At 38.5% G+C, this 72,089-nt stretch overlaps 3 protein-coding genes and 1 non-coding gene across 6 annotated transcripts; 1 reads left to right on the top strand and 3 right to left on the bottom strand.

Moving 5' to 3' along the window:
• The first annotated feature begins 38,613 nt into the window (after nt 1–38,613).
• Nucleotides 38,614–39,339, top strand: TCEAL2 (transcription elongation factor A like 2). 2 transcript variants are annotated; one of them, XM_069463871.1, is made up of 2 exons: nt 38,614–38,939; nt 38,997–39,339. In XM_069463871.1, exons 1-2 carry the CDS (start codon nt 38,629–38,631, stop codon nt 39,337–39,339), a joined length of 654 nt encoding a protein of 217 aa, XP_069319972.1. In that variant the 5' UTR covers nt 38,614–38,628. The 2 variants fall into 2 exon arrangements, with proteins under 2 accessions (XP_069319972.1, XP_069319971.1); XM_069463870.1 differs by having other exon boundaries at nt 38,629–39,339.
• Nucleotides 39,340–52,108: 12,769 nt separating this feature from the next.
• Nucleotides 52,109–54,040, bottom strand: TCEAL6 (transcription elongation factor A like 6). Of its 2 annotated transcripts, none has more exons than XM_069463837.1 (3): nt 53,933–54,040; nt 53,312–53,384; nt 52,109–52,993 (listed from the first exon to the last, which is right to left on the bottom strand). In XM_069463837.1, exon 3 carries the CDS (start codon nt 52,964–52,966, stop codon nt 52,361–52,363), a length of 606 nt encoding a protein of 201 aa, XP_069319938.1. In that variant the 5' UTR covers nt 52,967–52,993; nt 53,312–53,384; nt 53,933–54,040; the 3' UTR covers nt 52,109–52,360. The 2 variants fall into 2 exon arrangements, with proteins under 2 accessions (XP_069319938.1, XP_069319937.1); XM_069463836.1 differs by having other exon boundaries at nt 53,945–54,040.
• A 7,156-nt stretch (nt 54,041–61,196) lies between these two features.
• On the bottom strand, nt 61,197–61,303 carry LOC138379241 (U6 spliceosomal RNA). Its single transcript, XR_011232024.1, has one exon. It is a non-coding gene; the product is annotated as a U6 spliceosomal RNA (small nuclear RNA).
• Nucleotides 61,304–65,826: 4,523 nt separating this feature from the next.
• Nucleotides 65,827–66,921, bottom strand: BEX5 (brain expressed X-linked 5). The gene is made up of 2 exons (XM_069464052.1): nt 66,851–66,921; nt 65,827–66,417 (listed from the first exon to the last, which is right to left on the bottom strand). The coding sequence occupies exon 2, from the start codon at nt 66,380–66,382 to the stop codon at nt 66,041–66,043; it is 342 nt and encodes a 113-aa protein (XP_069320153.1). The 5' UTR covers nt 66,383–66,417; nt 66,851–66,921; the 3' UTR covers nt 65,827–66,040.
• Nucleotides 66,922–72,089: the final 5,168 nt, after the last annotated feature.

Here is a 72,089-nt window from a genome sequence, read left to right as displayed (position 1 = left end):
TAGAGAAATCACTTTATGAATTACTGCTTCAGGATGCAAAACCAAGGATTATTCAAAAGACTAAGATTCCCCGCCCCCCACCCCGTCCTTCGAGTTGACATTTGGTATAACTTAAGGAAGTATGATTCGGTTGTTCTTTTGAACAATGTGCTTAATTAAGTACTTTTAAAATACTTACACTCATTATAAGTGCCATGTTCATAGCAAAAATTAAAAATAAAAAATGTGTGTGAAAAGTTGGAAAAATTATTTACCACCTATATTCAAGCATATAGTTTACATTTTAGATGTAAAAAATACTCTTAAGCAATAGAGAAAGATCAATGATAGCCAGGGACAGTGCACATAAAAAGCAATATAAATCTACAATAAATACTTGAAAACATATTAAATAGAATAAATGAAAATGAATCACAGTGAGTGAAATAGTGAAGTTTTAAAACATATGTAGAATATAATCTCATTTCTGCAAAAGAATACACATTAACTTGGGTGAATTGATACGTGTGTATCATCAAACATGTTAGTGTGTTACATACAGAGAAAAATCTGGTGAATAGGCATCAATAAATTAACAAAGATGATCTCTGTATTAAGATGGGCAGAAGGTGAGGGCAAGATAGAGAGAATAATTTCAGCTTCTAAACATACATTTCTATATTGTTTGAGACTTTTAAACAACAAAAGGTCTTAACTGGTAATCTGAAAATACTATTAAAATAAAGCTTTTCACCATCTAGGGGATGGACACACTTGAAGCTCCGACTCCGGTGGGGCAAAGGCAATATATGTAACCTAAACATTTTTTCCGTGTAATATGCTGAAATAAAAAAATTAAAATAAAAATTAAAAATAAAGCTTTTTTAAAACAGAAAAACCTGTAAACCAAGTTACAAAATGATAATGTAGAAATACATTTATTGACTTAGAAACATGTTCCTGTGCTGTTGAGTGAAAATAGAAAGTTAAGAAATTTTTTGCTAATAATTCAAAGTGTGCATGTTGGTGATAGAGGATACTTTCATTTTATAAATTTGCATTTTTATAGTGTTTTAAATAATTGTGAACTGATTAAAATATGATGTTCATATATTCATTGATTTGGGAACATGTTCATGGTATACTGTTTCATGGGTAAAGGAAACATAAAAACAATTTATTTGACACTACTTCACTATGTGCATGTGTGTTTCTATATCTCAAACTTCTTTATGTCAATTATTCATACACTAACTCACACAGCTTTCCATTAAACTCACATGGGGCTGAGCTTCTAGACCCAGCACTTGAAGATCCCAGGCTAGATATGAATATAGAAAGATCATCACCAGTGTATGGAAAATTCTAGAAAGCCATACGATGGAATCTATTCACCCTCCCGCATTACCTTACCCTTTCCCAAGCTCTCTAGTTGACATTTCCACACCTGCAATTCTAACTTTGACCATTAGGTAGAATCTTGTTCCATTTTCTATAGGTTATTTTTTCCCATTGAAAACACACTATTTTTATAAACAGAAGCAAAACTTTCTCAAAGCAGATCATGAAACAATAAGTATAGTGTGACCCCAACTCTCTTTGAAAAATTCATACATTTATGAAAAGACTGAAGGAACATATAGTTTGGTTTCCTGCTCACTGCTATATCTACAATTGAATTAATTTATTTAATATGTAATGGTTGTCTACTGTATTCTAGTCACTGTCAGTCCAATGCTATATGTCCATCCCGCATCTTCCCTCTCTATCTCTAGACCTGTATAACTGGAAGTGTCCACAGGGAGCAGTATGGATACTGGAGCCCACTCCGTGGTGTATGACCTCAAAAGGACTCCATTCCAAGCAAGTTTCATCCAACTTTCACCTTGAGACCTGGAAACTCAGCATCTAAACAGGAAATAATATGGTTGAGTGGGGAGAGGCTGATACCTTGGGAAACTGAGGCACCTTGTAACCCACATCTCTGTCCTCTTGCATAGCACTAATGGGCTACTACCTTCTGACCAGATCTCACTCCCAGATACAGAGTGAATAATATGGTAACCCCTGTGTAGTTTCAGTCTTGGTTTTTCTTATGGGTGTAAACTAGAGGTTTTCCTTGCTTTTTAGTTCTTGGATAGGTTAGAGTGGTAGATTTCTGAACTGGTTTTGTATTTGCCTTATCCCTAGAGGGGTAATCCCTCCCATTTAGTTGCCTGAGGGGTCCATCTGAGAAAATATGAAGTTTCTACTTCATGCAAGACCTCATCTCCCAGTTATAGGGATCTGAACTCAGATACAAGGAGACAGAAAATAGTGGAGACTGAGTTCTCAAAGGCAAGCATAAGGCTAGGACCCTCATTTGAGCATCTAATGCTTTTGATTTAGTGGAATGGTTTTTATATATGTCTTGCATGATGGTCACCTCCTCTAAGGGTTCCCTTTATGTCTAACACCCCAATATAATCCAAATCTCTCTCCTGTACACCCAAGTACACCCACAGAAAAATTCCTCTATAACCTCGTAGTGGAGAAAACTTGTCTAACTATGATTTAAAATCCAGAAGCAATACAGGAAAAGAGTAATATTTTATTAAAACATTTTAAATAATATTTTATTTAAAGAGAGTGATTTTATTTTAAAAAATGTGGCAGAAGACAAACCCATAAGCAAATTAAAATTAAAATTGGAAAAAAATATTTACAACTTAGATAAAAACCAAAGGATTATATCCTTAATATGTAGAAATCTTATGAAAAAGTGAATTCAAAACCCAACAACCTGAGATAAAACGGGGCAATAAATACAAGCAAATATTTTACCAAAAAATCATCCTTAAACACAAGAAAAATGCTCAACCTAACTCATGATAAGTGCTGCCAGGAAAAATAACTACAATGAAATATCTCTTCTCACCAATTACATAGTCTGTGAGAAAATAGGCATTCTCATATATTGCTGGTGGTCATGCAAAATGATACTACCCTATAGAGAGGATTTGATACTATACTATCTAGCAAAATTAGATAGGTGTTTACTCTTGAAATCAGCGATCTCTCTTTTAAGAATTTATCCCAAAGAAACGATGCAAAAATACAAAAAAGCATAAACACAGGCTAGTCCTGGCAGAACAATCTGTAACAACACAAAACTAGAAAAAAGACAAATGCTGGTTGAGTAATCTAAGGTACTTCTACATCCTAGAGTACTATGCAGCTATAAAAGCAATGAGGACTCCGTCTCTTTACTGCTATGAGTGATCTCTAGCATACGTTGTTAAGTGAAAAATGAGATGCAGAGAAAAAGTGTTAGCTGTGGCTGTCCAATATAGTAGGTACACTAGACATAAGTGGCTATTTAAATTAAATTTAATTTAATCTAAATCAAATTTAAAATTTAGTTATTCAGTCACACTAGCCGTATTTTAGGTGCTCAACAGCCATTTGTGGCTAGTGGCTACCATGTTGGATAGTACAGAAACAGAACATTTTTATTTTTGCAGAAATTTTTATTGGACAGCATTTGTGTAGAATGTGCCACTTTTTATAATACCTGTGAATGGAGAGAAAAGTAATATACATATTACATTTGCATATACAAAATCTGGAAGTTTAAAACAAAAATTGACAAAAATAATTACCTGTAAGGGGATGGAGGAGCAGCCCAGGATGGAAGCCAATGCTGTACATTCTCTTAAAAATATAATACGTATTTACTGGTTCCATGTACTGAAAATGGCAAGAAACAGTGACCAACCCAGTAGCAATGAGCAACTCTAGGTCCCAGACTGGATCCTCTACAAACATTTACCACTAAGAAAAACAGGCTCCCTTGGAGAAATGGCTGATTCCAGGTCTGAGATTAGGATTATACCAGGTAAATCTGGACCAAACTACCATACAAGAGAGCATGTCAAAAAGACTCAGAGCCAACCTGAAGGGGATCCCAGAAGCCAAAGATGAAACAATTTGAAAATCAAAAATACCAGTGACTGAAATGGATTAAAATACACTAAATACATAAGCATCAGTGAGCTCATGGTGACATCATAAAAAGCAAACAAAATCAACTCACTGCTCACCTTTGGAGGCTCTAGGGAAACAATTAATTGTTCTGAAAAGTTGAAATAAGGCAAAAGAATTAAACATTCATCCTACCCTTCCTATGTGTACCACACTGCAGAATAACCTAATAGTTGATGAAAGGAAGTTTCTTTTGTAAAAGAATTTCAGCTAATAACTGTAGAAGAAATTATAGAATCAGAACACCACCTTCTACAACCTTTAATGAAATACAAATCCAGGCAGTGATCTTTAGAGGCTGCAATAAAACACAAGATGAAAAGCAGATGGCAAATTTTATAACGCATGGATCAGGTTGACAGTACTTGATTGAACCCGGTAATCAATCTCAACATCACAGGAAAGACAAGCAGATCCCATGAGCCTCCTGGTATAACACTATAGAAACAAACACCACCACATCTGAGATACATATGCCAAAAAACCAAAATCTAATTAAGCCTCTAAAGCTACTTATGAATTTAAAAGAAATAATAGGGGCAGAGGAACACAATAAGGATACAGTCAGCGAAATCCAGAATGCAAACTACACAGGACAAAACATTCAGATTCTTAAACAAGTAAATTGAAAGGTTAGAAAAAGAAATTAAAAGAAACTTAACATTTCAGAAAAATTAAAATTAAAACCAAATAACATATCACCACACAGCCACTATAACATCAACATGGAAAAGAAGAAAAATTCCCAGTGTTGGCAAGGATGTGGAGCAAGTGGAACTCTCACACACTGCTGGTGGGAATATGGATTGGCACAACCACTTTGGAAAACTTCACGGCAATATCAACTGAGCTGAAATATACCCTGAGTCAGAAATGACACTCTTGGGTACATGTCCAAGAAATGAAAATAAATGTTCATTTAAAAGGTATGTACAAGATTGTTCATACCATCAGTATTCATAATAAATGAAAAACTTGAAAATACCCATATCTCCATAGAAGATAAAGACATTGTGAAGTACCCACACAATGCCTTTTGTTTTTATAATTACTACCTTTTTCTTTTTCTTAAATAAATATTTTCTGATATGTGGTAGAATGCCTACTGAAGCATAGTTTTCACACAGTGAGATATGGTCTCACCTAATATCAACACACCATGGGCTCACATGGTTCAACAAAAGTCTTTTTCTTTTTCCTAATTGTACTGGTTTTAAGTGGGGTTTCTGGAGACAGGCTAGGGAAAAGCCCTTAGTTCTTAAAAACTGTGTGATTTTGAATACTTTTACATCACCTTACAGTCACTCAAATGCCTCATTTGTAAAATCAGAATTATACAGTACTTACCACAGAAGAAAAATAAGTTTAAAAAATATCACTTTGTGTTAATATTCAGGATAAATGAATGGTCAGGAATCACATTATTTTAAAAATTCTACTGCAGAGACATTGGGATATCTGACTGTGATCTTGGGAGAGTGAAAGAGCCTCTCTTTGCCTTGTTTCCTCTTCTTTAAAATGAAGAAAACAATTGTTCCTATCTCATGAGTTGTTGTTTTGAAATTACTTGAATTCATGCACAAAAACCCTTAGAACAGTGCTAGGCACACAGTAACAGCCTATAAATGCCAGGTGTTTTTTTCAAATACTTACAAGTTGAAATTTTTACAGTTTTGATAGTTTTATAGTTTTCATCTATCTTTATGTAAAGTTTAATAATCTTACAATTGAATTCTTTTTTAGGTATTAAAAACTGTGGTTTTATTTCTTTTAAAAGTGGTAAATGCATCATTTTCTTAAATTTCCTTAAAAACTCTTTCTAGAACATTGTATTTCTACAAAAGAATGATTTTTCTTTTTTGTAATTCAGGATATTATGGGGGTACAAACATTTTGGTTACATGTAATGCATTTGCCTTACCCAGGCCAGGGCTACAAGTGTGCCCTTCCCCCATACAGTGTGCTCCACTTCCACTTACAATTGAATTCTGTTCATCAACTGATGCATTTTTAAAATCACTAACTTACTATAAACACTGTTGGATGACTTAACTATTCAGAGAATATCTCAAAAACACTTGGAACAATTGCTCTCAGAAAAATATTTCTCCACATGGCTGACAAAAAGCCGAGGAGTCACCCTTGACTCTTTTTTATCCTTGCACAGCCACTGCAGATCCCACCTGCCCTACCTCCAAACACGCCCTGTCCGGCTCCACCCTCTGCACATGGCTGTAGCCCCGACCCCATCCACCCTCCCCTGGATTTCTACAATATTCTCCTAATGGTTATCCTCACATGCTATGTTGTCCTTCTCCAGTCCATTCTCCACACAGCAGCCAGAGTCACCTCTGACAACAAGAATTAGATCATACCACTCCCATACTCAAACCTTCCACACTCAATATAAAATCCAAACTCCTTACATGGCCCAAACCATGTGGCTCCTGTTTGCCACTTGGACCTCATCTCTCACCTGTCTGCCCATTGTCTGCCAGGATCCAGTCACTACAGCTTTTCCTCTGCTGCTGGATCAACTGGTGCCCACTCACAGCACAGGGACACTGACAAAATGGCCTGTCCATGCCTGGCATCTTCTTGTAATCCAGAACTCAGCTCAAATATCACTTCCTGAGAAAGAGCTTCATGAAGCCATCTACGATAATCTCTCTTCCAGTCATTTTCTACTCTATTTACATTTTATTTTATTTAAAGCACAAATCCCCTTATGAAATTGTGTGGGTTATTGATTTGTTTACCTGCTTATTGACAGTTTTCCCAAGCTGGAGTGGTAGCTCCAGGGACCCTGCCTATCTTGTTTTCTGTGCCATTTTCCCAGTACCTAGTTCAGAGCCTCACATAAGAATAACTGAATAAATATTACTTAATTGAAGGAATTTTTAACTATTTGACAAACCAGAGAAGACACAGATATTAAAAGTTCCATAGCAGGAGCAACTGACAATTAAATTAAACATCAAAGGATTCAAAATTTTAATAAAACCTTCGTTACAAATCCTCAGCAGTGCTTCTCAAACTTGGCTGAGTACCAGAAACAACTGGAGAAATTATTCAAAATATAGACACCTCCTACCCCATCTACCTGGTTTTGATTTGGCAGACCTAGGGTGAGCCTAGGAATTTGCAATTTTAGCAAGCACTGGCTGACAATTTTGATGAAGTGGTCCGTAGATCATACTTGGAAAAAGCCTGACCTAAACTGCTTGCATTTGAGTACTATTATCAGGGTTCTGGGATATCTGAAATATCTCTGTTGATGTAATTACTCGAAAGTGCACTGGTCCTTCCCTCCCACCTAAAACCACAGATTGCTTTCACACATGGGATCACACTTAAAATCCAAAGCATTCTAGCGGTTGGGATGATTGGGTATTATTCTTTTGTATAGACAGGGCTGTCTATACAAACACTTGAGCATGTGCTTTGCTCTCTGGTTAGTGACTTACCTAAAGTGTCCCCATGATGGGGATCTCTTCACTCTTATTCCAGTAACCTGTCTAGGAGACTCCACATTATACATCATTCTTCTCTATCAGCTTCTGGTTCTAGGGAGCAGAGCCCACACTCTTCTCTGATGTTACACTAGAAGAGAGAGTAAGGGGATAAGAAAGCACATGGAATAGAGAGGTAAGTAAGAGGATGGGAAAGCACATGATACATAGGGGATGGGGTGATGATGTATTGCCTATCCTTTCTCATTTAACAGGAAGCTGTGCATTGACACTTTTCCTCTTCCCCAGCTCCATCCCACAAGCCCTCTCCAACACACAGCAGTAACACTGAAGCTCACACATAATAGAAACGTGGGCTTATTTCTCTTTGATGTTACATTTCCAAGTATTCTTCTTGGTAGCCATGCTGCTATTATGTTAATGTCAGGGACATTACATTGACAAAATGAAGGAGGTAAACTTTGAATGGGGAACTAATATTTGTTGAGGGCCTACTAAATGTCACATGCTGTAGGTTGTTATTTTTGAACATTTTCTCTTCAAATCCTCAAAGCATCACTTTGAGGTTGGTATCATTACTTCCTTTCTACAGAAGGAGAGTAATCAGGCTCAGAGAGCAAAGCACATGCTCAAGTATTTGACAGCACAGCAGGGTGACTATAGTCAACAACAATTTATTGTATATTTTACATAATTAAGAGTGGAATTGCAATGTTCCTAACACAAAGAAATAATAAATGCTTGAGGTGATGTATACCCCAATTACCCTGATTTGATCATTACACATTGTATGCCTGTATCAAAACATCACATATATCCCATAAATATACACACCTATTATGTACCCATAATAATTAAAAATTAAAAAAGAAATTCTAGGGAGGTGTCAAATGGACACTGAGGCCAACTTGAAGAGGCTTCCACCGGCCAATTCTGCGACAATTTGAGCATCAGAATACATAATGATAGTAACAGATAGTAACCCTTTGAGCAAATTCGGGATCTATGAGTCATATTGACCATAAATACATGATTGAATAAATAAACAAACAAACAAGAAAAGAAAGTGCTATCTTACAGTCAAGTGCCAACTAACAATTTTACAAAGAATAACAGAATTGCAAAAGCAACACTTGACAATTTTCATAGTAATAAGTGATTCAGGCAAGAATCATAAACAGATGCTCAGTCTGCACCAAGTCCTATAGCAGTCACTGAGTTACCATGGAAACCATGGTGGCCAAAGAAAGCTGGGAAAAAGAAACAATAACCCTGATTTGGTTCTTAGTATGTGCTAGGAACTAAATAGGACTGACACGCACACACACACACATAGACATATGCTCTCTCCCTCTCACCGTTCAACAACCCGTCTTATCCTCCCACTCCCCAGCCTTTAGACGGAATGTAGCTCCAGGACACCCGCGGAACAGGACATCACACTCACTGGGGCCAGGAGGGACCACGGGGACCCATCTTTCTCCCGAGACAGCCTGGGCACCGAGTCCCAAAGCAGGAACGAGGTGACTTAGATCTGCGATCCCTTTGTCTCCCCACACCCCAAGAAGGTTCAACCCCCACCAGGTCACCCATACCCTCAGCTGAGTCCAAACACCTGAAGACGTGATCTTGCTCTCTTCTTGCAAGGCCACGTCGGTCTCTATTAAAAAGTCGTCATGCTCGCCACAATGACGTCATGTTTCTATGGCAACCGCGATGCGCTGGCTTTTCCTTGACACCGGAAATGTCTCTGTATGACTATTCCTCCCCTCCCCTTTTGCTGAAAGCAAAACACCTTTACTATTCGGAGACAGACTGAGAAAGCTTACTAATTAGAGGAACTAGTCTGGGACTCAGGCAGTTGGCGGGACTCTCCCCAGTTTGGTGCAACAAAACATGTCTTTGTGGTCAGGAATTTTGTTTTCCTTAAAAAAAAGACAGTAGCAGACAAAAAAAAAGAGGCAAAAGGGGAGTATTATATGTACAGAAAGACATAGAGAGGTATCCTAAGGCTCTTGGAGATGAACTAGCCCTCTGAGAGTGAACATGTAAAAATCACATGCCATACAAGGTAGTTAGCCATCTGTGGCAGTAAACTAAGACTGTTTATAATCATGTGACTGAATAATCTAGGAACACAAAAAATGGATTTATGCTCTTCCCTTACCACAAGTCTCTCAGCAAACTCATCTTACAACACAGAAATAACTCCAAAGCTTCATCCATTATGGTAATGTGTGTACATTATACTCTTGATGCTACATTTTCTGATGGTTTCTATGGCAGACATGCTGCTTGGTTTATGTCAAAGTCAACACTTCTCTGGTAGGGAAGAGAAAGATGGGCCACAACAAACATTTACTGCAGTCCTACTACATACCATCTACTCTGTACGGGACTTCTCATTTACCCCTTACAAAGTTCGGTAACGAAAATATCAGGTCCTTATTTACAGATGACCAAGGGCAGGCTAATAGAGGCTAAGAAATGATTACCACATCACACATGAAGTAAATGATAGGAATGGGGTTCCAATCATTGCCTTCATCACAATACACCATACATTCTCAGTGGAGGCAACATCACCCCCAAAGTGTTGAAAATTGGTTCTTGGGGGTGAAGAGATCTTAGAGTATCATGGTTTGTAGCCCTCCAAAAGACCACAACACATAAACAAATATAAAGTGCATCTCTAGTATTAAGCATTTGACATTCTGTGGATGGGGCCGTAATTAGCAAAAAATGTCTAAAAAGCCTCCATAAAGTGGATGAAAATGAAAGAAGGTTGAGAAACGCTGTGCATACTCAACAACCTTGTATGTAGATGATGGGCAACCAAGGCTTGGGAACTGGTCATTTTACATTCGCTCATGGATGCTCACTTCTAAATAACCACTCTTGGTGTTGATGATGATGATGGAAATGAAATCCTGTCCCTTATGCTAAGAGACCTGGATATGGACATTATGTGAATTGAATGTTTTTTAAGGTGGTAAATAGGGGCTCAGTCAGAAGAATAGGTGTTTCCTCTGGGAAAGATGACCTGGAGTGTAGGATATTAATGTTCACAAAACCAAAGAAAGCAAGTGGTAATCTAAATTATATTTCCTTTGATTTTAATATTTATTCAAGTTATATAATTAAATTCATAGTTCATATCAAGGTATATGAAGTTATGAGATGGTTTTAGGAGATGGTTGAGTAAATCAGAGAAACCTCTTTATAAATGCCTGATTAACAGTGAAGGCTGAAATTACTCTAAAGGTTTTTCCAGTGTATTGTGATGCCTCCAGGGCTCTGAATGCTCTAATTTCCCTGGGAAGTTGATGCTATCCAGGATATTGCTTTATTTTCTATAGTGAATTATACTACTTTCAAATTAAAACAGTGTTAAAATTTCAAAACACTGCAAATGACAAAAAATAAGCAAAGCTCATCTGAAAAAGCTAGCGTCAACATTTGCAAATCATATAGAGTTAATTCTCATGTTATATGATAGATGGTATATGACAAATGTGGTTGACAGCCTCTAAGATGACTCCCAATGGTTCATAGTTCCTGGTGTTCACCCCTTTTTGTAATCCCCCATCTTTGTGTGTGGCCTGATTACTTAGTTGCTTCTAATAAATAGAATACTTGTGAAGTGATGGGATGTCACTTCCAAGATTAGTTACAAAGAGGCTGTGGTTTTGTTTTGGGTTCCCTCTCCTGCTCACTCTGAGGAAACCCAGTTGCTATACTGCATGCTGCTCATGCGCGAAGGAATTGATGTCTCTGGTTAACAATTATTGGGGCCCTGAGGCCTGCCAATAGACATAAGTGTGAGCTTGGAAGTGGACTCTCACTCAGTTGAGCCTTGAGATGACTAGCCTCAGCCTATACCTTAACTGAAGCCTTGTGAGAGACTGCCAGAGGCACCCTGCTAAGCCACATCCAGATTTCTGACCCACAAAAATCATGAGATAATACTTGTTTGTTATTTTAAGCTGATTTTATTTTGAGGTATTTGTCATGCATCAGTAGATAACTAACACATAAACAGAGAATTCAAGTAAAGAGCAACATACATGTTCAATAAACATTTAAAAACAGTTTAGCTAATAAAATGCAAATGAAAATCTTGAGATATCCTATCTTAGATTAAAAAAGGCAAGTTGAAGAACAATATGAATAATGTGATTTTAATATTAAAAAAGGATATATGTATTTTGTGTATCTGTGGCTATATGATAATAATTTACCTACAAAGAAACGCATCTGCAAAACATGCAACAACCTATTGATACTGGACAACTTTGGGTCAGAGGGTGGGCCTCAGGCAGGAGGAAGACTCAAGGTAATTTTATTTTATAAATATACATTTCTATATTGCTTGAAATTTTATAAATAAGAAAATATATTAAGATACAGGGCTGGGCACAGTGGCTCATGCCTGTAATCTTAGCACTCTGGGAGGCCGAGGCTGGAGGATCGCTCGAGGTCAGGAGTTCGAGACCAACCTGAGCAAGAGCGAGACCCCCATCTCTACTAAAAATAGAAAGAAATGATCTGGACAGCTAAAAATATATAGAGAAAAAAATTAGCCGGGCATAGTGGCACATGCCTGTAGTCCCAGCTACTTGGGAGGCTGAGGCAGGAGGATTGCTTGAGCCCAGGAGTTTAAGGTTGCTGTGAGTTAGGCTGACACCACGGCACTCTAGCCTGGGCAACAGAGTGAGACTTTGTCTCAAAAAAAAAAAAATAAAATAAAAAAATAAAAAATAAATAAATAAAGCAAATATATTAAGATACAAATTTAAAAACAGAAGTTACATTTAAATAAATTAAGAAATAATGTACTTCTGATTTTGTTGTTTTGGAAATATATACAAAGAACACCATTTTATTGAGAAAAAGGGGCCTATTAAAATTTTTGACAGTAGATCTGTGTGTGGGAGAGTGTATTAGTGTGTTTCACCATCGCTGATTCTTGATATTATCTGTGTACTTCTATGTCTCAAACTCTATCACTCTAAGCATTCATAGACCTGGAGCCATGCTGATTAAGGTCAAATCCACAATGTGTCACTTTCTAAGTGTGAAAGCTTAGGCAAAACACCTAACCTCCCTCTCCCTGATTTTCTTCATCTATAAAATGAGGGCGAAGCACCTCACAGTATAGTCATGAAACTTAAATATGGTTACTTTATCCAAAATAAATGTTAGCTAATTTTAATACTTTCATTTTGTACAGGCATTCGTTTTCTTGCAAGTACAAAAAGCTATGATTTAGATGGCTGTTTATTGACATTGAATGACACTTAGTAGTAGTAAAGGCAGGTTACAAAATTATAAGAAAGGCAATATCTTGTTTTTGAAATAAACATCATGACTGTACTGTAGAGACAAAGTAACAGAAATGGTAAATATCTGGGTAAATATAATAGAGTTATTTATTTTTTAGTATTAATTAAAATTTTTAACTGTTGAAAGAAAAAAATATAATATTGTTGAATGAGATTTCAATGAATGTAGATAAAATAAATAAGAAAACCACAGCCTTAAGGGAGAGGATAAGGGAATCTATAATGTGGTAAGATTTCTATATATCATTTGAAGTGGTAAAATACTGATTCTAAATAGACTGTGAAAAGTCAAATACTGTAGGTAGTTTTAGAGCAACCAATAAAAGTGTTATATAAAAAGATATAGTCAAAATAAAAACAAAAATTAAAATGGAGTATCAAATAATATTCAAATAGGCCAAAAGAAGCCAAGAAATGGGAAACAGAGGAGTGAAAACTAGAGCAGATGAGCAGAAAACAAATAAGAAAATGATAGCCCTAAGTCCAAACATTACAGCAATTATGTTAAATGTAAATGATCTAAATACATCAATTTAAATATGATTATCTAGTGTAAATTTTAGAAAAAAAGGGTGTTGAAGTCTGAATAAATTGTGGATTTGTTTACTTCTTTCAGTTCTGTTTTTGCTTCACATATTTTGCAACACTGTTGTTTGATGCACGCATTTTTAATATTTAAGAGAGTCTTCTTGGTGGATTGATCCTCTTATAATTATGTAATAGCCCTTCTGTGTCTGATAAATTTCTTTGCTCTGAAGTCTACTTTATCTGATAAATATATACCCACTCCTGCTTTCCTTAGATAAATTTTGTCTGGTACATCTTTTTCTATCCTTTTACTTTGAAACAACTTATGTTATTGTATTCGAAGTGAGTTTCTTGCAGACAGCATGGAGTTCTGCCAAGGCTTTTTTTTTTTTTTTTAATCCACTCTGCCAATCTCTGTCTTTTAATTGGTGCATTTAAATTATTTACATTTAATGTAATTATTGATATGTAGTGGCTTGTGTGTTTTTTATTTTATTTTTCTGTTTGTTCCCTTTTTAGCTTCTCTGTTTGCTTTTCCTTGCTTTCCTGTGAGTTACTTGAACAAATTCTATTTTTTTATTTATTTTTTCTTGATCAATGTATTTTGTATTTATTTTATTTTATATTTTCAATTGATATAGCATAGTTGTACATAATTTGGGGGGCACCTGTGATATTTTGATACATGTATACAATGTGTAATGATCAAATCAGAGTAACTGGAATATCCATCACCTCAAAAATCTATCTTTTCTTTGTGTTGAGAACATTACAATTCTTTTCTTCTAGCTATTTTGAAATATACAACAAATTATTGTTAACTATAATTTCCCTATTGTACTACTGAGTGCTAGAATTAATTTCTTTTACCTAATTGTATTTTTGACCCATTAACCAACTTCTCTTCATCCACTTCTTCTTCTTCCCTTCCCAGTCTCTGGTACCCCTCCAGTCTCTACCCCCATGAGATCCACTTTTTTATCTCCAACACGTGAGTGAGAACATGCAATATTTTTCTTTCTGTGCCTGGCTTATTTCACTTAACCTAATAACCTCCAGTTTCATCCATGTTACTGCAAATGACAGAAGTTCATTCTTATTTATGGCTGAATTATATTCTATTGTGTATATATTCACCACATTTTCTTTATCCATGTATCTGTTGATAGATATTTAGGTTGACTCCATATCTTGGCTACTGTGAATAGTGCTGCAGTAAACACAGGAGTGCAGATATCTCTTTGATATACTGATTTCCTTTCTTTTGGATGTATACCCAGCAATGGGATTACTGGTTCATATGGTAGTTCTACTTGTAGATTTTGAGGAACTTCCATACTGTTTTCCATAATGGCTATACTGATTTACATTACTACCAACAGTGTCCTGGCATTCCCCTTTTTCCACATCCTCACCAGCATTTGTTATTTTTTGTCTTTTTGATAATAGCCATTCTCACTGTGGTGAGATGATATCTCAAATGTATAGAATTTTTGATGACATCAAAATTTTTTATATATATCCCATAACTGTCTATTGTTGTTGATGTCTATTGTTGTTGCCAGTTCAAATGAAGTATAGAAACCTTACCACCCTTTAATCCCCATTGCTCTTTACCATTTATATAGAATTGTTTTAAATGTTTCCTCCACATACCTCAAAAACCACATCAAATAATATTATACTTTTTGCTTTCTCTCTAAAACATAATTAATAAATCTCAAGAAGTGAAGTAAAATCTGTTTTCCCACATTTTTCTCTTTCATTGTTTGTTCTTCCTTCCTGTTGTTCCGTGATGCCTTCTTTTATCAGTTCCTTTCTGCTTTAAGAACACCAATTCACCATTGTTTTAGGGTGCATCTTCTTATGACAAATTCTTTTTCTTTTCCTTTGCATAAAAACATTTTTTATATTTTCTTCATTTCTGAAGGATAATTTAGCTGGATTTAGAATATGGGGTTCACAGTTTAGTACTTGAAAAATGCGCCACTTCCTTCCTTTGTTGTTTCTGATGAGGAATTTGTTGTGATTTGAATAATTTTTCTTCTATAGGTAATGCATTTTTCTCTTCCTTCTTTCAAGATTTTTTGTTTGTATTTAGTTTTCTGAAATTTGATTATGATTTGTCTTTTTTTGGATATCTTTTTTTTTTTTGAGACAGAGTCTCACTCTGTTGCCCAGGCTAGAGTGAGTGCCGTGGCGTCAGCCTAGCTCACAGCAACCTCAAACTCCTGAGCTCAAGCGATCCTCCTGTCTCAGCCTCCCGAGTAGCTGGGACTACAGGCATGCACCACCATGCCCGGCTAATTTTTTTCTATATATATTTTTAGCTGTCCATATAATTTCTTTCTATTTTTAGTAGAGATGGAGTCTCGCTCTTGCTCAGGCTGGTCTCGAACTCCTGAGCTCAAACGATCCGCCCACCTCGGCCTCCCAAAGTGCTAGGATTACAGGCGTGAGCCACCACGCCCGGCCTGGATATCTTTTGATGTGCTCATCTTCTTGAACCTATAGGTTTATGTCATTTGCCAAATTTGGAAGGTTTCTGACATTATTTCATTGAACAATTTTTCATTCATGCCCTTTCTCTCCTCTGGTTCCAAGACATCAATTACATAAATGTTGAATATTTTTTATAGTCTCACAGGTCCCTGAGGTTTGGTTTTGTTTATTTTTGCTCTATTGTTCAGTTTGGGTAATTACTGTAGTCTATGTTCAAGGTCACTGATTTGTTTCCTTTGTCCTCTCCATCTTGCTGTTCAACTCATTCACTGAGATTTTTTTTTTTTCGCAGTGGAGGGGGGTCAGAAAGAGTTTTTTAATTATTTAATATTTACTTTTAAATAAACTTATATATCCAAATAGTTTAAAGCACTAAATCATTCTGGCATTCTTATTTTAAAAACAATCCTTACAACCCATTTCTTTTCTTTTTTTTTTTTTTTTTTGAGACAGAGTCTCACTCTGTTGCCCGGGCTAGAGTGAGTGCCGTGGCGTCAGTCTAGCTCACAGCAACCTCAAACTCCTGAGCTCAAGCGATCCTACTGCCTCAGCCTCCCGAGTAGCTGGGACTACAGGCATGCGCCACCATGCCCGGCTAATTTTTTTTTTTTGTATATATATATTTTAGTTGTTCATATAATTTCTTTCTATTTTTAGTAGAGACGGGGTCTCACTCTTGCTCAGGCTGGTCTTGAACTCCTGACCTCGAGCGATCCACCCGCCTCGGCCTCCCAGAGTGCTAGGATTACAGGCGTGAGCCACCGCGCCCGGCCACAACCCATTTCTTTTCATTACAGAAAATCTATTTAATCATTTGCTACTTCTTTTTGTAATTAATAACTTTATCTTTTAGAGTAGTTTTAGGTTCACAGCAAAATGGAACAGAAAGTACAGAGAGTTCCCATATAACTCCTCCCCTCAACACAAAGCCTCCCCTACCAATCAGCATCTCATATAAGTGTGGTATATTTATTACAATCAATGAACCATCATCAATACCTTATTATCAACTGAAGTTCAGAGTTTAAATTAGTGTTTACTCTTTGTGTTCTACATCTTTGGCTTTTAGCAAATGTGTATATGTCCACCATTATTACATAGATAGTTTGCCCTAAAAATCATCTGTAACTGATCTATTCAGCCCTCTCTTCCACTAAACCCCCAGAAAATACTGATATTTTTACTGTCTCCACAGTGTTGCCTTTTCCCGAATGTCATATAGTTGGAATCATACAGTATGTGGCATTTTAATATTATTTTTTTCACTTAGTAATATGCATTTAAAATTCATCTGTGTCTTTTAATGGCTTGAGAGCTCATTTCTTTTAATTGTCAAATAATATTCCATTGTCTGGGTATATCACAATTTATTTATCCATTCTCCTATTGAAGGACATCTTGGTTGCTTCCAAGTTTTTGCAATTATGAATAAAGCTGCTGTAAGTATTTGTATGCCAGTTTTTCTGTGGGCATAAGTTTTCAACTAATTTGGGTAAATAATAAGGATCATGTGGTAAGAGTATGTTTAACTTTGTAAGAAACTGACAAACTGTCTTTGAAAGTGGCTGCACCATTTTGCATTCCCAGCAACAATAGATGAGAGTTCTGATCCACATCCTCTCCAGCATTTAGTGTTGTTATTGTTTTTTATTTTTCACATTCTAAGAGATATATCTTCTTATCTCACTGATGTTCTGGTTGCAATTCCTTAATGACATATGATGTTGAGTACCTTTTTACATGCTTATTTGTCATCTGCATATCTTCTTTGGTGAGGTTTCTATTCAGATTATGCCCATTTTTTAATTGGGTTGTTCATTTTCTTATTGTTGAGTTTTAAGGAATTTTTCTGTATTTTGGATATCAGTCCTTTATCATGTGGGTGGCTTAAGAATTTTTTTAGGACTGTCATTTGTCTTCTTTTTTATTTAATTCATTGACATTTTACCTCTCTTTTTGCTTCTAATTGCCTGCCCTTGTTAATTGCATTACATACTACCTTCCACACAATGTCAAATATTACAGGAGAAAGGTAGCATGTTCTCTTGTTCTTGTCTTTAGCAGGAAAGCCTTTTGTTTTTTCCTCCATTAATCAGGATGATGGCTTTTGGGCTGTAGTATATATACATTTTCATGCTAAGAAATTGTTCAGTGACTCGTACACTATTGTGGTTTTCTTAAACATGAATGGGTGTTGATGCTTTTAAATATGTTTTACTGCATCAATGGAGGTAATCATGTTTTTCTTCTTGACTGTTATTACAATAGATTGTAGTAAAGGATTTCCTGATATTGAAACACCTCTGTACTCTTAGAATATGCTCCACAATGTCATGATCTACATTTTTATGTGCTTTTGGATTGTGTTTGCTAATATTTTACTTAAGAATATTCCTCCATATTCATATATGAAGTTGTTCTGTAATTTTTATTTTTGGTGCAATCTTTATTTCATTTTGAGGCAATTATTTTGATGTAATCTCTTGCTGGAAGCATTCCTCCCTTTGAAACTAAGACCTCCGTGAAAGAAAAGCATAAGGTCACAGGGACAGGAAGGAAAAATTTTGCTAATGGATAAGTAGGAGTGATAGTGAGTGGTATCACTCCCATTTCCACCCCTTGATTCCTGGACTCATGAATACTAGCTATGGGAGAAACAACACCATATATTGGACACTGATTCAGAGCACATAAAGCCTTCTGGAGAACCTTGCTCCAGCCATGCAAGATATTGACACCTAGCTGTAACTGAGTCTTCAAAAGGCCATTCTACCATTCTATTAAACCAGCTGCTTCAGTACCGTAGGGAACATGGCAAGACCAATGAATTCCATGAGCATAGGACCATTTCTGTACTTCTTTTGCTGTGAAGTGAGTTCTATGATCTGAAGGAACCTTGTGTGGAATATCATGATGGTGGACAAGGTATTCTCTAAGTCCAGGGATGATAGTTTTTGCAGAAGCATGCCATGCAGGGAAGGCAAGCATGTATCCACAGTAAGTGTTTACTCTGGTAGGAACAAAATTTTTATTTCCCTTCCATGATGAAAGTGGGCCAATATAATCAACCTGTTACTAGGTAGCTGGCTGATCACTCTATCGAATGGTGTCATATCAGGGACTTAGTATTGGACTCTGCTGCTGGTGGATTGGGCACTCAACAGTGGCCATAGCCAGGTTGACCTTGGCAAGTGGAAGCACAGGCTGCTGGAAAAATGCATAACCTCCATCCCTGACACACATTACCTTTTTGTTTGTGAACCCATTGGGCAATGACAAGGGTGGCTGGGGAAACAGAACAAGTCATCCTATAGATTTTTTTTTCTTCTTCTTTTTTATTTCAGGGTATTATGAGGGTACAAATGTTTTGGTTACATTTTATGTCTTTGCCTCACCCAAGCGAGAATTAGAGGCATGCCCTTCCCCTCTACAATGCTCACCATGTCCATTAGTTATGAGTTTACCACCCCCAACCTCCTAATCCCTGGAGAATATTACTACTGTGTGAGCACCATAGTGTTGATCAGTTAGTGCCAATTTGATGGCGAGTACATGTGGAGGTTATTCCTCCGATCTTGTGATACCTCACTGCGGATAATGGGCTCAAGCTCAATCCAGGAAAATGTAAGAGGTGCTAGATCACTGTCGTTTCTTATAATTGAGTAATATTCCAATGTATACATATACCAAATTTTAATAATCCACTCATGAATTGACAGGCATTTGGGTTGTTTTCACATCCTTGCAATAGTGAATTGTGCTGCCATAAACATTCGGGTGCCGATGTCTTTATTATAGAATGTCTTTTGCTCTTTTGGGTAGATGCCTAATAGTGCTATTGCTGGATCGAATGGTATTTCTATTTTTAGCTCTTTGAGGTATCTCCAAATTCTTTTCCACAGAGGTTGCACTAATTTGCAATCCCACCAGCAGTGTAAGAGTGCTCCTGTCTCTCCATATCCTCGCAGTATTTGTTGTTTTGGGATTTTTTGATAGAGGCCAATCTCACTGGGGTTAGGTGATATCTCATTGTGGTTTTGATTTGCATTTCTCTAATGATTAGAGATGTTGAGCATTTTTTATATGTTTGCTGGCCATTATTCTCTCTTCTTTTGAAAAGTTTCTGTTCATTTCCTTTGCCATTTATTGATGGGGTTGTTTGATTTTTTTCTTGTTGATTTTTTAAAAGTTCTAGATAGATTCTTGTTATCAGGCCTTTATCGGACATGTAGAGAGCAAATATTTTCTCCCATTCTGTAGGCTGTCTATTCACTCCAATGATAGTTTCCTTGGCTGTGCAAAAGCTTTTTAATTTGATCAGATCCCATTTATTTATTTTTGTTGCTGCTGTGATTGCTTTGGGGGTCTTGTTCAAAAGTTCTTTGTCTAGGCCGATGTCTGAAAGGGTCTTCCCAACATCTTCTTCTAGAATTCTTAAGGTTTCATGCCTTAGGTTTAAGTCTGTTATCCATCTTGAATTGATTTTTGTGAGAGGTGAGAGATGGGGATCCAGTTTCATTCTTCTGCATGTAGCTATCCAGTTTTCCCAGTACCATTTATTGAAAAGAGATTCTTTTCCCCAGGGTATATTTTTGTCTGCTTTGTCAAAGATTAGATAGATTACCATAGGCAGATGGTTTCATCTCTGGATTCTCAGTCCTATTCCAAAGGTCTATGTCTCTGTTCTTGTGCCAGTACCATGTGGTTTTGTTACCATAGCCTTGTCCTATAGATTTGATTATTAAAATGCTCCTCTACTGAGTGCACCATGAGTTCATATAACTTTTTTGCCAATTATACCTCCATAAAGCTGGAAAAAATATGAAAAAGATGCTCCCACGTTGAAATCATCCTTCAGTGAACATTCACATGAAACACAAATATCTTCATATCTTTTGTCAATTCAGAGAGGTCTATTCACATACCTCTTTTCCTAATTTCTTTGTCAGTGGTTTTCCAATTATGTTTCTTCCAAGTCCCTGACCATCTAGCCAAACCATTGGCCCACAAATTGGTACAATCACACATCTGGCCATTTTTCCTTTCAAGCAAAATGAGTAACTAGGTGAACTGCTTGAAGTTCTGCCCCCTGGGAGAATGTCTCTTCACTATCATTTTTCAGGAACGTCTCAGAAAGCAGCTGTAGTACTTCAGCTCTCCACTTTCAAGTGGTGCCTCCATATTATGCAGAACTACCTGTAAACCAGGCCCAAGTCTTCTTTTACTCTATAAACTGATCCAGGGAATTCCCCACGAGGCCATAAGTGAAGGCTGAGAGAGAGAAGGCAGTGTAGCAGGAGTAGGAATCAAGAACATTTCGGCCACCTCTCCATGTAACTTACTTCTGCCTTCACGGCCTGCTTGAGACCAATCTTACATATACAACTTCCATTTGATGATGAAGTACTGTTGTGTACACTCAACTTTATGGCTAGATAGGTTAGATTACACGCAGTTTATGATGAGTAGCCCATGATGCATGGTAACTTGGTGGCCCATGATTAAACATTTAGTCTCTACTAAGGCCCAGTAGCAGGCCAAGAGCCATTTCTCAAAAGGAGAGTAATTATCTGCAGAGGATGGAAGGACCTTGCTCTAAAATCCTAGGGGCCTATGTTGTAATTCTTCTATAGGGGACTGCCAAGGGTTCCAAACAGCATCCTTGTCTGCCACTGACACCTCAAGCACCATCAGATCTGATGGATCATATAGCCCAAGTGGCAGAGCAACTTGCATAGCAGCCTGGACCTGTTTATTGCAGAGCATTCTCTTGTTCTAGGTCACTCAAAATTTGCAGCTTTTTGGGTCAGTTGGTAAATGACATGGAGTAACACACCCAAATGAGGAATATGTTTCCTCTAAAATCCAAAGAAGCCCACTAGGTGCTGTGCCTCTTTTTTGGTTATAGGAGGAGCCAGATGCAACTTTTCTTTCACTTCAACATACTCCACACCTCTGGGCTTCCAGAAATTTCACTAAGGTAGAAGGTCACTGAATTTTTATCAGATTTAATTCCTACTCTCTGATATGCAAATGTCTTACTAATATAATAAGTCTAGAGTAGTTGCTACTTCTTACTCCCCAGGTCCTATCATCATAATGCCATCAATTTAATGAACCAGTTTGACATCTTTTGGAAGGGAAAGGTGATCAAGATCTCTATTAACTAAATTATTATATGGCTGGAGAGTTGATATAACTCTGAGGTAGGACAGTAACAGTGTTTTTCTGGCCTTGCCAGCTGCAAGTAAATGGCTTCTGGAAGTCTTTACTAATAAGTATTGAGAAAAATGCATCTGAGAGATCAATAGCTATATGCCAGGTACTAATTTACTCAAGCAATAAAAACACATCTAGTACAGCAGCTGCTATTAGAGTCACCACCTGATTAAGCTTATGATAACTCACTGTCATTCTTCAAGATTGATTTGTCTGCTACCCGGGCCAAATAGGCTAGTTGAAAGGAGATGTTTTGGAAATCACCATCCTCCCGTCTTCAAGTCCTTGATGGTGGCACTAATCTCTGTAATCCCTCCAGGAATGCAGTATTACTTTTACTTTGTAATTTTCTGAGGTAAAGCTAGTCCTAGTGGCTTCCACTTGGCCCTTGCCTTTACTCCATGGATCAGGAAAGCAATGTTGGGATTTTGCCAGCTGTTGAGTATATCTATTTCAATTATTCATGCAAGAACTTGGGAAATAAGCACAAGATTGGTTCAAGGATATACTGAGCCCATTGTGAGATGGAACTGAGCTAAAACTCCATTGATCATTTGACCTCCATAAGCCCCTACTCTGACTGATTTACTATAATGATGTTTTGGGTCTCTTGGAATTAGTGTCAGTTTAGAGTAAGTGCCCAGTAGTCTCCAAAAGGTCTGATTGTTTCCTTTTCCCCAATGTATTAATACAGTTATCCTAGTAAAAGGCAAGGGTTCCTTTGAGAAATGATTGGAGATATATTAACAGTATAAATTTTTGGCAGTATCACAGGGTCTTTCCTCAAGGGAACACAGCCACCCCTTCATTGAAGAAATTCTAGGTCTGCAAACTGGCTCAAGTTTGGGAATTGACTTAAGAACTGTGACTAAATGATTTTATGTATTTATATTAGACTTTTGTTCATTTGGCATAGAAGTTTTGTACTTATATAGATGAAGTAAGAATTTAGTAGACTTCCTCTCTATTTCACTTCTAGGAATGCCAAGATCAACTAAGCAATGCCATAGTTCTGCACAAAGTCAGATTACTCTGATTGCTGCATTGACTCTGCTGTCCATTATGGTAACCATACCTACATTGCCTTTTTTACTTCAGTGCTGTCACTTGGCCTCTATTACCCCTGGATCCAATTACTCCCGTTGCATTTAAGTTTCTCAATTCAGTGATTGCAGTTCCCACTGTTAGGTCTGGCCTACTAGAAGAGTGATTGCAGAGCTCTTCAAGGATTCTCAGCCTCCCCTCACAAATTTATTTCTTACAATAGTAGTGAAAGGTGTGTCTTCTGAACCTTTCCAATGTGGGTGAGTAGGTCTTAAATGACAAGTCCACTCTAACATCCCAGTCTGCCTAAACCTTTGAATCCCTTCCTCTACATTAAACCAAGGCAGGTCCAGCATTTCTAATTTGCTTACTGGGGGTTATGTTTTGGTACATGTTTCAACCAACCAAACAAATGAACTGTTAAAGTTCTCTGTAACTCCCCAAGCTGCTACATTAAATGCAGAATATCTGTTTAGTAAGCCCATGTCCATAAATTCAGCCTGATCCGAATTTATGTCCCTTTTACCATTATCCCATGCCCTCAGTATCCATTCCCACACATATTTCCCAGATTTCTGTCTGTATAAATTAGAAAACTCAAATTGTTCTTTTGGAGTATAGCACATCTCCACATGGATCACACTTTGTACCTCATCTTTGGGGGCCTGCTGAAACTTGAGTCTAATTATAGGTTTAGATGCAAAGTGGGGTGGTGGGAATCAGTCCTGAGAAGACTCAGCATTGTCTTCCATGGCAACTGCCTCAGGGGAGGCCATTACAATTTCTTCAGATGGTGAGAGGATTACAGTCTCCTCAGATGGTGGATGGAAAGATCACTCCCATTTGAGGTGGGGAGGCCACTTCCACTGGGGATGGGAAAACTTCTTCCACTGCCAAAGAAGACTCATCAGAATTTAGTTCAAAATCCCCAGTTTCATTGGGATCTTCCTGTATATCCTCCTTCCAACTTATTGGATCCCACTTTTTTTCTAATCAATGGCCCCACTTTAACAGTAGACACCCTGTGAGGCTGAGTTCAACTTGTGTTGTAATTCAGCCAATGGTAGGTTAAGATTCTGCATTTGATTTGCAGCCACCACAGCCCTAAGGCTACAGAAGGTAAAGGTACTCTCCAGGGAACATAGTCATTTATGTAGTGCTTGAACTGGGAATCCTTATCCCTGAGGTCATCTTTTCCTTTTACCACTTTGTCCAGAGACATTAGGAGCAAACAATGAATGTCATTATATTCCTTAGTTTTCCAAAAATGTTCAGAAGTGTCATATACAGAGTCACCCACCTTCTTGCTTCTTATAAGTGGTTGACTTACAGTATCCAAAAAAATATTTTGTATATCTCTATTTCCAGATCATGTCATGGTGTATCAGTGCTCTCTTTACAACTAGAAATAGGGTCATGAGCACCTTTAAATTTAATAAGATTAAAGAATCAATTCAGGAAAACCCAAAACCAATTCAGAAAACTCATCCTTAAAATTCTGTTCTTCAAGAAACACTGTTGGTACCAAAATGTGTGTGTGTGTGTGTATACATTTGCTACAGCCATGTGTCACTTAATGACGGGATTATGTTTTGAAAAATGCATTGTTTGGTGATTTTGTCATTGTTCAAACATCATAGAGTATACTTACACAAACCTAGATGGTATAGCTTACTGCACACCTAAGCTATATGGTATAACCTATTGCTCCTAGATTACAAACCTCTACAGCATGTTACTGTACTGAATATTGTAGGCAGTGGTAAGTATTTGTGTATCTAAACATATCTAAATATAAAAAAGGTACAGTAAAAATATAGTATAAAAGATAAAACACTGTATACCTGTGTAGGACATTTACCAAGAATGGAGCTTGCAAGACTGGAAGTTGCTCTGGGTGAGTCAGTGAGTGAGTGATGAGTGAATGTGAAGGAGTAAACCGTTACTGTACACAACTATAGACTGTATAGACATTGTACACTTAGGCTACACTAAATTTATAAAAAGTTTTTCTTTATTCAGTAATAAATTAAATTTAGCTTATTGTAAGTTTTTTACTTTATGAGCTTTTAATGTGTTTACTTTGTTTCTTTTGTAATATCACTTAGCTTAAAACACAAACACATTGTACAGCTGTACAAAAATGTTTTTTTCTTTATAGACTTATTTTGTAAATTCTTTTGTATTTTAAAAATTTATATATATATAATTTTACTTTCTAAACTTTTTTGTTAAAAACTAAGACACAAACACACACATTAGCCTAGGCCTACCCAGGGTCAAATTTACATATAATATGTTCTCAATTTTGTAAAACATGTATGCATATATATTGTTATATGCATGCAAAGACAAAGTGATGGGAGGAAATGCCAGATAATGATATATTTTTTTAAATTAGGGAGCTGGCAAGATTACTTTTTTTTTTTTTTGCCTGAGAGACAAACACAGCAGGAAGGAAAATATACATGGAGAGCAAATATACATGAACATCTCAACAGTGTGACCTGCATATATGTTATCCTTGCAGTGTGTATACTCTTTCAGAGCTTCTAAATTGGACACACTCATTTTTTCAGTTTATGTGGTGTAAGGAGCACTAACAGAATCTGCACATACTATTTTTTATTTTTTATTTCAGAATATTATGGGGATATAAACGTTTTGATTACATGTTTTGTTTTTGTACAGTTTGAGTCAAAGTTATACACGTGCCAATCACAAGGGTAGCATGCATTGTACCCATTAGGTATAAATTTACCTTTCTCCTACTCCCCCACTTACTTGATTTTCATTGAGTTTTACTACCATATGTGCACATGGTGTTGATCAATTACTAAGCAAAGTATCACAAGAATGGAAAAACAAACACCACATGTACCATTATTAAATTGGAACTAATCTACACATACTATTTTAATCACTTTTTTCCCCCTGATATGTTCAAAGCCTTACAGTTGCCCTGGTGCCAGCTATCCCAAAACAATGTCTCAGTGAATCTTGAATGTGAAACATTTTTCCATTTGCCTGGGCCTAATTTTCTGTCTTTCGTTCACACTATTACTCATCTACACATGTACACTGGGAACCTCATCTGGACCATGCTGATCAAAAAAGACAATGATTTCTGTGAGTTAGTTTCCATGTGTCCAGGCCAAATTCCTTGGTTGGTTTAGGGATGCATCATTTAGAACTTGATATAATTTTGTATTGCAAATGCTGGGCATGTGTATATTTTCCTTTCTTTTTAATATTTTTAATTGCATCAGGAAGGTACTTTACAGTTGTTTTAATTCACATGTGTTGCTTTTTCCTCTGGCCCTCAATTGAATGACCCTGACTCAACTTTTCCCCTGAGTACCCCTGTGTCAGTATTCTACCCCTCTGGAAGCTGTGGTGCTGAGCCCTGGGCGATTTCATGCAGCCTGTCCCTTTTTCCTTCCCCTGTGGAAGTCACTGCTACCTAGGTGGGTAAACAGAGTAGCCTGCTGTAGACTCAAGGGGCTTCATTTGAGAGAGTACAGAGAGAAGCATATTGTGAAACTACTTTCATCTCATGACCTTCGCTAAAATCCTAGGCAATGGAAACGTCATCAGACTGCTGAGTGTAAGGTTCATTTGAGGGACCAGCCTGCCCTTTCCCTAGGCATCAGTAAGTTTCCTGAAGCTGCCCAGTTGGGACTGTCATGTGAGTATACTCATAGATTAGTGCTAGGACCACCCTATACTTAATTCCCTTGGCTTAGGGATGTTCCCCATTTGGACACTGAGCCACTTTCTTAGGGGAAGGGATAGTGATTTTTATTTCTTATTTTTTTCTCTTCCAAAACCAAGATAGAAACCCTTAATTACTCTTTTTTTTTTTTGAGACAGAGTCTCACTCTGTTGCCCCAACTAGAGTGCTGTGGTGTCAGCCTAGCTCACAGCAACCTCAAACTCCTGGGCTCAAGCGATCCTTCTGTCTCAGCCTCCTGAGTAGGTGGGACTACAGGCATGTGCCACCATGCCCGGCTAATTTTTCTATATATATATATATATATGTATATATATATACATACATATACATATATATATATATTTAGCTATCCATATAATTTCTTTCTATTTTTAGTAGAGACGGGGGTCTTGCTCTTGCTCAGGCTGATCTCGAACTCCTGAGCTCAAACAATCCTCCCGCTTCGGCCTCTTAGAGTGCTAGGATTACAGGCGTGAGCCACCGCGCCTGGCCCCTTAATTACTCTTGTATCATGGATAAGCACTGTTAACAGTTGAATAAACGTATTGTTTTTTAGAAATTCCAGCATGCAAATATAACCATCTATATTTAAAAGTGGCAATGAGATGATATCCTACTTACAGTTTTGTGAAGTGATTTATTTAGACAAACATATTATGAAGGCCAATCTATGCCAATCAGTACAAATCCACATAATTAAAACGACAATAGAAATACTAATGGTCAATTCAGGTATAAAAATAATGATAAAAAGGTTAATGTTTATTTCTGACTTCCTCTGTACCCAACAGCATTGTAAGTGCCAACCCTGTACTTACTAATTTAATCCTCATCACAACCTATGTGGAGGTTCTATTGTTGCTTGACTTTAGAAATAAGGGAACTCAAGCACTGTGAGAACACGCCTAGCAAGCAGTCAGAGTAAGACATATTGTGTGGCTCTGGGGCCCCTACATCTAACCAGGATACGCCACTGTCTCTCATATAATAATACCTTCAATTTTAAAGGCAATGCAAAATAAAACAAACTGAGGTACCATGTTTTTTCCCAGCTAACTAGGCTGAAATATAAAATATTGATGATACTGTATGGTTTGGAATTTTGAAGAAATATATCCCATTATACTGTGGAAGTTTTCCCCCTCTTGTCTCCCTTCCTGTGCTTCAGAGTTGTTCCCCATTTTAAAGCTGAGTGACTTTTCTGTTGGTAGGACTGAGAATATTTATATTTCACTGGAATTTATTATTTTATATTATTAGAAGACCATCATTGTTTATCATAGGTACAAATATATAACACAAAAAGGAAATAAAATATTATTACCCCAAAACATTCCACATAAAGATAAGCCCTAGTGTATTAGTTTACTAAAGCTACGATAGTATATATTACCACAAACTGGGTGGCTTAAAAAACAGAAATTTATGTCTCACAATTCTAGAGGCTAGAAGTCTGAAGTCAAGATATCAACAGAGCCATGCTCCTTCTCAAACCTATAGGGGACTCCTTCCTAGCTTCTTCCTGGTTTTTATAACTTGAAGGCAATCTTTGGCATCCATTGGTTTATAGATGCATCACTCCACTCTTCCAACCTCAGATGGAATTCTCCCTCTGTTCATATTACTTTCCTTCTGTGTGTGACTTTGTTTAAACCTCTTTTTATAAGGCCACCATTCATCTTGAATTAGGGCTCAATCTAATGACCACATTTAAACTTGATTACCTCTATAAATACATTATTTCTTAATAAGGTCATGTTCTCAGACAGTTGTGGCTAAGACTTTAACATATTTTTTTTGAAACACAATTCAACCTATAATATCTGCTATTGTTTTCATCTGCATTATTTTATTCCAATGGTTTTCTTATGAAGATATTTATATATTTATATATGTATGCATGCATTTATATATGTATATGTATAAACATAAGATCACATCTTACATTTAGTTGTGTAACCTACTTGTCCACTAATAACATCCCTCAAAGTCATTGGCTATGCAATATCCTTGATGAATAAAGATGCAAAAATTCTCAACAAAATACTAACAAACCATACTTAATAGCACATTAAAAGGACGATACACCATGATCAAGTGGGTTTCATCCCAGGGATGCACAGATGGTTCAATATATATAAGTCAATAAACATGACACACCACATTAACAGAATGAAGAAGAAAACTATATAATCATTACAATAGATGTAGAAAATCATTTAACAAAATTCAACATCTATTCATGATAAAAACTCTCAATAAATTAGCTATAGAAGGAATGTACCTCAAACATAGTAAAGCCACATATGACAAGCCCACAGCTAACATCATGCTCAATGGTAAAAAGCTGAAAGATTTTCCTCTGAGATCAGAAAAAAGATAAGAATGTCTATCTTGCCACTTTTATTCAACATAGTACTGGCAGTCCTAGCCAGAGCAATTAGGAAAAAATATATAAAAGTCTCCATAAGAAAGGAGGAACTCAATTTTTTTCTGTTTTCAGGTGACATGATCTTATATATAGAAATCCCTAAAGATACCACCAAAAAAAAAAAACTGTTACAACTAATAAGAAAATTCAGTAAAGTTGCAAGATACAAAATAAATATGCATAATCAGTTGTGTTTGTATACACAACAACAAACTACCTGGAAGAGAAATCAAGAAAACAATCTCACTTATAATAGCATAAAAATACATAGGAAAAAAATTAATCAAGGAGGTGAAAGATCTGTACATTGATAACTATAAGCCACTGATGAAAGAAATTGAAGAAGATGGAAATAAGTGGAAAGATATTCCATTTCTTGGCTTGGAAGAATTATTATAGGAAATAGGTCTATATAATTCAGAGTGATCTAAGATTCACTGTCAATCCCTGTCAAAATTTCAATGCCATTCTTCACAGAAAAAAAAAAATCCTAAAATTTATATGGAACAACAAAAACCTCAAATAACCAAAGAAATTTTGAGCAAGAAGAACAAAACTGGAGGCATCACACTTCCTGATTTCAAACTATATTACAAAGCTAAAGTAATCAAAACAGTATGGAATAAGAAACAGACACATAGACCAATAATATAAAATAGAGAGCCTACAAATTAACCCACACTTACATGGTCAACTAATCTTTGATAAGGGCACTAAGAATGCTCAATATGGAAAGGATAGTCTCTTCAATAAACACGGTGTTGGGAAAATTAGATATCCCCAAGCAAAAAAAAAAAAAAAAAAAAAAAAGTGAAACTGGATCTATATTTTACACTGCTTACAAAAATTAACAAGTGAAGTAAAGACTCAAATGTAAATCCAAAATCAAGACACTCCTAGAAGAAAACATAGGGAGAAAACCTCAGCATTAATCTTGGCAATGATTTTGTGGATATGACCCTAAAGGCACCAGCAACAAAAGCAAAAATAAGCAAATGGGATTACATCAAACTAAAAAGCCCTGCACAGCAAAGGAAACAATCAACAAAATGAAAAGGCAACCTACAGAATGAGAGAAAATATTTGCAAACCACATATCTAATAAGGGGTTAATATCTAAAACATATAAGGAACATATACAACTCAACAGCAAAGAATCTAAATAATTTGATTTAAAAATGGACAAAGGACCTGAATAGACATTTTTTCCAAAGGTGATATGCAGGTGGCCAACAGATTCATGAAAAGGTGCTCAACATGACTAATCACCAGGGAAATGCAAATCTAAACCACAATGAGACATCATCTCACACCTGTTAGGATAGCTATTATCAAAAAGATGAAAGAAGTGCTGGTGAGGATGTGGAGAAAAAGGAATTCTTGCACACTGTTGGTGGAAATGTAAATTAGTACAGTCATTATGGAAAATAGTATGGAGGTTCTTTAAAAAATTAAAAATAGAACTAACATATGATCCAGCATTTCCTTCTTTGGGTACATATCCAAATGTAACAAAATTAGTATCTTAAAGAGATATCTACACTCCATGTTCATTGCAGTATTATTCACAATAGCCAAGACCTGAACAACTTACATGTCCATTGACAGATAAATGTATAAAGAAAATGTGGTACATATACACAATGGAATATTATTCAGCCTTTAAAAAGAAGGAAATTTTGCCATTGCAACAACATGGATGAACCTGGAAAACATTATGCAAAGTGAAATAAGCTATCACACAATGACAAATACTACATGATTGCACTTATATGTGGAATTTTAAAAAGTTGAACTCATAAAACAGAGATCAGATGGGTGGAGTACAAGGGGTAGAAATGGGGAAAATATGGAAATGTTATTCAAAAAGTACAAATGTGCTGTTATAAGATGAATAAATTCTGGATACCTAATTTACAGCATGGTGACTATAGTTAATAATACTGTATTATATACTTGAAATTTACTAAGAGAGTAGATCTTAAATATTCTTACCACAAAGAAGGTGTGATGTGAGGTGATGGATATGTTAATTAGCTTGATTGTGGTAATCATTTCACAATGTATACATATTAAATCAACATATTGTACACTTTAGATATATACAATATTATTTGTCAATTATACCTTCAGTAAAGCTGAGAAAAAGAAAAAAGTCATTGGCTGTGAGTAAACACCAGTCTATACCACAGGATTAATATGTATAGTAAGGCTTAATAGAGATATTAGAAAACAGATTAAAATGACTGGAATGTATTATGTGCCAAGTGCTTTTTATGTATTGAGTCATTCAGTGCTCACATAACCCTTACAAGATAGATACTGTGTGACTAATTCTCATTTTGTAGGTGAAAAACTGAGGAACAGAGAGAATAAGGAACTTGCCTGAGACTGCACAGTTAGGGAACAGAACAGCTTAGATTTGTTTCCAGTACACAGTGCTCCAGAGCCTGGGAAACTAACAAAGATTTGTTGTTTGGTGAAAGAAGCAGTCTGCACAAGTGTGCATATTTCAGAAGGTCGTTAAAAGTGATACTCAGTATGTGTTGATATATTTATACAAAATAGCTAAACCTACTGACAAAAAAATGGATTATGACCTTGTGAAATCATATTCACTGGGGACAGAAGCCATAGTACAGTGGGATAAGGAACAGTGGGAAGTGAAGTGAAGAATATTAACAAGGAATGTAAGTAACTCTACTGGAACTTGAGTTTGAAGGCAGAGAGAGAGAGAATGACCAGGGCTGATTGAGGATAAGGGGCTCAAGGAAGAATTTTTAAAAAATTTCAATTCCTTAAAACTTGAGCAAGTTTAAAAGTTAATGTGAGCACTCTGGGAGGCCGAGGCGGGTGGATCGCTCGAGGTCAGGAGTTCGAGACCAGCCTGAGCAAGAGTGAGACCCCGTCTCTACTAAAAATAGAAAGACATTATATGGACAACTAAAAATCTATACAGAAAAAATTAGCCGGGCATAGTGGCGCATGCCTGTAGTCCCAGCTACTCGGGAGGCTGAGGCAGTAGGATCGCTTAAGCCCAGGAGTTTGAGGTTGCTGTGAGCTAAGCTGACGCCACGGCACTCACTCTAGCCTGGACAACAAAGTGAGACTCTGTCTCAACAAAAAAAAAAAAAAAAAAAAAAAAAAAAAAAAGTTAATGTGAAGAAGCTATCTCATCTCAGATTTATCCCTTGCATTTTTTCATGTACTCTTTTTCTTTCTTACTCATTTATTTCCACTTTTGAGTTAATGAGACACCTCCAGTGAAATAGTATGAGTTTTAAGCTCTCTATATATTTAGCTATCAGTGAATGGAAGAGTGGAAAATTGTGTGTCAAAGAAATACTAGTAACTATTGAATTTTTGTCTTTCTGGGAGGTAGCAGATGACTGAAATCCTGGCCTGATGGGGCTGGATAATGCATTTTCCCAAAGAAGCAGAAGTGGTTTTGTTAATCTTTATTATATATTTGTTTTGTATTGCTGAACTTTTGGGTTGCTTCTTGTTTTATTTCTTGTTTTCTATTTCAGGCAATATTGTAGTGAATATCCTCTTACCATCTTAAATTTGCACATATGAGAAAATTTCCCTACATAACATGTTTAAATATATATTCCCTAGGACTTGATATCAATAATTTAAACTTCCTCAAAAAGTATGTGAGGATTCTCATTTCTTTTTGCTATTTTATATCGGGGCTGTTAATGTGTTAAGGCTTATACTTTTCACTGATACATAGATTAATTATTTCAACAAATATTTATTGGATGTACATTATTTGCCAGATACTTCAACCAAAATCTATATCCCAGATCTTTCTTCTGAGATCTAGATGCTTATATTTACTGGAAATGTCCACTTGGAGAAAGAAAAGTATTAATAACTATCCATACACACATGAATTGTCAAGGAGAACATCATACACAGGTCAAAAACACTTGTCTCTAAGAGTTAGAATGTTAAGTGAAAGTATTTAATGAAAGGGAAATGTGCAAGTTCCCATTATGTATTAACTTTATCATTTCTATGTGCTGATGCAATTTCTCAGATAATTTAGGAAAAAAGAAAACAATCACTGAACCAGTTCCATAGAGTTCAAAAAAGAAAACTATCACCCCATTTCATTTTATTTCCTATACTTTCTCATCCCAGTTTGTATATTTGATGTTACTTTCTCAGGAATAATATGTACAATTGACCCAGAAAAAAAGAGGCTTTGCAAAAAGGGTATGCAATAGAACACTGGGGGCCAAGCACATTGTAGTCCTTGGGTATTCTCCTATGCTGACCAACTTTTGGATAACACCTCTCATATCTAGGTAGGGGTTAATGAAATCCCATCTGGGAAAGTACATGTGATAAAATTGCATGTAACTAATACACACACGCACACACACACACACACACACACACAAATGAGTGCATGTAAAATGGTGAAATCCAAATAAGATTGGTGGATTGTATCAATGTTAATTTTCTGTTTTGATACCATACTGTAGTTATACAAGATATTACCATTGGTGGAAAATGAGTAAAGGGATAAGAGAGATCTCTATTATTTCTTAAAATTATGTGGAAATCTACAATTATCTAAAAAAGTTTTTTTTTTTAGAAGAGGCATAGTCTTCTTGTCCAGGAAACTAGGAAAACTCACCCACTTGACCCCTTGCTATGTTCTAGTCACTGTGCTAGTGACTTTACATGAATTACCTCTAGGATAAAAATATCTCCTGATTTTCCCTGAATAGTCCTAATTGTTGCCTATTGGCCTAGCAACCCAACCCATCTAGTTTAACATTTTCCACAATTATTCATTTTTAAACAGTGTACTATTGTTACTGATATTTATGTTAAAGTAAGCCAGAATGGGTTTAGTAGGTCCTACATTAGTTTTCTAGTACTGCTGTGACAACCACAAACTTGGTGGTTTAAAATAATCAATTCTCTTACAGTTGTGAAAGCCAAAAGTCCAAAATCAATTTTACTGGGCTAAAATCAAGGTGTTGGAAAGACCTTGCTCCCTCTAGAAGCTCTAGGGGAACATCCATTTTCTTACCTTTTCCAGCTTCTAGTGCTGCATTCCTTGGCTTAAGGCCCTTTCCTTCATCTTCAAAACCAGCAGAGTAGCAAATTACTCTGTCTCCCTTTTATAAGGACACTTGCTATTTCACTTAGTGCCTACCTGGATAATCCATGATAATCTCACCATCTCAAAACCCTTAACTTAATGACATTTGCAAAGTCTCATTTTGCCATATAAGTAAAAGAAAATTCACAGGTTCCAGGGATTAGGACTTGCATATCTTTGAGGACCATTATTCAGCCTATCACAGACCTTCACTTTTTACTTCCATTTTTGCCATGGTTTTGTCCAGTAGTGTGCTAGATGCATTTGCAGTGGGTAGTTCCCACTTTAACACTTGGTTACACCTATATAATATGACTAATAATAACCAGTGTTTTTTATTCTGGCCCTTTCTTAATTCACCATGATTAATATATCCCTTTCAAGGACAACATACAGGGTACTCATTTCTAAAATGAAGTAGATAATTCAGGAACAGCAAGAGAACCAGCCCTTTTTTCTCATGGGAAGTGGTGGGAAAGCATTTGATGCTACTATCTCTGCCAGTTGTGATTAGCTAGTTGGGCCATGTCCCATGCAATGGATATCCAAAATGCATGAAAGTACCAGACCACCAGACGGCAAGGTCAGAGGGAAACAGGAGAAATTATAGGTTAAGTGACATATGTGTGGGAAATACAGGCTGAGCTGTTCAGCATGAACATTCTTGCTACAGTGTATAGGGTGTTTTCTCCAATATCAACAACCAATTCTCCAAACACCAACTGGGTTGTGCAATATTTAACTCAATTCTGCCACTAGCTGCCTAGAGTTAGCATCATATTCATACTATCCTCCCAGCAAGCTGATGTGCTCACAAATTCAGAAGCTTTGGGAGGTTTTATGGAGGTTCCATTATGTAGGCATGATTGATTAAATCACTGGCCATTGGTGATTGAAATTCCCCAGCTCCTCTTCTCTTCCAGGAGATCTGGCACTGGGACTGAAAATTCTAACCCTTTAATCACATGGTTGGTTCCTCTGGAAACTAGCTCCCATCCTGAAGCTATCTAGGGGACTACTAAGAGTCACCTCATTATCATTCAGGAAATTCCAAGGATTTTAGAAGCTCTGTGTCAGGAACTGGGTACAAAGATCAAATATATATTTTTTCTTGTATCACTTAATGGTTTTATATCATAAATCTACATCTATATTTATTTTATTGCTGGGAATGATTCTTTAATTTTGTAATAAGAACAAAAGTGCATATTGAATGGTAAATTAAATAACTTCTGTTTTTCTAAGAAAGTTGATGATAAACATTCAACTTGCAAAAACTATGTTTGTTGACATATACTATGCATCAAGGGGACTGCAATAATATCACTAACTTCATGAAACCCCAAATCTACAAACCTGCTAAAGAAGGATTAATACCTACTTCAGAAGATAGTAATACATTTAAGAAGAATGTGTCAATTTAGTACATGCAAATGCAGAAGTTCTGTTGACTTCTCATTCTGTGAACAGAACTTCTAATTAAGATAAAATAACATTTCTGCTCATTTAATTACACTAATTTTGAATTCCAAGTTTTTGTGTACATGTTTACAAATAGGAGTGACAGTTAATATGCTGGCTCCATTAGCAAAATAACTTAGCATACAATTATTGATGACAGCTTAAAATCAGTATTACCAAATGATTAAAACAGAAAATCAGTTCTTTTCCACAGTGATTTGATATTATTTTCATCAAATTCATGGAATACTAATAATTTTAGGAAAGTCTGTACTTGTGAAAGGGAAACACTCAGCCTTGAGAATTCAGTTAAAAATTCAACATTGAGGCTAAAATTATTTATGGGGTGATAATGCCAATACACATTTCGGTGAAGCAGAATATTGTAGGAAGACTAATGTTTTACTGAATTAAGAAAGATATGTAGCAGAAATATATCAGAATTGGTTGTACTGCTCATATAATCCATACTTGCGCAATCAAGATACAGCATTTTGCAAATCAAAATAAAAATAGTAGTTGCCCAAATTTATACACAAGTACATTCATAAACACACATATACACATACACATACATACAGCAACACATATATGTGTATATAAATATATATATGTGTCTATATATATGTATAATATATGAATGACACTACACTGTAGAAACTACAAGATTGGTGATATAGTTTTTGTGTTGGGTGGTGGTTTCACAAACATGAAAGAAAAAGAAAGAAGGGACGGGAAGGGAAGGGAAAGGAAAGAAAAAGATGGAAAGGAAAGGGAAGGAAGAAGGACAAGCATGGGTCAGCGATAACGGTGTGTTATGAACCAACGTTTACGATACTTCTGTGCATCTGAGGTCCGTATTAAAAATGTCTTAATGCTTTCTTTACTAGCTATCTGACATTCTCTAACAAAACAGGTCAACTGTTGGAGGGTAAGTTTCAAGTGTGGAGAGAGGTCAACGGAAATGGCGAGAAGGAAATTGGTGAAATCAGTTTGGGGAACACGGACTTTGAGGTCCCTCGGGGACATTCCAGCAGTGATGTCCAATAGACAGTTGGCAAGGATGATCTGAGATTCGGAGGAGGAAATATCCTGGAGATGTAGGTTTGGGAGTCATTGATGTTTAGAGGGATGTGAACGAGATCACCCAGGGAGAGTGAACATGGGGACTGAGGAGAGAGGAGGGCCAGGACAGAACCCCCAGGAGCACCAGCACTCAAGGTGGCAGCTCAACTCCCTGGCAGGCACCAGCACCTGGGCTGGAGTCAGGCAGAGGCAGCCTTGAAAGCGGGCTGTGGGGCTCAGGAGCTGAAAGCTGTTGGCAAAGTAGGATACCCTCTCTGATCAGCTGTCACACCTGGTGATAATGGGCATCTGAAAGGGATGGTGTGCAAGGATGCTGTGTGATGTGCCAAGTAAAGCATCTGGGGTCAGAAAGCCTTCCCTCCTCATCTTATTCTCGGTGGCGTGCCGCCCACCCCATGCTAACCACCCCCACCTCTACCGTCCTCAGCTTCCTGGTGTCTCGGGGATGGGGGATGAAGTGGGTTGGGAAGTGGGGGCTGAGCTCCGGTGACGCGGTGTTCACGTGACCCACCAGGCACAGACGTGGGCACCAGACCCCGCGCCCGCTCTGCGGTCTGGTCCCGGCGCTGGTGTGGAACCACCTCTCTGAGCTGTCCCAGCGGCGGGAGAGCATCAAGCGAGCTTCTGCAAGCCGGAGGAGGCACAGGCCTGTCCCGGGTGCCCGCAGGTCAGTGTGAAGGCGGGCGCTGCCGGTGCACCTGGGCAGCGGGTGTAATGGCTGGCAGTAGGATCCAGGAGCAGCGGGAGAGGGAGCGGGGGAAGGGATCTGGGAGATTGGTGAGGAGTGGGACTCGGAGCGGGCGGGGGCGGGAGAACCCCGCGGGCCTAGTAGGCTTCTTGTTCCCCCTCGTCTGAGCTCTCTATCCATTTTAGATCAGGAAACGGGGGGCGGGGGGACGCCCCTGCAGTGCGACAGCAAAACGCAGACATATTCTGGAAATAATCCCCTCTCACACTCTGCGCCTATGAAGGCATATTGACCTCCAAGAAAAGGGGGTGGGATGGGACAGGTTGCCTCCGGGGGAGGGGGATAAGGACCCAAACAGCAGTTTGGAAAGCATCCTGGTTTGGTGCCCGAGGCCTGGAAAGAAATGGCGGCTGGGGTGCGGGGGAGGTAGGGGAGGAAAACGTTAGGGGAAAAGGGCCTGGATTCAGGAAAGGGACCCGAGTCCCTGTGAGCCCCCTGAGCGCGCAGCCCCTGCCCTGTCTCCTGTCTGTCTGCAGGTCTGCGAGTCTGTTGTTCCCAGCACTCTGCGAGGCCTGAGGAGGAGGAGCAACCTGTCCAGAAGCCCCGCAGGTCCGTGAAGGGGTGGGCGGCGGGGACAGGGGCCCAGAAGGGTTGAGAGTGTGGAGGGCACAGTCTCGGCAGGATTTGGAGCCCCACTACCCATCCCATGAACACATATCTTGCCAGGCTGAAGGTGTGTAAAAAGGTGGCAAGGCCTGCCAAGGAATGGTTGGCTCACGTGTGTGAGGGGAGTGGTGGGGTAAGGGGCGGGCAGAAGGCACACTTGGAGGTTCCCCGGGGGTTGGGGAACCCTCACCAGGGGCGAGATGCAAGTACTATCCGGACTTGCCTTCCACCCCATGTCCTCGGTTTTATATGTCTCCTCTTTGTCTCTCCTCTTCCTTCCTCCACCCACAGGACAGGAAAAGGAGGGAAAATCTCAACGATGGAAAAATTCTACAATGAAAATGAAGGAATGCCTTCGAACCAAGGAAAGATGGAAAATGAAGAACAGCCACAGCATGAAGGAAAACCAGAAAGTCTGAAAAATAAGAATTTAGAAAATGAAGGAAAGACAGAAAACAAGGGAAAGATAGAAGATGAGGAACTAAAGAATAAAGAAAAGCCAGAGAATGAGGGAAAGGCAGAAGAAGAAGGAAAGCCAGAGGGCGAGGGAAAGTCAGAGAGTGAGGGAAAGCCAGAAAGGGAGGGAAAGCCAGAGAAGGAGGAAAATCCAGAGAGCAAGGGACAGCTGGAGTGGGAGGGAGAGGCAGAGAGGGAAGGGGAGCCAGAGAGCCAGGGAGAGCCAGACAGTGAGGAAGAGCCAGAGAGTGAAACAAGGGCTGCAGGAAAGCGCCCAGCTGAGGATGATATACCCAGGAAAGCCAAAAGAAAAACCAACAAGGGGCTGGCTCAGTACCTCAAGCAATATAAAGAGGCCATCCATGATATGAATTTCAGCAATGAGGACATGATAAGAGAATTTGACAATATGGCTAGGGTGGAGGAGAAAAGGAGAAAAAGCAAACAGAAGTTAGGGGCGTTTTTATGGATGCAAAGAAATTTACAGGACCCCTTCTACCCAAGGGGCCCAAGGGAATTCAGAGGTGGCTGCAGGGCCCCACGAAGGGACACTGAAGACATTCCTTATGTGTAGTGTCCCTGGCAGGCATATACCAGGCCCTGTGCTTTAACCTTATGCTAATATTTTGCTTTAGGCATCCCTCCTGTTACCCTTACCCGCAGCTTTTTGACCCAACTGCAGTGTTTTCTCTAGGTTTCAGTAGCAGATTTTCACCCATGTGCATTGCAAAGATGTTATGATTCTTGAAAAAATAAAGCAGCTTATACTATCATCTACAGAATCTGTCTGTTTTGTGGGGGAAAAAACCCGATAAATTTATATAGTACATCTATACAAGAAAAATAGAAAGTTTTGTTCATGAAAAGGTTAACAGTAGTTTTCTGTGTTGTGAGATAGTAGGTGATTTCATTTCTTTGTTTTCTTTCTTTCTGCTCATCTGTTTATTTTTTCCTAGAGAATACAGATTAATCTTCACACAAAATTATTTTAAAAATCAAAAAACAATATATAAGAAGAAATGAGAAGAACTGTTCGGTGAGCTTATGAAGACAGTGGAGACACTTAAAATTCTTGTTGTCAGAACCTAACATGATAGGTAAAATTCACATTACCTCTGGGATTCATATCTGGAGGAATCAACTTGTGGTTATTACAGATCCATTGCTCTAAGGAACAGTCTTGTCATCTGTCAAATGGAGGTAATACTTGCTTTCCAGAACTGCTGAATAGTGGATTAGATGAAGTACAGAGTATGTGAGGTGTGTTGGGTTGGCATCTACCTTCTCCCTGGCACTAGCAGAAACAAGAGCTCATCACACACTTGGAAAAGGACTGGAGTACATCTTATCTGTACCCAGATTAAGACCAGGAAGGTAAAAGGTGGGTGCCATCCTCCCCTGGGTAATGTCATATCTTCTGGGCACCATAAGGGCTCATGCCCTTCTCATAAGTCCTGCACCCTCCTAAGGCTACCACTTCTGCTGATGTGCTGACATCCTCAAGGTGACAAAGCCCAATTGATTTCACTGGTGTCACTAATGAGCCAAGCTAACCCACCCACCCCATAACAACTATAGAAGTGTAGATAAAGCCCTTTCCCTCACTTTAGAATTATATGTAACCAATAGGGTAAAAGCTCAGCGATCCTTCAGCCCCTGAGGGATTTCAGATTTTTTAACAAAATAATCCTTTCTGTGTTTGTTGGTTTGTAATTGTTTTTTGCATACAGACATCTCTTCACTGGATTCAGATATGGGAAACTGGGATAAAATTTGAGTGGCACTTTTTCCTTTTTCCTTAGAGGAAATTCTCTTCTAGGCAATTCCTGACAGGTCTCACCTTACCAGTTTAACATACCTTCCCACATTTGTGATTTTTACAGCATTCATTGCTACTCAAATAGTGGCCCACGGACCAGCTGTACTGGCATCACTTGAAAGATAGTTAGAAATGCAGAATCTCAAGTCCCCACCCTAGATCTACTGAATCAGAGTCTTTTCTGATTTTAACAAGAGCTGTAGGTGATTCCTGTACACATTAAGGTTTGAGAAGCACATATTTGTAAGGAGACTCTTAGCTTCCCCACTTCCACCTTCTCATGAAATACATGCCTAGAAGGATAAATATATGTGCTACATAGGATTTACATCACAGATTGTTAAATCTGTGTTTGTCAAACTGTAGTTTCACTTTTCTACATTAGTAGAGTTTAAAACAAATTCAGTGGGTCAAGACGTGCAATATTTTTTAATGAAATAGGATAGAATAAAATTTATCAGAACTAGACAGTAAATATTAGATTGTATTACAAGTAGGTACAATGAGTATTGTTTTGTGAAATTTGTGTTTCAGTTATGTATATATGCACATGTATACACCTGAGTTGTGATGACTATGGGCTGCAGTTTTTAAAAATTGAGAAAAATTGGACTCTGCTTCTCAAAGCACAACCTGCTCTTTATTCTGGTACCCGCTAATGCCTAGCACAGTTCCTGACAGGTAATAGGTTCTTAATATTAATAAATGTGTAAATAATGATAGCTGAGTCAAGGTTTCTTATTCCAGATCATTCTCTATCTACATAAATAACTGTGGACTGTATTTCTCTAGGACATTTACTTGCAGGTCTAAAAGGAACACCATGGAGAAGGGTCTGTACCACAAATTTAATCTTATCTCATTTTATTAACGAATTTTTATTTTTTTTGTTTTTTTAATTTCAGGATATTATGGGGGTACAAACATTTTGGTTACATGTTATGACTTTGCGACACCCAAACCATGATTTGAGGTATGCCCTTTCCCCCTACAATGTTCGCCATGTCCATTAGTTGTGAGTTTACCCACCGCCAACCCTCCAATCCCCGTGTGAGCACCTTAGTGTTGATCAGTTAGTGCCAATGTGATGGCAAGTACATGTGGTGCCTATTCTTCTGTTCTTGTGATACCTACTCATGAATTTTTAAAGTGTGCTGGTTTGCCACATGTCGGAATCACCAAAGGACTTTGTTGAAAATGTGAACTTCTGACCTCCAACTCAGATCCACAGAGTGGAGCTCTAGAATCTCCATTTTTTTCCCCACATGAACAGTTTATTACAGAAAAGAAACTATACAAAGTGACAGTAAAAAAGGAAGCTACCCAAAGTGAAAATATGTTCCAGAGAGAGGAATGGATCAGTCTCTGAGAATGGAGAAAGACGTTGAGAACTCCCAAGTGGTTTCCTTTTACCGGCCTGGTCCAGGGGAGGGCTTACAAGAGGTGTGGGATATTACCAAATGATTATCAGGTGTTCTGAATTTTCCTGCAGTCCCTTCCCCTGATTGATCTCTGGCTTCTTCATCCCTAGGAACCACCCTCTTGGCCTACCTACACCCACCACCTGCAGATTTTATTCTTCCCTAACAAAGCTGCACCTTCGCCCACTGAAGCCACATTTGGGATGGCTAAGGAGTGCTGCACCAGAATTCAAGGAGCAGATCCTTGCACTGGACAGCAAGCACTAAGGTCTTGCAGGTACCCTCAGCCCCTTTGAAATCATGCTGTCCCCAAGACCCTTGCATTCTGGACCTGTGATGGGAGGGGCAGTTCCAAAGAATCTCAAATGACTTTGGGGTCATTTAGAATCTCCATTTTTAACAAGCTCCCTAGGTGATTCTGATTCACACTAAAGGCTAATCACCACTGATTTATATATTCATTATGATCTTAGTCATATTAAGTGTAAACCATAAGGTAAGCAGAAGAAAAAAGTTACAGTCAGTGTCTCATTTTTTTTTTTTTGGTGGGGGGAGGTAAAGGCCTTTTTAAGTTATAAAACAAAGGTTGGGAGTAAGAATCCATAAAGGCAAGGATTAATATATGTACTGCATATATCCTAAAAGTGTCTTTAGAGCAAATCATGCCTATAAACAAAAGGCAAAGGCAAGGCATCTCATAGTATGGTGTATTTCTTGCTCTAGATGCCATGATAACTGTGACAGCTATACAGTTCTATTGCTAAAGAAGACTCATTGGACCCCAAATGGCAATGATTGCAAATCTATAGTTTATTGCAGAAAAATAGATGCAGTATAGTGACAGCATTAAATATGTATGTCATAACCAAAACCTGTCTCATAGTGAGCGATCTGGAGTGTCCAGCTATGAACTTCAGTTGTTTTTCCTCTCTATAAGAGCTCTGGCAAGATGCACTTTATCCTTCAGGTCAGGAAACATTTATGTATGTACAGAAAACCAGAGGATACAAAGTGGAGCCTCAGTCCAGGTTTCTGGTATACTGCTGGTTGTGTAGGCATATTCTTGCTATGTAGACAGCCTCAGCAGCATAATTCTTGGCAGAGAGGTTCACCAAGACCAGATCAATCTCACTGTTATCAATAAAGCTGACAAGCTAGTACAAATCACCCCAAACCTCTCAGACCCATGGTTATAAAACAACGCTCTTAACCAGTATGTTTTATGCTTTTACTATGGGTCAGTGCCATGAAGGTGCATTTCTTATTTCAGCTCAGGCAAATCTCAGTCTTGCTAGAGTTAACCCTAGTAGAACAATATACCTTTTACCCTCCTCCTTACATAAATAAAGCTTCAGGCACAATTCCTGGTGAGTACTACTGGCATGGCCCTCCCCCATTTGCTGGATATCTCCTCATCTTCCCATTCTAATTCACTTTCCACCCTTCTCTACCCTGCTCTGTGTCCCAGGGGAGTCTTACCTATATGGACCACATCAAAGTGCTCACTTGTCCTCTGGAAACCAGCAGTAAAGAATACTGTCAGGAAAATTTTCCCCCAGCTTGTCCCCTGCTGTGTCATCAGATGCTGATGGAATCTCTTCTCTCAAGGTTCCTAAAAGGTGGCCCTCTCCACATAGGCTCTGTATCTCCAAGTTTTAGTTACCTGTCTTTGCCTTTGTCCCTAGGCTTACTGCTGGCAATCCCACATTTATTAGCCATGGTGTATTACACTATCTTTGTGGTTCTCCAATACCCTTCCCAATTTTTATGTATTCTCCTTTGTTACAAACTCCCCTCAAAATTTCCAATGTGAATGTGACCCCTTTTTCACGAAATGCACTTCTCAGATACATTAATAGATATGAGAATTTACCCCAGGAATTGGCCTGCTCATTTATTTGAGAAAGGAAAGAATCGCCTCCTTACAATGGAGGTCAGGAGAGTGGGAGGCAGGTGTTAGTAGAGGTTCACAGGTACATGGCATGTAGTAGTATCATGATTACTCAAACAGCACTGATGGCATGGGATGAAGTGCAGGTAGAACCCAAATCTTTGGGAAATCAAGTGGCTGTGTCACTTAAGCATTGAGGCCAAAATAATTATGAGAAAGGCTGTGGAGTCACCTGTGTTCATCACATGACCATAAAGAGTATGCATAGAAAGTAAAATAGAGAACACATGTAGAGCACCAGAAGGCCTCCATGGCAAGTTTGAAGGAGTCCCTCATATTAGTGTAAATATAGCTGAGAACCAAGCCTAGGTCCTCATAATGTTGCAGTTCTACTGCTTATTAAATGCTCCACCTGCAGTGGCTTTTGCAATTAAGTAAGGACACTAGTAGGGAAGGAGTGAAACCCTTATATATGGGTTAGGGGCATTTGTGCAGACATGCTCCAAGGCATTAAGAAATGCATTGGTGAGAGGGCCACCAGCATTCTTGAAGATTTCTGTGGGCCTGTGCTCTGTAGGCTGGAAATGATAGTGGAGAATTCTGCGGTGGAATTTGACTACCTGATCTTAACGTGAATTATGGGATCTCAGAGCAGTGAAGGTCAGGTGATAGAGCTTAATTTTCTGAGACAAGGCAAATGCAACTACTGCAATAAGCCACAGAAATGAAATGGTAATTCAAAGATTTTTGAACCACAGGTATCTTTGTTGATGGCTAAGCAGAGCAATCCTAAAAATGAAATAATTGGGAAGCCTATCAGATGCTGCATATCCAGATAGCAAAAAAATTCTAGGTCTGCTAGAAAGCCTAACTTGAGTTGCTATGTTGGGGTTTCTCAACCTCTTACCCAGCTTAGGGGAAGGTAGGGTACCTCTAAGGTATGATCCTGCAGCCACTGGTGTATGCTATGAATCTTCCATCGTACCTTCCCCAGTAGGACCTGCAGATACTTTTCAGAGTGACTGTGCATAAGGAAAAGGAAATACCAAGGCCTTCTAGGAGTTATTAGCTAAAGCCTCTAAACTGATGCTAATCTCTGGAGACCCCAAACTCTATCATAACCAATAATCAGATTTAGGGGCTTATGAAAATAAGGAGATAGAGGAAATAAGGCAACAATTGTTGTCTATTTGAAAAGTAGCTCCTAGGTGCTGGCTGGTACCCAATATCTGACTATGGAATTCCAAGTAACTATGTATCCCAAAATGCTTATCATGGACTGGGCAGTATTTGATTCATCAAACCACAAGACTAGACATGTGCAGCAGCTTTCCACTTTAAGATGAGAATTATAAATAGCAGACTCAACCTAAGCATGACTACAAAGCACAAGAAAACTGCACAAGCAGGACATTCAGACTCTTAAGGAACCTTCTCCTACTGTTTGGCCACCTCTCTATCAACCCACATTTGTGGCCTAATGGGATATTCTCTGTGACTGGAGAATAAAGAAGTGTGGGTCTGGTTTGTAGATGGATGTGCATAGCATGCTGGAACCTAGTAGAAGAGGAAGGCTGCTGTACTATAGTCTCACTCAGGGGTAGACAGTGGCAAAGGGAAATCCTAATGGGCAGAAAATTAGATGACGTATTGTTCACTTGGTATGGAAATAGAAAGCCTGATTCATGAGCAATAATAGCAAGTGGGTTGGCTGGCTTCTCAGGGACTTGGAAGTAACAAACTTGGAAACTTTGTCACAAGGAGGTCTGGAGGAGAAGTATGTGCATGGACTGCTCACAAGGTGGACAGAGTCCCAAAACATTTGTTTTTCACTTAAGTGATCAGCAGAGGGCATCTATTATGGGAAATGTTCTTAATAATTAGGAGGACAAGAAAAGTTAGGCTTTTAGCATGGTAGATTAGCTTGTTTCAGAGCAAACCTTCCCATGAAGAACTACTAGAAAAGCTGAACAAAAACCAAACAATCTGTTTGAAGACATTGGAAAGATAACAAGGCAATAAAGACTTGTGTGACCAAAATCTTGAAGAGAAAAGAAGTCCACAGAGATGAACCCTACTCTTGACACAACTTTGTACTTTGAGGTATTCATTGATAGGAAAGTTGAGGGTATCAGGCTGAGAAGTGAGTAGAGTTTTCAGCAGTCTCAAGAGACTGGGACACAGAAGTTAAAATTCAGGTTCCAAAGGAGGAGAGGTCCTGGTATACTTTCTTGAATTTAAGTTGGGACCAGGTAAGGCTGTGCTCTAGGAATAAAGGCGAATGGAAAATAAACCTTCCCTCACAAGGTCTAAAGCCCAGCTTTGAATAAAGTCAATCCCAAATTGAATTAAGGTGATTTGCCTCTATCCTCATTGGGGACCTCAGACTTACAGTACAAAACATGAATTTTACCAAAAAGAATGAGCTTGGTAGTACATTGTTTCCCAAGATCTCCAGATAAGAACTCAGTTCTGCTGACATGTTTATTTTAGCCTTGTGAGACCTTGAACAGCGAATCTAGCCATGCTGCACCAAATAAGTGGGTGTTGTTTAAGCTGCTAAATTTGAAATAATTTGTTACACAGTAACAGAATACTAATACAGATTTTGGTACTGAAAGTACTAAATATCTAAAAATGTGAGAGTGGCTGGGGAAATGGGAAGTGGAAGGAGGCTGGGAGAATTTTGAGGAACATGATTACTTGATCCAGCTATAATGAAAAATCTATGCCTTAAGGACCCTGCTGGTGAAGAGCCAGCAAGTTGTTAGGAGCAAATTACTGGAAACTAGAGGAATAGAGATGTTTATATGTAGTGGCATAAAGATTAGAAAAATTATCAGTATCTCCTACAGTTATGTGGAAAGTAGAACTTGTTACAGACTTGAATGCTTAGCTGAGAAAATTTCCAAGCAAAGTTCTCAGTTGTAGCCTAGTTTCTTCTTGTTGCTTATAACAAAATGTGACAAGAGAGATAAATTGAGGGAATATCTGTTAAACATAAAGGAAATAGAGCTTAGTGATTTGGGAATTACCCATCCTATCCAAATGGCAAAATTCACTGAAATTAAGAGATTCCTTCTGAAATTATGACATAAAGAAAAAGCTGAGAATGTGCTTGACACAATCTTTTGCTGAAACCTCAGAGAGGTAAGAAAGTGAGAGCATTCAGTCACACACAAAAAAGGTCATTTTCAAGATTAAAAGTATGACTTACACATTCTCTCAATCAAACCAGAGGGGCTGAGTCTACAGGTCATAGACAGAGAAATCAAAGATTCAAAGAACAAGAAGGATTCAATGTGCCACTGATGGTTTGAAGCTGGAGGGCACCATGTGGCAAGGAATGTGCACAGCCTATAGGAGCTGAGAGCAGCCACACTCAGCCACCTCAGCAGAAGTCAAAAATAGAGAAAGATGATTTCAAAAATATTTTTGAGTGTGGATTTTCTTTAATGGAGTAAAACCCAGTGAAATTTGTGCAAGACTCACAAGATTCTTAAGAAAATTATATCAGCAGAAACACAGTCAGCTTGGAATGAAAGACACAGGACAGTATTAAAAAAGGAAAAGAAAATGCCAGACTCTCAAAATTCTCCTGATGGGAAATGGCCTGACAAAACTACTCAGCTGGGAACACATGCTACATTTAATGAAAAAGGAAGGATTATTCAGATACTACAACTAAGAGCTCAGAGTATAGAACTGAAGAGTCTAGAGGATAAAGCCAAGAGCACAGAGGGTAAAGATGAGAACCACATACGATTATTTCCAGGCCTTGAAATCTAATAAAGGAATTTTGGGCCAGTGACCTCTTTTTATCTTCCATTTTACTCATTTTTGTCTAAAATTGTTATCCTGTGTCTGTCTCATCATCATATGTTGGGAGTTTTGTGGGCAGAGAATTTGTCTCCTTAGTTTCACAGATTCACAGAAGGGGAGGAATGTTTTCAGGAGCTTTACTTAGTTGATTATGCCTAAGATCCTCATCCACATTTGGTTTGGATAGTTTAGGCAGTGCTATTTTGACTTTTGAGCTGATGCTATAATGGAGTAAGATTCTTGGGAATCTTGGGAGGAGTTTTGCATTTGAGAGGGACATAAATTTGGGGACCAGACTATGGTAGACAGAATTTTCAGATGGCTCCCCCAAATTACCAGCCATGGTGTATATATACCTTCTTCCAGTCACTCAATAAAATACTAATCTATGTTTTGAAGTGAAGAGATTTTGCAGATGTAATTAAGGTCCCCAATCAGTTGATCTTAACATAGGAAGATTAACTAGGTGAGCCTGACCTAATCACATCATCTCTTTAAATACGGGTCTAGAGTCAGAGACAAAGAAGTCAGAAATTAGAAGCATAAGAAAGAATCAATGTGACATTGCACAGCGGATTTTGGAGGAGGCCACATGGAAGGGAATGCCAGTGGCCTCTAGGAGCTGAAAACAGCATGGCTGATAGCCAGCAATAAATAAATAAATAAATAAATAGGACTGCAGTCCTATAGCTACAAGGAACTGAATTCTGAAAACAACCTGAATGATCTTGGAAGCAGATTTCCCATTTTCCCCTAGAGCCTCTATATGAGAACTCAGTCTGGCTGACACACTAATGTCAGCTTTGTAAGACTCTAAGTAAATAACACAATTATGCCATGCCAGACTTCTGGCCTACAGAACTGTGAGCTAACAAATGTGTGTTTTTTAAGGTACTCAGTGTGTGGCAATTTGTTATGTAATAGTAAACCACTGCATTATGGGACACAAATATCTTTACTAACTGTGTCCTTCATGAGTGGTCCATCTACAAACTTATTCTCCAGACCTCTTCATCATTAATTTTCCAATTTAATTTTCTCCAAGTCCCTGGCCAGCCAATTTTTTAGTCATTGTTCATGAGGCAGAGGAAATCATATCTCTAGCCATGAAGGGTTTTACACAAAATGGACAGCCATATGAACCACACAAAATCCTACTCACTGGTATGTAGCATGTCTCTTTTCCACTATGCTCCTGGGTTATGCCTGAGTGGGACTATAGTGAAGCAACTATCCATTTTCACCTACTATCAATATACAAAAATGGTACACCCAGAAACCAGGACATTGTTTTACCCATCATTTTCTAACGGGACATGAGGATGAAGAACTCCCCATGAGGCCATATATGATATATGTAGGTTGAGAGAAAGGCAATGAAATAGCAGGATTAGTATCAAGGGAGTCTGATCCAACTGCACATGAAATTTACTTATGCCTTCTTGGCTTACTCAGGTCTGACCTTTTAAAACCATTTGCAATTATGGTGGAAAGCTGATGCCCACACCAAACTTTATCATTCAACAGAGTAGACAGAAACAAGTTCATTAAGTGTATCTCAACTGTGCAGAAAATTAATACTTTGTGGTCAGGTGTTAAGTCTCTACCAAGGTCTGGTAGTTCACCAGGAGCAGCTTCTCAAATGTAGACTAGATGCTAAGAACAGAGGGCCTAGTTTTGCTTTAAAACCCCAGGGTGTATACTTTAATTCTACTGTTGGGGCTTTCTAAGACTTTATGGAGCCTCTCTATATAGCACAGACATGATACAATTGTATCTGCAGGGTCATGAGGCTGAAGTGTCAAAGAAGCTTGTGCTATAATCTGGTCCCACTGTAAGTCTTTTTCTTGCTCTGGGTACCACTCAAAACTGGAAACCATATGAAGTCCAAGCAGAAAATCAATAGGATATATGTTGTCTCTAAAAGCCAAGACCTGAATTCCGCGCCCTCCCCCTTCCCCCCCGCCCCCCGCCCGCCCCAGCTAAGTGGAGCAAGATCATCTGTAGGCATGTGCTCAACTGCTACCCCTCCAGGTCAACCCTCTATCCACTGTCCTCCCACCCTGGCAGGCATTCTTTTATTCCTTTGTGAGGCTGTGCTCCTGTGGCATATACAGAACCCTCCATTGGGTCCTTTTACAACACAGATTCCACAGTTGTTTAGTTTGCTTTTATAGAGCCTGCCTGACTGGGGTTGAGAAGTTCCACCCACTATAGCCCAGGAGCTCTCCTTGGTGCTTCTGAGTATGTATTCTTTATTAATGGCAGCTTTACTGTTAACTACAACAGGCCCTGTTGAGCCCATGAAGCCCTTGACTTCCCTATCCTTTTGGGACTGTAAGTAAACCCTGCTAGATAATTTATTTGTGCAAGGTTATTTATGTAGACAGGGGCTAAACTTGGAGAAGAGCTCATGGTTCCTTACTCAGTTATTATTATTTACACTTTTATTAAGTACCTACTACTTGTCAGGTATTCATGCTGGGCACTAGAAATACAAGTATTAAATGGACAGGCTATGCTTTGAGATGCAGAGTCCAATGTATGTTTGCCAATGTTTTTAACCACAGCCCACATTGAGAAATACATTTTTCGTCACAACCCATGGTACACACACATACAAGCATACATAACTGAAATACAAATTTCACAAAACGGTATTCACCCTAATTGAAATGCAATTTGATATTTTCTATTTGGCTCTAATCAACTCTATTCTATTATATCTCATTTAAAAAATTGCAGGTCTTGACTCACTGAATTGATTGCAAGGTCTGCTTTGCATGGAGGAAGGACAACTGCAGTTTGGCAAACATGGGTCTATTAATTTGTGTTATGTCTTATATAGTGCACATATTTATCTTTTCAGGCACATATTTTGCATAAATGTGGGAGTAGGGAGCCTGAAAAGAGTCTTCCCCTAAGCTGGTGCTTCTCAAATTTCAATGTGCCTAGAAAACTCCTTGGAATTGTGTTAAAATAAAGATTCTAACTCAGTAGGTCTGAATTAGGGTCTGAGATTCTGCATTTCTAGCTGGCTTTCAGGTGATGCTGATGCAGCTGGTCCATGGACCACAGTATGTTCACTACTAAGGATTTAAAACTCAAATGCAGTGATGAGTCTGCTGAACTGCTAAGGTGGTGCCTGAAGAGTTTCCTGAGAATGAACACAACCTAAGAAAGACAGTCTGCAGACAGGATACTAATCCACTAGAACAGAATATTGGTCTAGCCTGCAATATCTGAATTTTGTGAGAATATTTATGTATGCAAAAAAGCACAAATTAAAAATTACACATAAATGATTGTTTTGCAAAAAAAAAGCATCTGAAAGGTATTAATAAGGGGCCTGAGCAGCACTAGGGTGGTACCCAGGTGTAACTGGTGAAAGTAACTCTAAAGTGGAGAGAGGGTTTTATCCACTTCTATGGAGGGGGGATCAAGGGTTGGTGGACATTGACTCACCAGTGACTCCATAGAAATTGTCAGGGCTTTGGCACCTTAAAGCCTCTGTTAGCAAAGGGTGCAGGACCCAGGAGAAAGGGCACAGCACCAAGCAGACATGGCAGTACCCAGGAGACAGTGGCATCTACCTCTCAGCTGCCTGGACTTGTTCCTGGGCGTGAGTGAGAACTCCTTCAGCCCTCCCCCAATTGTCTGATTCCATCCACGTTCTTGCTACTACATGGGAATGGTGTGGGAGCCATTCCTCCCCTGAGTGCTGGTGGGGGCCAGCTCACAACACAACTCACATACTCAGCACCTCATCTGATACACTGGGCAGTCCTGTGAAGCAACTATTATCCCCATTTCACAGATGAAAAGACTAACCCTTAAAGCAACAGATCTATTATAATTACCAAGTTGACTCCTCTAGCTATGAGTCCCAGAGATATTATGAGTTTTACCTATCATCTTACTTTCTGAAAACATGAATTTTAAGTGTCTTCATTGCCCTCAAAAGCTTACTGCACAGTTCAATTGCTTATGATGTATTGTCTTCTGATTTTGTTTATTTTTATGATGACAAATGTAATCCATATCCTTTAGGAAGAAGCAGAGATGAATGAGTAGAGAAAAGAAAAAAATTACACATAGGGAGAGTCATAAGATGGTAGAGGACTCAGGAGAAGGGGCAGCAGTGCCCGCTGACCTGGTTACACCCAAGGAAGACATGGGGATGGTCACAACAGCAGAGGCCTGGCATGGAGATACCTACCCATCAGGTGATTGGACTCATTTTTAAGTACAGGCTACACCTATCCTTGGCCACTATACAGGAATAACCATTGCCTACTTTTTAGCATACACACTTTCAGAGTTTTCTCTGTGCACAAATACATTATGCAAACATATTTACAGTTTTACAAAAGTGGGCTGATACTGTATATGTGGTTCTGCAAACTGTTTTTTTCTTTATTGTTATTTTAAAATGTACTATGAACATTCTTCCATGCACATGGGTGAAAATTCTCTACCAAAAGAATGCTGTCATTGGATCAAAAGGCTGCTGGTAACGAAAGTGACATCTAAAGCAAATTATCAGCTTAAGGTTAAAGCACAGAGCCTGGCAAATATCTACTAGGGAAAGCAGGGCCAGCAATATTCTCATCAGAGAAGTCAGAATTGAAGGCCAAAGGCGTTAAATGTATGGAATATCATGTAAGCCCCTCTGAGCCCTACCTCCGCCCCTCACTCCCCTGATGCCCCGTTGGCCCCTTGCAGCAAACGGATCCTGTACATCTCTCTGCATCCAATGAAAACCACCCATTTTCTGCTTTTTCCTTAGCTCCTCCTGGGCCCTTGACATATCTCCACATTCTCTCATCATCTCCTCACTGCTCAGATGCCTTTCCTGTAAGTCCTCCTGAGAGTTCCTCGGGGAATCGTCCGTCGTCCACCTGTCCGTTTTTCGCTTTGCTTTCCGGGGCACATAATCCTCAGCTGGGCGCTTTTCCGAGGCCCGCGGCTGGCTCTCTGGCTTTGCCTGGGATTCTGTTTTGCCCTCACCTTGTGGCTTGCCCTCACCTTCGGACTTTCCCTGCTTTTCTTGCTTTCCCTTATCTTCCCGGTGTCCCTCGTCATGTGGCTCTCCCTCATCCTCTAGCTTTCCCTCATATTTTGGCTTCCCTTCCACGTCCGGCTTTTCTTCCTTGTCTGACTTTCCTTCATCTTCAGGCTCTACTTCATCTTCTGGCTTTCCCTCGTTTTCCGATTTCCCTTCATTTTTATTGTAGGGTTTTTCCATGTTGAGATTTCCCCTCTTTTTCCTGTCCTGGGTGGGTAGGAGTGGAGGAAAGAGGAGACATGGGAGACTGAGGGCATGGGGTGGAAAGCAGGTCCGGATAATACTTGCATCTTGCCCCTGGTGAGGGTTCCCCTACCCTGGCCGGACCTCCACGTGTGCCTTCTGCCTGCCACTTACCCCACCACTCCTCCCACACATGTGAGCCCACCATTCCCTGGCAGGCCCGGCCACCTTCTCTACACTCCCTCAGCCTGGGCAGTGGGGCCCCAGATTCTGCACAAGCTGTGCCCTCCACACTCTCAACCCTTCTGGGTCCCTGTCCCCGCCGCCCACCCCTTCACGGACCTGCGGGGCTTCTGGACAGGTTGCTCCTCCTTCTCAGGCCTCGCAGAGTGCTGGGAACAACAGACACGCAGACCTGCAGACAGACAGGAGACAGGGCAGGGGCTGCGCGCTCAGGGGGCTCACAGGGACTCGGGTCCCTTTCCTGAATCCAGGCCCTTTTCACCCAACGTTTTCCTCCCCTACCTCCCCCGCACCCCAGCCGCCATTTCTTTCCAGGCTTTGGGCGCCAGACCAGGATGCTTTCCAAACTGCGTTTGGGTCTCTGTGTCCCGGTCTCCTGGAGGCAACCTGCCCCATCCCACCCGCTTTCTGCAGAGGTCAATATGCCTTCATAGGCGCAGAGTGTGAGAGGGGATTATTTCCAGAATACGTCTGCGTTTCGCCGTCGCACTGCGGGGGCACCCTCCCCCGCCCCCCGTTTCCTGATCTAAAATGGATGGAGAGCTCAGAGGGGGGATGAGAAGGCTAGTTGGGGCCGCTGCGGGGTTCTCCCGTCCCCGCCCGCTCCGCGCCCCCCTCCTCACTAATCTCCCAGATCCTTTCCCCGCCCCCTCCCCGCTGCTCCAGGATCCTACTGCCAGCCACTCCACCCCCTGCCCCGGGTGCGCTGGCAGCGCCCGCCTTCACACTGACCTGCGGGCACCCGGCACAGGCCTGCGCCTCCTCGGGTTCGCGGAAGCCCGCTTGCCGCTCGCCCACCACCCGTGCAGCCCAGGGAGCTGGTTCCGCGCGGGCGCCGGGACCGGACCGCAGGGCGGGCGGGCAAGCTGGCGGGCGGGCGGGCGCGGGGGCTGGTGCCCACGTCTGTGCCCGGCCAGTCACATGAGTGCCGCGTCACCGAGCTTGGAGCTTGGCCACCCCTGTCCCGCCCACCTCACCTCCCACCTCACCTCCTTATCCTGGAGGGACTGGGAAGCTAAGGACAGTGGGAGGGGTGTGTGTAACAAAGGAGAGGGGAGTCCCGAGAAGAGAAGGAAGGGGTGGCTTTCTGACCCCAGATGCTTTACTTGGCACATCACACAGCATCCTTGCACACCATCCCTTTCAGATGCCCATTATCACCAGGTGTGACAGCTGATCAGAGAGGGTATCCTACTTTGCCAACAGCTTTCAGCTCCTGAGCCCCACAGCCCGCTTTCAAGGCTGCCTCTGCCTGACTCCAGCCCAGGTGCTGGTGCCTGCCAGGGAGTTGAGCTGCCACCTTGAGTGCTGGTGCTCCTGGGGATTCTGTCCTGGCCCTTCTCTCTCCTCAGTCCCCATGTTCACTCTCCCTGGGTGATCTCGTTCACATCCCTCTAAACACCAATGACTCCCAAACCTACATCTCCAGGATATTTCCTCCTCCGAATCTCAGATCATCCTTGCCAACTGTCTATTGGACATCACTGCTGGAATGTCCCCGAGGGACCTCAAAGTCCGTGTTCCCCAAACTGATTTCACCAATTTCCTTCTCGCCATTTCCGTTGACCTCTCTCCACACTTGAAACTTACCCTCCAACAGTTGACCTGTTTTGTTAGAGAATGTCAGATAGCTAGTAAAGAAAGCATTAAGACATTTTTAATATGGACCTCAGATGCACAGAGGTATCATAACCCCTAGTTCACAGACACCCATCACTGATTCTTGCTTCCATTTCATTCTTTTCTTTACCTTTCCTTTCCCTTCCCTTCCCGTCCCTTCTTTCTTTTTCTTTCATGTTTGTGAAACCACCACCCAACCCAAAGAACTAGGAAATTGCCAATATTGTTGCTACAGTATAGTACCATATATTTGGGTTTTGACAAGATGGTTATGATGTATTTTGGTTTGGTTCTCTTTGAGATTATCCTCTTTGGAGTGCATTGAACTTCTTGGATACATAGATTAGTGTCTTTCATCAAATTTGAGTAATTTTCAGCCATTATTTCTTTAAAAATTCTTTCTGCCCCTGTTTCTCTTTTCCCTGTTGAATTCCTATCATGCACGTTAGTACGCTTGATGGTGTTCTACAGGTCTCTTCAACTCTATTTATTTTTCCATGTTCTTTTTAGTTTCTGCTCCTCAGATTGGATAATCTCAATTGACTTTTCTTAAATTCACTGATTCTTTCTTCTGCCTAAGATCTACTGTTGTATCCCTCTAGTGAGTTTTTCATTTTATTTTTTGTACTTTTCAGCTCCAGAATTCCTATTTATTTTATGATTTCTATATCTCTTTATATTTCTATCTCTCTAAAGACATTCTTCTCCTTCTTTCCTTTAGTCTCTTGCCCATGGTTTCCTTTAGCTCTTTAAGCATATATAACACAGTTGATTAAAAATCTTTATCTAGTTAGTCTAATACGTGGACTTCCTCATACATAGTGCCTAGTAATTTATTTTCATTCCTGTGAATGGGCTATACTTTTTTCTTTGTATAGCTCACAAAATTTAGTTGGAATCTGTATATTTTTAATACAATGTGTAGACTCTGAAAATCAGATTCTCCCCTTCCTTTGGGTTTTATTGTCACTCTGTCTTGTGGGTTATTGTTTACTTGCTTGGTGACTTTTTAAACTATTTTTGTAAATTCTGTATTCTTTGTTATATGTAGCCACTAAAGTCTATGTTATTTGCTTATTGATCAACTGGTATCTGGACAGAGTTACTTTAAATGCCTCAAGGCAACAAAAGAAAAAAAAAAGAACGAATACTTTCCTAGTCTTTGCAGATGACCTCTGAGTTATAATATTTTTAATGTTTTACTTTCTGCTTGTGAAGAGCCTGAAGGTGAATGCTTGAGTTTTCCCTGGCCTTCTCTGAGTTTGTGTCCAACCCTGGGTATACACATGGCATTCTTGATTTTCCAGTATATGTGATAGTTTTTAAAAGTGCTTGTTCCTTCTCCTATCGTTTTTCCCTTGAACTCTTCCTTCTCAGACTTCTCAGTCTGTGAATAGCTTGTCCTGAGTGTTGTACTTTGCTACAGACTTTTGTGGCTAACACTTGTGACTTTAAGTGCTTTGGGCAAAAGCCAACTGAGGAGTCAACCCAACCCCAGCCCAAGGAGTGCTTCCAGTCTTGTGTAATGAAGGGAATCCTTAGTGCTGGTCTTTGAGGGAGCTGCCAGGCAAGCAAAGGCCCACATCACAATTCTATGAGAATAAGATCCAAATTCCTACCTCTGGCACTAGCAATCTAAACCAGGATAGTGGGCTGTCATCAGCAGATCACTGCCAATCTGTGGCATTGGGGGATGGTAGGTAAGAAATTTTTTTTTTTTTTTTTTTTTTTTAGCACAAAATAGCAGCTTCTTTGTTCACCACGTTTCCTTCTGGTTGTTATAATTTTTTTTACTACATTCCAGAGTTCTGAGAAAGTTTTTCCAGCTCACTAATTGTTCATTATGAAGCCTGGAGTTCCATACTCTGCCATTTTCAGTGACGTCACTTGTCTTTTTATTTCTTTTAAAGTTAGTTTTGGTAGTTTGTGTTCCTCTTGGAATTTGTCCATTTCATCTATCTTGTCTTAGTTGTTGTCATGCAGTTGTTCGTAGTATTACCCTATGATCTTTTAAAAAAATATCTGTAGGGCTGGTACTTATGCCTTCTCTTTTATTCCTGATTTTAATGATGTCAGTCTTCATCTTTTTTTCTTGGTCAGTCTAGCTAAAGTTTTATCAGTTTTCTTTTTAATATACAAAGAACCAATGTTTGGTTTCATTGATATTCTACCCTATTTCATTTATTTCCACTCTAACCTTTACTATTTCCTTCTTTCTAATTTCTTTGGTTTAAGTTGCTCTTCTTTTCCTGGTTTTTGTAAGATGGAAGTTTAGATAATTGATTTGAGATTTTCATCTTTTTAATATAAACATTTATGGCTACACATTTCCATGTAAGCACTGCTTAACTATATCCCACAAGTTTTGATATACTGTGTTTTTCTTTTTCAAAGTATTTTCTAATTTCTCTCATGATTTCTTCTGGTTAAATGGGAGTATATTGCTTAATTTCCACATATTTGTAGGATTTCCAGATTTCCTTATGTTTTTAATTATGAATTTAATTCTATTATGACCAGAGAATCTCATTTGTATAATTTCAATCCTTTTAAGTATATATAGGATTTTATTATGGTCTAGTATGTAGTCTATCCAGAAGAATGCTCAATGAGCGCTTGACAAAAATGTGTATTCTGACGTTGCTTGGAGTATTCTATATGTCCGTTATTCTAGTTGTTTTTGTAGCTCTGTTTGTGTTCTCTTTCCTTGTTGATATTCTTTCTACTTATTCAATTCATTTTTTGAAAGTATGGTTTTGAAATCTCCAATTGTTATTGTTAAATTTACTCTATTGTATCAGTTGTTGCTATATATATTTTGGAACTCCATTGTTAGGTTCATATAAGTTTATAATTTGTATATATTCCTGATGGATTTACTTTGTTGTTTTAAAACACTCTTATCATTCTACAATAACATTTTTTCATCTTAAATTCTTTTTTGTATGATATAAGAACAGCTACTCCTCTTTTGGTTATTATTTTTATGGTATATAATTTCCCAACCTTTCACATTCATTTCATTTGACTCTTTCTATGTAAAATGTTCTCTTGTAGATAAGATAGAGTTCAATCATGCTTTTTATCTATTCTGCTAATTTCTGCCTTATGAATGGAGTGTTTAATCAATTTATATTTAATGTAGTTATGGATAAGTTAACATTTACATCTGCTTACATATGCTGTTTAGCTATTTGTTTTCAATATGTCGTTTATATTTTTTGTTCCTCTATTTCTTCACTATTGTATTCTTTTTAAAAAGGTATTTTTAATGTGCCCTTTAGTTCTCTTGTTCCTACTACAAGATTTAAAAAAATTTTTTAATGATTGGCCTAGAGATTAATATTAACATATTAATTTAAAACAATCTAGTTTGTATCAATTCTAACTTAATTTCAGTGAGAAACAAAAAGTTTGCTCTATTAGACCTCCATTCTCTCCTTCATTCTTTGTGCTATTATTGTCATAGAAATTACATCTTAGCTATTATATTTTTAGTCATTTTAAGCCTATAAACATTGTTTTATAATTATTGTTTTATGGAATTTTATTTTTAAATCAAATAGAATAGGAAAGAGTTATGGACAAATATACATATATAACTATTTGTATTAATTTCCTATTGCTGCTATAATAATTACCATAAACGTAGTGGCTTAAAACAACAAAAATTTATTCTCTTACAATGCTGAAGTTCAGAAATTTTAAATAGTTTCATGGAGATGTAACCAAAGTCAGCAGGGCTATACTGTCTTTGCAGGCTTCAGGGAAGAATCCATTTCCTTGCTTTTTTTTTATCATCTAGAGATGAATTTCTTGCATTTCTTGGTGTATGTCCCCTTCCTCCATCTTCAAAACTAGCAGCATGGTATCTTTAAATGTCACTCTACTTCCACAATCACATTGCTTTCTTCCTCTTTTGTGTTAAATTTCCCTCTGCCTCCTTTTCATTATAACACTTGTGATTTCATTTAGGGCCCACCCAGATAATCCAAGATAATCCCCCCATATCAAGATCCTTAATTTAATCATATTTTCAAAGTCTCTTTTTTGCCAAAAGGTAATATTCATAGGTTACAAGAGTTTGGACATGCATAACGTTGGAAACTCCATATTCAGCCTACTACACTTTTATATTTACCTATTAGGTTACCTTACAGTGTTCTTTACTTCTTCATGTGGATTTAAGTTAACATTTAGTGTTTTCTAATTTAAGTCTGAAGGACTCATCAGTATTTCTTGTAGGACAGTATTGCTAGTTAAAAATTATCTCCTTATTTGTTATTTGGGAATGTCTTAATTTATACTTTGAGTTTTCAGGAAAGTTTGATGGCAAAGCAATGTTGCTTAACAGTCTTTTTCTTTCAACCCTCTGAAAATGTCGTCCTACTGTCTTCTGGCCTCCATGATTTCTGATAATAAGCAAGCTGGAATTTAGTGTTTTTCATTGCATTTGAACATTTTTTGTCATTATTTCTTCAAATATATTTTTCTGCAACTTTCTATTTCTCATATCTTTATAGAATTCCCATTGTGTCTATGCTGGCATCCTCAATGATGTCCCAAGGGTATTTATGTCTCTGTCTATTTTTCTTCATTTCTTCCTTAATTTTTTTGTTCCTCAGACTCATAATTTCCACTTACCTATCTTCAAGTTTACTGATTCTTTCTTCAGTCACCTCAAATCCATTATTGATCTACTCTAGTGAATGTCTCATCCAGTTGTCTTCCATTTGATGGGGGAAAAGATAGTCTTTTCAACAAATGGGACTGGGAAAATTGGATATCCACATACAAAAGAATGAAGTTGGAACTTTACCTTACACCATTTAAAAAAATTAACTCAAAATGAATCAAAGACCTTAATATAAGAGATAAAACTATAAAACTCTTAGAAGGAAATATAGGAGAAAGCCTTATGACATTGGATTTGGCAATGGTTCCTTCCATATGACATCCAAATTGTAAGCAACAGAAGAAAAAATAAGTTGGAATTCATCAAAATTAAATGTTTTTTTGTATCAAAGGACACTATAAAGATGCTGAAAAGGCAAACTACAGAATAGAAGAAAATATTTGAGGATATATGTCTGATGTAGGTTTAATATCCAGATTATCTATAGAACTCCTATAAATGAATGACAACAAAAACTCCCATACAACCCAGTTTAAAAATGGGCAAAGAAATTAAATAGACATTTCTCCAAAGATGATATACAAATGGTCAATAAGCATGTGAAAATATGATCAACATCACTAATCATTAAGGAAATCCAAATCAAAACTATGATGAGATACCACTTTATACCCATCAGGATGGTTATTATCACAAAAATACATAGTAAGTGTTGGCAAGTGCTATGGTTTTAGTTTGTCTTAACCAAAATTCAAGTTGAAATTTGATCCTCAATGTGGTGGTGTTGGAAGATGGGGCTGAGTGGGAGGTATCTGTGTCATGGGGGTGAGTGGATCCCTTATGAATGGTTTGGTGCCATTTTCACGATAGTGAGTGAGTTCTTGCTCTGGCAAGACTGGTTCTCATGGGAATGGATTAATTCCCTTGAGAATGAGTTGTTAAAGTTAGGCTGTCCCTTGGGTTTTATCTCTTTGCACATCTCTGCTTCCCCTTTGATCTTCTCTGCCATGTTTTGACCTAGCTTGTATCCCTCACAGAAGAAGAGCAAATGTGTGTTGCATGTTTCTTGTACTTCCCAGCCTGCAAAATTGTGAGCTGAATAAACCTCTTTTGTTTATAAATTACCCAGCCTCAGGTATTCTGTTACAGCAACACAAAATGGACAAAGACAAGGAGGATGTGGGGATATTGGAACTCTTACACATTGCTGGTGGGAATGTAAAATTGTACAGCCACTATGGAAAACATTATGACCTTTTCTCAAAGAATTAACATAAATTACCAGTAATTCCACTTCTAGGTATATACCCAAAATAATTGAAAGCAGGGACCCAAATGGATATTTGTATATCCATGTTCATAGCAGCATTATTCACAATAGCCAAAGGGTGGAAGCAACACAAATGTCCACTGAGAGATGAATGGATAAAAAATATGTGACATATACATGCAATAGAATACTATACAGCCTTAAAAAGGAATAAAATTCTAATATATGCTACAATATGGGTGAACCTTGAAAATATTATATTAAGTGAAATATGCCAGACACCAAAGGGCAAATACTATATGATTCCACTTATATAAGGTACCTAGAAAAGTAAAATTCATATAGACAGAAAATAGAGCAGAGGGTATAGGGAGGGGAAAATGGAGAATGGGGAGTTATTGTTCGATGTGTACAGAATAAATCCCACTTCATCATGGTGTATGATTCTTTTTTTTTTTTTTAATATGGAACGCTTCATGAATTTGCGTGTCATCCTTGCACAGGGGCCATGCTAATCTTCTCTGTATCGTTCCAATTTTAGCATATATGCTGCCAAAGCGAGCACTGTATGATTCTTTTAATGCACTATTGAATTCAGTTTTCTAGGATCTTTTGATGATTTTTACATCCATGTTCATCAGAGATATTAGTGTATAATTTTCTTTTATTGTAATGCCATTGTCTAGCTTTAGTATACATGTAATGCTGATCTCCTAAGATGAGTTTAAAAGTATTCCCACCTCTTCATTTTTTGGAAGAGTTTGAGAAGGATTTTTATTAGTTCTTCTTTAAATGTTTGGTAGAATTCAGCAATGAAGCCATCAGGTCCTGGGCTTTTTTGATGGGTGAATTTTATTACTGATTCAGTGTTTTTTCTCATTGTCTGTTCAGGTTATTTAATTTGTTGATTCATAGTAGTCTATTATTATCCTTTGTTTTTCTGTGATATAAGTTATAACATCTCTGCTTTCATTACTGATTTTGTTTATTTGAGTGTTCTTTCTTTTTTTTTTTTAGTTTAGCTGAAGGTTTGTCCATTTGGTTTATCTTTTTTAGAAAGCCAGTCTTACTTTTGATGATCTTTCCTATTGTCTTATTGTTTTTTCTAGTCTCTATTTCATTTATTTCTGATCTGATATTTATTATTTCCTTCCTTTTACTAACCTTGGGATTAGTTTATTCTTCTTTTTTTAGTTCCTTAAGGTGTAATGTTAGATTGTTTATTTTGGATTTTTTAAAAAATTGACACAGACATTTATTGTTATAAACTTCCCTTTTAGAACTGCTTATGCTCCATCCCATAAGTTTTGGTATGCTGTGTTTCTATTTTTGTTTCTCTCAAAATATTTTTAAATATTCTCTTTAATTTCTTCTTTGATTCATTGGTTGTTCAGGCATATATTGTTTGATTTCCACATTTGTAAATTTTCCAAATTCCTCCTATTACTGATTTCTAGTTTCATATCATTGTGGTTAGAAAACTTACTCCATATCATTTTAATCTCCTTAAATTTGTTAAGATTTCTCTTGTGGCATAACATATGATTTATCCTGGAGAATGTTCTGTGTATACTTGAGAAGAATGTTGAACAACCTCTCCCCAATCCATTGCCCTCTACTTTTGCCAGCCTTCTACTCTCTATTTCTATGAGATCAACTTTTTCAGATACCACATATGAGTGAGATCATGTGGTATTTGTCCTTCTGTGCTTGGCTTATTTCATTTAACATAATGTCCCCTAAATTCATCCATGCTGTTGCGAATGACAGGACTGCATTTGTTTTTATGGCTGAATAGTATTCCATTGTGTGTATATACCACATTTTTATCCATTATCTGTTGATGGCCACTTATGTTGATTCCACATCTTGGTTACTGTGAATAATGATGCAGTAAACATGGGAATGCAGATATCTCTTCAACATAATAATTTCATTGCTTTGTGATATATATCTAGTAGTAGGATTGTTGGATAATATGATAGTTCTATTTTTCATTTTTTGAGGAACCTCCATACTGTTGTCCATAATGGCTGTATTAATTTGCATTCCCATCAACAGTCTTCCCATGTACTAATTTACATTCTCATTTACAGTCTTACTTTACAGAAGATCTAGTATTTTTACATAGTGAATGTCAATCTTTCTTTTTATGATTTAATCTTTGTATTATATTTTAATGTTCATATAACTCTTCTCCTTGATGATCTTTTCCCTGAATTCAGACTAACATTTATCTCTATTTTTAGTTGCTTTATTGGTTTGTCTTTAATACACTCAAGGTAAAAAATATGTATACAGGTAATCCTCAAACTCTAGTGTGCAACAGAACCATCTGTGAGATTGTTAACAATGTAATTACCCAAGCACCATTGACAAAGAGTGAATTTTGGGTGTGGGGCCATAATTCTGTATTTTAAACAAGCTCCACATGGAATTCTGAAGTATTTGATAGCCTAGCAAACTTGGAGGAACACTGGCATATAATATCTTAAAAGAATCTCATGTGCTGATTTTGGAGTGCAATTCATCCCTTGTGATATTTCTTTCACAAGACATAAATTATAGATAAATGAATTGACTTGCTTAGTGTTGCACAGTCAGGGGTAGTGTGGAGAAAATAAACCAAAGATATTTTAGCCATAAATTTCACTCAGTTATTCTCAACTCCACATATGTATAAGAATGACCATGGGATCTTTTACACTGTAATGATCCCTTGGTCTCACCTTTAATGAGCATGATTCAGTTGATTGGAAGTGGGTCCTAAGCACCACTTTAAAATTTTCTCAGATGATTCAAATCTGCAGCCATGGTTGAGAACTTATGCACTGAAGAAAAGAACATTAAAAAGCAAAAGACAGTTTTCTTTTGAAGAAGGGCACAGACTAGTGGGGAAATAATGCCTCGTATGAGTAGATTAATTAAGATCTTATACAGTGCTTTCACCGGTATTAGATCTATCTATCTATCTATTTATTTATCATCTATCTCTCTGTACATAATATGTGATGGGGAAAGGAGTGTACAAACTTGAACTAAAGCTGGAGCCTCCACTTTAATTTATGTAAGTCCAGCGATGTCTTGATTAACTAGAATGAAGTGGGTGTAGAGTGAAACACAGTTTTCTGAATTTTTAGCCAGTTCTTTAGGTGATTTTGATGCAGCTGGTCTGTATAGCACACATTGATATGACATTTATGATATTATGATAAGTCTATGTGTTGAAATTGGTGTATGATGCTTTCTCTGCTACATTTCTTTTTAAATTGCAAATTGCAGTCTGTAGGAAAAAGCAGTTACTTGCCCATAAATGATCAGAGGCAAACTTGAGTCTAGATTGCAGGACTTTTGACTCAGCTATAATTAACTGTTGTGCCCTACAACTTACCAGGCCCTGTGCTAAACACTGAGAGTACCAGGATAAATGAGACAAAATATTTATTGTGAGAAGGGCACAGTCTAGTGAGGAGCAGTGATGACTGTGGAAGATGTTCTAAAACCAGGATCCGCCTACTAGGTCCTCAGTCTCATCCATTCGTTCCCATCAGTCTGTGATTACAGGCTTATTTGGCACAACAAATCTTGAAGCAAAGAAAGGGGGAAACTCCTCTGGATCTATGTGGGTTAGTGTGAGCAAAGGCTACTGGGGACTCCAGGGGTGAGGATGGTGTGACTCAGAACAATCTTGGAGACATAAATTCCCTCCTAGAACTCCTGTGCATGTACAGGGTGAAACCTGTAGCACTGTTTGCACAGAGAAGGGAGAGTAAAGGAGACTGAGCCATATTTATCAGAGGATGGAAGGGATAGTCCAATTCTGAGCATACTATCATGAGTCACTCAGATTTGTTTAGGGGAGGATGAGAAAGGAGGTGTGAGAAAACCGTAAAGGCCTATTTGCATCCCTAAGCAGCACTGGTAAGTTATACTTAAGCCATTTAAACCTGGTTTAAGTATAACTGTAAAGCACGGAGGGGTATTATTTACAATTCTGAAAGGGGAAAATGCAGATTCAAACCACTGAGGAATCCAGAGAAATCAGTGGGTTTTTGTCACCTTCAGGAGTCCAGCATATCAGCAGTGGTAGAGGCCAGTGGAGGAAGCAGAAGGGGAAGAAATGCCTGATAGTCATGGCATTGTCTAGGAAATAGAAAACAGCAGAGTAATAGAAAAGTGTTACAGGGTTAGTATCACTAATCTGCAAATCCAAAATCTGAAGTGCTCCAAACTCCAAAACTGTTTGAACACGACATGACACCATAAATGGAAAATTCCCCAGCTGACCTTATGTACACAAACTTTGTTTCATGTACAAAATTATTTAAAACATTGCATAAAATTACTTTCAGGCTATATGTATAAGGTGTATATAAAAATTAAATAAATTTCATCCTTAGACTTGGGTCCTATCCCCAAGATATCTCATTATGTGTATTGAAAATATTCCCAAATCTCAAAAAAACCCAAAATGAGAAACACTTCTGGTCCCAAGCATTTTGTGTAAGGGATACTCAACCTGCACCGATGTGACTGTTGATTGGATTTGCTGGTAGGCACACGCTTTGGAACCTTCCCTCCAAATGAAAGGCGCCTAGAGGGTTGGGGCCTTGCATGTGTGGATACAGCCAGACACAGGGTTCAGTCCTTACCTCATTTGATTCCCACAGCAGCCCTGTAAGGCATATATTGTCTTCATTTTAAAGATAAATAGGCTGACTTTAAAGAAATGTATCTATAATAATTACCAGGTTTGTGCTTTTAAATAAGAGATCCAGAGGTAATACAAGATTTATATGTCTTTAAATTGTGTTTCAAGTATTTATTAATTGCCCCCATTCCATTTATAAGCTGATTGGCAGTTTCCTAGCTTCTTTTTTTGACACATGTAAAACATATGTATTCATTTTGGAAAAGTGAGAAAAACAGATAATCAAGAAAAAAATAAAGACATTAAAAAGTACCTATCACTATACTACATAGAAAAAACATAGTCTGGTTTTAATATATATATTTCATACATATTATATTTTACATATAGTAAAAATATGCATGCTTTTAAATGAGATAGTATACCTATAGACTGCTTTTTAAATTGCTTTATTAACTTTACAACATGTAATAAACATCTTTCCATGCAAGTTGATGAAACTCCCCTGCTGACAAAAAAACTTACAGACTAGGTCAAAATGAAATCTTCAATCAGAAAATGGCAGAAGAACACTAAAAGATTCACACTAAAGGTATACTAGGGCAATACAAGTTTGGAAAGCAGGGGGATTATAATAATTAACTGTAAGATTCAAGGCATAAGGCAAAACTCATCATGAAGATCATGGTGAGGGGGGTCCCCTATAAGAATACGCAGACTGTATCTTAACTGAAGCTCCCTAATTTTCCTCCTTAGCTCTCTCATCTCCTCCATGAACCGTTCCATATCATCTGCATCTCCATCTATCATATCAATGTTATTGACAAGCCTATTAGGCACATCCTCTCCAAAATCCTGTGCAGGTGGAACCCAGCCCCCTCTAATATTTCCTCCTGGCTCCTGGCCTTCACCAACTCCCAAGGGACGAGCTGCTTCTTCATTCTTCACTGGAGCTTTCTTCCCAACTTTGTTTTCCTGGGGGGCGTTTTCCATGTTGAGGGTTTTTTTCCCCGCCTTGTTTCTTCTTCCTAGGAAATAAAAAGCAAGAAAAGGGATTGATAACAGGATTCAGAGGTCTGTCTGGCAAAGGTTTTCCTACCTGGGAAACTTCGTTCACCCTCTAGGGGGCGCCCCAACCCAGCCTTACCCTAAAGCTCACCGTTTTGCCTGAAAATCCTTTCCCAGGCCACTCCCTCTACCAAAATGTAGGACGGGTGGTAGGCGAGGCAGCAGTTGAGAGACCAGGCCTAACCTCCTAGGGATACTGATAAGCCCTCCAGGGGCGCCCCAGACCTCGCCCTTTTACTCTCTCCTTCCTTCACCAGCCACAGGTTCACTGTTTTGTTCAGACTCTGCCAGGTTTCTCCTGCACTTAACTCGGACAGGGAGAGCTGTGAGTCCCCCAGATTCTGTTTGGATCCCTGATACTCCTACACCAGAGTGCCTCAGGGAACCTCCTACCTGCAGGGATCAGAGGGAGTCTTTCTCTCTTAGCCTTGAAATCTGCTGCGCCAACGCACTTAAAGACCTGCAGACAAAAATATGACAATGGCCAGGACTAATCACTTGATGAAACTGCTGGTACTGGGGGCAACCAGGTCCGTTGTTGACTTAGCGCTCTCCTAGTCAAGCGTCACCACCTTCTGTTTCTCCTCCATCCTGTCTCACAGCTTCTTTTCCCGCCTGTGACAGGCTACCCCATCTTCCAGAAACAGGCATTGTAATCAAAGATAATTATTTCGAAACCATCTTAACCTCTTCTTTAGGCTCCCTATCCCCACTGTCTCCTCCTACTCGTCACCTAATTACCATTTCTTGAACGCAGATGGACAACTTGCGGGGCGGGGGAGTTAGAAGATCTTGTTGGGTGGAGACGTGGTTTGTTTACAAAGAATTTCAATCTGGGTATCCCCCAAGCCCCTATGGAACCCACTGTCCTCTCTCCAGCCCACCCCCTCCCTTGCCCACCATTTTGTGCATCAAAATGGTCGATGGGCGAAAAGGTGTGTGGGCACTGCATACCAGGACCCGCTGTGATGTCAGCGCTTTGTCATTCTTACCCCAGGGTCCCAAGCTTACACCGACCTACAGGGACCAGAAACCGTTTCTCGCCCCCCACCCCCCGTCTCTATCCCTCAGTCAAAAGCTCACTTGCTGCTCAACCGCTGAAATAGGTACCTGCTTCCCAGACCTAATCCCTGTTCCCGTCCTCTGCAGCAATTCCTCTTTCTGGCCCCCACATCCCACCATTTCCAGCTCCAAAGGGACCGAAGGTGAAGAAAAGATACCAGGAACTCAGGCGTAAAACCGTGGCAGGATCCGTCTTCCTCACCCCCTACTCCGCGGCTGCAACCACTCCCGCGGCCGCACCCACTCCCGCGGCCCTGCAGGAATCAGGCCTTTTCCTCGCCATCCCCTCTCGTGGCCCGACTCCATCAGACATTACCCGATCGCTCGTATCTTAGGAAATTCCTATTGGTACCCCTTTACAACCCGGGTCCCCTCTCGAGATCCTCCCCGCAAGTCCTCCATTTCTTACACCAAACGGTAGGTGTTGAGGAAGGAAGGGGTAGATAATCCAGTTTTGTACCCGCTCTGGTCTTTGCATTCTGCCATCCCCACCCCAGTCAGCGCTCACCAACCTGCCACGGATCGGATCGAGGTCAGCTTCTACCACTTTTCTCCTTTCCTAGGCAGCTGGCTCGTCTGCCTTCAGGCCAATAACTAGCCGGCGCACTGTCACCAACGACTACCAGACCGCAACTGGGAGAGACCAATCTACACTTTGGCTCTGGGTCTGGTAACGGCCACGTCACTGTGAGCTCAGATTCCCAATTACCATTCACACCTGCAGTGCGGCAGGAGGGTGGGGATGAGAGCATGGGCGGGGCCACCTTTCTCATTCTTGCCTTCTCTACCACTACTACAGGCTATTGCCCACCCCTCTATTTTTTTCTTATTTAGCGTTCCCCAAAACTAAACGGGCCACATAATATTTTGTAGTTTGTGTTTGTCTTTTCCTGGTTTGTGCTGGAGCTTTTAAAATATTAGTTCTTCCTCTCCTATAACCCTAAACACCTACTTCTCTCCTCTTCACTTCCCAGCAAGTAAAACCCAGAATTTACCAGAAAAGTCTTGTGGGTCTTGTCCCATACTCGAACCCGGGTGAGGGGTGAGGAGCACGAGGCTAGGAAGTCTAGAAAATAGGTAGAAAGTGGCATTTAATTTTTTTCACCTTATTTTCCTTTCTTTCCTTCTTTTTTTTTTTTTTTTTTTTTTGGAGGTGGTTGTTTTCGTTTTGCCTCCTATCAGTACATATTCATTTTTCGATGTTATAACGAGACAACATAATTATTTAATTGAGAAAATAAGGTTCAAGTTGTAAAAACATGGCAACCTGTTCCTGCTACTGAATCATATTATAAATATAGACCCTCCAGACAGCATGCCCCTCCCCCGCTTTAAGGACGTTGAAATGTAAACCTTAGCCAGTAGTTCCCCTTGTAAAGGGCTTCTATCTGTGTGTCCTTCCATGAGGTAATACACTGAGTCTAATAAAGCTTTGCTGGTGGATTTTTCAGATCTTGAAAGCCTGTGACAAACCAATGATCTCCTCTAAATTGTATTAGTGTAACTTCATCTTACAATAACACTCCAGCTTCATCTCTAAAGTAGAACATCAGTGAAGTCTTCCAATAATTCAGAACAATAATCTGAGGAAACTACCCTGACAGATGAAAAGTATTGTGAAACCACAATGTTAAAATAATATTGCTCCCACATAAATGTAGAACAAATCAACCAGAAGAGAAAACCAATTGTCAAATCCAAATACGGAGAAAGGCTACTAAGCTGACTGAAATATTTTGAATCAGTGGGGAAAGGTTAGAATTATTGAAGAAATGATGCTGGGGTAATTGGCTATTTTGAAAAACAATGAAGTGCCTTATTTCTCTCATACACTTAAATATAGACACTAAATGTTTAGATAAAAAGACATAAAACCATTAAAATAGAACATGATATGTTATTTTGTGTATAATCTTCAGATGGAAAAAGTCTTTAAACATATAGCCCCAGAGACTCACATGACCAAAGGTCAATCAGTTCAATCATGCTGGAGACCCTCTAAGTCAGTATATAGTGCTCCTTAGAATCATCCCAACTAGTGGTGAGAAGCTGGGGTATCTGTACTCAGACTTGGGTGGATGTTACCCTGGGTATGTTAAAATCTCTGGCACTTCTAGGTTGTTCTAAGCCTGATCTGAACAAGCTCCCAAGGTGCCCGAAAAAGCCGTAAGCAAAATTAGAAAATAGAGATAAGATAGAAGGATAATATCAGTGTCATCCCCATCCCAAGAAATACACTGTTTTACTCTAAATCAGTCCAAATATTTCCCTTCAAAACAAAGATAATACACACACATTCATTTCTGTATTTATGGACGTTTGGGCTGTTTGTAGTTTTCACTATTATAGACGATGCTGATTGAACTTCTGTGTACATAGAAGTTTGGTACTAATATCAGAGTTTTAAATTCCTAGAACTGTCATCGTTGTATATGAATGTGGATGTTTTTCATTGTTATAGAAATCAGTCTAGAAAAATACTGCTCAAATTTAGTGTCTATGATGTATGAACATTCCTATTTTCTCATATATCCACCAATACTGAGTATAGCCTGGTTTATTTTATTTTTTAAGTATTATTTTATTTTAATTTTTCTTTCATTTTGTTTTATATTTCAAAAAACTTATTGTCAGGTCACCAGGTAATGTTTTCTAAACCTGCCAATTCATAACAGACACCTGAGGTTAAGATTTCTAGACTTCTTCTCTAAATATTCTAGTTTATTAGGTTGGAGTCAGTTCTGAGAACCTGCATTTAAAAGTTCCTTGATGTAATTCTTAACATCAGATAGAATTGGGAAACCTTGTCATAGGTGAAAAAACAAAAACAAAACAAAGCAAAACAAAAAATCAAAGAGAAATCTCCCATTGTTATGTAAGTGGTCTTTTAAAAAACATTATTATAAAATAATTTCAAACTTACAAAATGGTTTTGAGAATAGACCAAAAAACCTCACATACCCTTCACTCATTTCTCAGTTCTCAACCTTTTGCTACATTTGCTTTGTCATTCTCTCTTCATACAGAAAGGATGTATTATTATTTTTTCTGAACCATTTTAGAATCAGTTGAAAACTAAATGGTCATTTAAAAATATTTTGTGCAATTGATTCCATATAAAATTTTCTTAAAGATTAGTCTATTTTTGCCTTTAGAAATTTCTCATATAGAATTTTAAAAATACATCAACATGTAATGTATAAAAATAAATATTTTAGCATATACTCTTACTAAACATTCTTTCTTTTTTTGAGACAGAGTCTTGCTCTGTTGCCCGGTAGAGTGCTGTGACATCAGCTTAGCTCACAGCAACCTCAAACTCCTGGGCTCAAGTGATCTTTCTACCTCAGCCTCCCAAGTAGCTGGGACTACAGGTATACACCACTATGCCCGGATAATTTTTTATATTTTTAGTTGCCTGGCCAAATTTCTTTCTATTTCTTTTTAGTGAAGATGGGGTCTCATTCTTGCTCAGGTTGGTTTCAAACTGCTGAGCTCAAGCAATCCTCCCGTCTCGGCCTCCCAGTGTGCTAGGATTACAGGCGTGAGCCACCACGACCAGCCTAAATATTCTTTACTTACTATCATACTCACATAATTTATTCATGCATCTATTTTAATGGAATCATATACCATAAACTGTTCTATTTGCTTTTTTTCTTGAAAATATTTTCAAGTTAGTGAAAATATTTTCAGGTTAGTATATATTTAACTATTCTACTGTTTTTAATGTCTTGAGAGTATTGAAATTATCATAACTTATAGCCAATCCCCAATTGATTCCTATTGGCATTATTTCCATGTATATTGTTTCAATAATGTGTACATATATGCAGATTACCCTCCAAAAGAAAGTCTGTTTGTTCACACCCTCATCAATACAGGTTGTAATCAATCATATTAATTTGTGAATATTTGAATGATACCAAATAGAGAGAATAGCATGCAACCATATTTTTATATACAGTATAAAATATATATGCACAAATGTATGTATGTGTACATATAAGCAAATACAGAGTTATTTTATGTGTTTTAAATGTGTGCATACATACACATATATATGAACACACACACAAACTGCTTTTCTTACAAATGATGTTTTTGAGATTCAGCTATGTTGATATATATATATTGATGTAGGTCATTTATTTTTATAGCAGTATAGTATTCCATTGCATAATTGCATGATAATTCATTTTTTTGTTTTCCTATTGATGGACATTTAGACTTTTTTCCTATTTCTTCTATTACAACCATAGTTTCAGTGAATGTCCTATTGCATAGCTCCTTTGCATTTCCTTAACTTTAACAGCAAAATTATTTTTTGTTTTGTTTGTTTGGGGTTTTTTTTAGGTTTTTTTCTGATAAGTCTCATCTTCCAGGATTTCCTAAACCTGTCCTTTCTTGGATGACATCCTCAATATGTAAATGACACTTAGATTCACAGGTTCATCCTCTGGAGGCTTTAATTTAGTAGGTATAGGTTGAGACATGAGAATTTGTACTTTTAAGAAGTACCCAAGGTAATTTATAATATCAGGCAAATTCATGAAATACTTTGATGGGT

The sequence above is a fragment of the Eulemur rufifrons genome, chromosome 30, assembly GCF_041146395.1.
Source record: "Eulemur rufifrons isolate Redbay chromosome 30, OSU_ERuf_1, whole genome shotgun sequence".
NCBI lineage: Eukaryota > Metazoa > Chordata > Mammalia > Primates > Lemuridae > Eulemur > Eulemur rufifrons.
Note: the sequence above shows the minus strand (reverse complement) of the source record. Positions and strands in the feature narration are given on the sequence as shown.

Excerpts from the sequence above, each read along its gene's own strand:
- TCEAL2 (XM_069463870.1), top strand. The coding sequence starts at position 38,629 with ATGGAAAAATTCTACAATGAAAATGAAGGAATGCCTTCGAACCAAGGA.
- TCEAL6 (XM_069463837.1), bottom strand. The coding sequence starts at position 52,966 with ATGGAAAAACCCTACAATAAAAATGAAGGGAAATCGGAAAACGAGGGA.
- BEX5 (XM_069464052.1), bottom strand. The coding sequence starts at position 66,382 with ATGGAAAACGCCCCCCAGGAAAACAAAGTTGGGAAGAAAGCTCCAGTG.